This window comes from Coenobita brevimanus, chromosome 72, assembly GCF_032717465.1.
Source record: "Coenobita brevimanus isolate Jiangsu-jjx chromosome 72, ASM3271746v2, whole genome shotgun sequence".
In the NCBI taxonomy this organism is placed as follows: Eukaryota; Metazoa; Arthropoda; class Malacostraca; order Decapoda; family Coenobitidae; genus Coenobita; species Coenobita brevimanus.
In genome coordinates this window covers 22,950,898-23,022,986 of record NC_137025.1, presented here as the reverse complement: position 1 = coordinate 23,022,986, position 72,089 = coordinate 22,950,898, and the positions used below count along the sequence as shown (strand labels likewise).

Below are 72,089 nucleotides of genomic sequence, written 5' to 3'. Positions count from 1 at the left end.
GAAAAAGAAGTATGTGGTAATCATATCGGCATTTGTCTTCTTAGTGTTATAAGAAAAGTATATGGTAGGATACTTATTGACAGAGTTAGGGAAATAACAGAGGAATTAGTTGGAGGAAAAACAAGGAGGCTTTAGGATGGGAAAAGGTTGTGCAGATCAGATATTCATTTTTAGATCTTTAGTGGAAAAGTTTCTAGAGGAGGGCAAGAAGTCGTAAGCGGCCTTCGTGGATTTGGAGAAAGCAAATGACAGGGTGGATACACAAGGTTTGTGGAATGTATTAAGAATATATGGAGTAGATGGGAAGTTGTTGAATGCTGTGATGAGTATGTATGAGGGTGGTAAGGCTGCAGTGCGTGTAGATAGTGAACTGAGTGAGTTTTTCTATTTGATGGTTGGGTTGAAACAGGGATGGTTGTTCAGTCTGTATATGGATGGGGTTATAAAAGAGATGCAAGGCAGGTCAATGTATGTTGGAGTGGCCCTAATGAGAGAGGGCTGTGTTTGGAAACTCCCTGTCCTGTTGTTTGGAGATGATACTGTGTTGTTACGTGAAGACGAAGGGGAGCTGCAAGGCTTTGTGGATGAGTTCGGGAGAATGTGTAAGAAACGGAATCTAAAGGTGAATGTAGGGAAGAGTAAAGTTATGATCTTCGAGAGAGGTGAAGTCAGTGAATGTACAGTGAGGCTGGATGATGAGGAAATGAAAAATGTGAGTACATTTAAGTCCTTGAGGAGTGTGATGAGTAAGGATGGAAGTTTGGATGGTGAAGTGCTTGAAAGTGTACAACAAGGAAGAAAGGTTACTGGTTCCTTGACGGCAATGATAAGAAACAGGGAAGTGAGCATTGATGTGAAAAAGATATTACATGACAGTATTGTGATACCAACTCTAACGTATGGAAGCGAAGCTTGGACGTTGTTGGAAGGACAGAAGTCAAGAGTGAGAGCAGTGGAAATGAATTATTTGAGAGGAGCCTGTGGAGTCACATGGAGAGACAGACTGACAAATGAGGATGTGAAGGAGCGTTGTCGCGTGGATGTGGATGTGATAGGAGGCGTTAGGAGAAACACACTGAGGTGGTTTGGCCATGTGGAGAGAATGAAGAGTGAGAGACTGACGAGGAGAATGCATGTGAGTGAGGAGAGGGAGGGAGGGAGGGAGGGGAAGGGCAAGGTCGAGATGGAGGGATGGAGTGGAGAGGTGTTATATGAGAGGGGTGTGTGAATTGGGACCAGTGCAGTGAAATGGCGGGGGACAGGGTGACGCGGAGGCGATTTGTTTGTGGCCACCCCGTATAAGGGATTAAGGCGACTAGCAATAGATAGATAGACATTCGTTGAGTCTGGGTTTGGGAACTGTATTAGAAATGCAGTAGCATTTGAGAAGGAAGTGTGTGTGTGTGTGTGTGTGTGTGTGTGTGTGTGTGTGTGTGTGTGACTACCATAACGTATTATGAAACTGATGTTATAACAAATATAACGTTATACCCTTGAAAAATTTCCATAACCGCAAGCAATGGTTAACCGTGTATCTATCTATCTATGTATCTATCTATATGTCTATCAGTGTTGCTATCTACATCTCTCTCTCTCTCTCTCTCTCTCTCTCTGTCTCTCTCTCTCTCTTTCTCTTTCTGTATATATATATATATATATATATATATATATATATATATATATATATATATATATATATATATATATATATATATAGAGAGAGAGAGAGAGAGAGAGAGAGAGCCAGAAGCCTTAATCCCCTGAGGATAGGCCACAAACAAATCGCCTACATGTCGCCTGTCCTCCACCATTTCACTGCCCGCTCGCAAGTCACACCCCCCTCTCTCATATACCTCTCCACTCTATCCCTCCACCTCATCCTTGGCCTCCCCCTCCCTCCCCCCCCCTCCACTTCACTCACATACATTCTCCTCGTCAGTCTCTCGCTCTCCATCCTCTCCACATCGCCACCACCTCAGTGTGTTTCTCCTAACGCTTCCTATCACATCCACATCCTCACCACAAAGCTCCTTCACATCCTCATTTGTCAGTCTGTCTCTCCATGTGACTCCACATGCTTCTCTCAAATAACTCATTTCCACTTCTCCAACCCTTGACTTGTGTCCCCCCAACAATGTCCAAGCTTCACTTCCATACGGTAAAGTTTGTTTCACAATACTGTCATCCAGTAACTTTTTCACTTCCATGCTCACATTCCAGTTTCGTATCACTGTTTTCAAAGAACCAGCAACCTTTCTTCCTTGCTGTACCCTTCCAAGGACTTCACCCACTAAACTTCCATCCTTACTCATCACACTACCCGAGTACTTAAATGCACTCACCCTTTCCATTTCCTTCTCATCCAGCCTTACTGTACATTCAGTGACTTCATTTCTCTCCAAGACCATGACTTTACTCTTTCCTACTTTCACCTTTAGATTCCATTTCTTACACACACTCACAAACTCATTAACCAAGCCTTGCAGCTCTCCTTCGTCTTCACTTAATAACACAATATCATCTGCAAACAACAGCACAGGAAGTTTCCACACACTGTCCTGTCTCATTATGGCCGTTCCAGCATCCACTGCCCTACCTTGTATCTCTTTTATAACCCCATCCATATGCAGATTGAACAACCATGGTGACATGAAACATCCCTTTTTCAGCCCAATCTTCAGACAGAAGAATTCCTTCAGTTTACTGTCCACACGCACTGCAGTCTTAACACCCTCATGCATACTTCTCAAGGCATTAAACAACTTCCCATTTACTCTAGTTAGGCTTAATACTTTCCACAATCCTTGTGTATCCACCCTGTCATATGCTTTTTCCAGATCCATGAAGGCCTCATACAACTTCTTTCTCTTTTGTAGAAACTTTTTCACTAAAGATCTAAGAATGAATATCTGATCTACACAGCCTCTTACCTTCCTAAAACCTCTCTGTTCCTCTCCAACAGATTCCTCTGTTATTTCCCAATCTCTGTCAATAAGTATCCTACTGTACCATATACTTCTATTACACTAAAGAAGATAAATGCCCTTATGATTACCACAAACTTCCTTTTCCCTTTTTCCTTCGTACATTGGAATAATTATGCCTTACTCCCAATCCTCCGAGACTTTACCTTCCTCCCAGGCCAATCTGCACATCTTCCACATCCATTGTACTGCAATCTCTCCCCCATGCTTCAGCATTTTGCCACTCACTCCATCAATTTCTGGGGCTTTCCGCATTATGACTTCCTTTATTGCTTCCACAACTTCCATCTTACTGATTTCTTCCTCTCTTCTCACATCTCCCCTTCTTCTAGCCATTCCCCAGCCACTTATACTCGAATTACTTTCATTATCAATGTTCAACAATTCTATAAAGTGTTCTCTCCGTCTGCTCACTTTTCTCCCTTGTACACTAGTAATCTATCTTTCACTCACCGACAAACTTTTTTAACACCCTGTCTAACTCTACCTCTTTCCAGAACATTTTCTTACATTCCTCCCACTTTACACTCAAATTCCTTCTAAAGTCCTCGTCCATTCTCTTCTTACTTTCTCTTCCTAATTTTTTCGTTTCTCTGTTCCACTTTACATATAACTCTCTCTTCTGTCTCTCTACTTCCTCCACACCCGTTTCTCATCTACTCACTATATGCTTTTTTTTTTTTTTTTTTTTTTGTACCATAGCCTGTCTCACCTCTTCATTCCACAACGCTGTTCTTTCACCCCACACACCACCTTACATACTGCACAGACTTCTGTGAATATCTTGCACACACCTTCCACGTCCCCCATCTGCTCCAAATCACGTTTACTCAATCGTTCCTCCACTTCTCTCTTATATTTTGCCTTTTTTCCATCCTCTTGTAACCGTTCCACCTTCCTTCTAGGGACTACATCCTCCTGTCATTCCCTTCATAGATTCCTCCACTTCATTTCAGCCTTGACTTTCACCACCACCAAGTCGTGGTCAGAAAGTCCACTCCCCCAACCTCTTTATGCACTTGCATCCATTAGACAAATTCTTCTTCTATCATCCACACACACAATCAGTCATTGCCTTCCTTGTATTCAGTTCACCACCCACCCTTCTCATCATTCGCCACGTATACCTGTGGATCAATTTGTGTCTGAAGAGGGTATTAGCTATCACCAACTCCTCCTGACACAAATGTCCATGAGAAAACTGCCATTCTATTCCTCTTCTGCAGACACACCCCACTCACGAACTACTTCATCCACCTTCACATTCTTTACTTTTCAATTCATATCTCCAATCAAAAATACTCATTCCTTTCAAACTTTTCCATACATGATTCCACATTTGTCCAGAACTCTTCTTTCACTCTGCTTGCACGATCTTGCATTGGCGCATATACACACACAATCACTGACATTTGTAGTCCAACTTTCAATCTTACCCACACAGTGATTGAACCAAATGATACATATGCTCTTATATTCTCCTTTCATATCTTGCCACAACAATACACACTCCTTCTTTTGCCCTCTCTCTCTCACCCAATTCTGCACATACTGTATACCCCATCCATACTCTCATTTTCTCACACTCTCACCTCGCCATTTAGTTTCAGTTAATTCACATCCATCCACTTTTGCACCCTCAAGCACCTAGACAATGTCTCTCTCTTTCACCTCATCACTTGCACCACTTACATTCCATGTCACAATCCATACCGTATCCTTTCTTTGGTCCTTGGTCGTCAATTGCTGGTCAGTCCTGGTCCGAGGCTTCTTGTTCACATTTTTAGTTAGTTGCTTTTGAGGGAAGGGCACTAACCTTCTGCCAACCCACTTGTTGTCACGTAGGGAACACATGTTGGTTGGTTATAAGGTTACCATCCAATGCTGAAAAAGATTTCCTGGTTTACAGGTAATCGTTTGGCTTGGCACTCAACTTATAGCTACCCTAAAAACAGAATATTGCTGCACTATGTGGGTAGATGATGTGCGTTCCCACCTCCCATATATATATATATATATATATATATATATATATATATATATACAGTAACTCCGTACTATCCGGACACCCACTTTCCAGACACTCCACTTACTGGATATTTTGGTCCCAGGATTCAAGTATCCCAAAATGGCCCAAAAATCGCAAAAAATTCGAAAAAATCCAACTTTTTTATCCCCGTAATTTTAACTCAGTGCGCACGGAGCGGACCAGCTGTGTTTTGGTGCATAGTTCTGCCGCCGTCCACTAGAGTGCCCCTGCATTCTCCCCACTTACTGCCCGTCTGTTGTTGTGAGTGCACGCTCGTCATCATGGCCGCCCACGTGCTCGCTATTGTGGTGGTGCCCTACTTGCTGCAGGCTCTGCTGCTGCTCTCCTGCCTCTTCTTCGTGTGTGTGATGATGGCTCTGTCGCCTGAGAAGAGGAAGAAGAGGGAGATAATGGACAAGGTGGATGCAGGATGGTCAACCTTACCCATCCTCTGTGAGCTCTACTTTGTTTAATATCAAGAGATCCTGTGACAAACTCAAGCAGTACACAGCTGACTTCTTGTCGAAGAACAAACGCAATGTGGAGAGGAAGATGATGTTTACTCCCCGGTATTCTGAAGTCGACTGCTCCACGTTGATTTGGTATCAACAGCAACGTGCTGCTGGTGTGCTGGTGCGTGGCACGGAGCTGAAGGCTGCTGTGAGAAGTTCGCAAGGCTTCAGGACGCCCCAGACTTCAAGGCATCTGAAGGTTGGCTCTTCACATTCAAGTTACGACATGGCCTTACCAACCATAAGGCTCATGGCAAAGCTTTGGACGCCAACGAGGATGGAGTAGAGGAGTTTCGGCACAAGGTGAAGCACTTGATCGACAGGGAGGGCCTCATTCTCAGTCAAGTCTACAATGCTGACAAAACTGGTTTATTCTATCACTCTTTGCCAATGAACATTCTAGCCGAGGAGACGGAGAAGTGTGTACCTAGCCACAAGTTCTCCAAGCAACGGATATCTGCTTTGTGCTGTGCCAATGCTAATGGCATGCACCGGCTTAAGCCCGTTATTGATGGTTGTGCAAAGCAGCCTCGGTGTTTTCGTGGGGTGATGGATGTCCTTCCTGTCGTTTGGTACCATTCTTTGAAGACATGGTTCACTGCCCACATCTTCAAAGACTGGTTCCACCCCCATTTCGTAAAGGAGGTCATCCATTACCAGACGGAGAAACTGGGAATCCCACACGACCAGGTAAAGGCCCTCCTGCTTGATAATGCACCTTCTCACCCGCGCGACAAGGACTTGGTGGCTGAGAATGGGTGCATTAGGTGCATGTTTATGCCACCTAATACGACTGCTCTCATCCAACCAATGGACCAAGGAGTGATCGTGGCAACCAAGAGGCTGTACCGAAAGAAGTTCCTGGACGAGGTGATGGTTGTTCTCGAGGATGAGGATGAGTGCAGGGAGGGACGGGACATGCGAGGCCAGCAGACTTTGGAAAACCTTCACTGCTACAACATTAAGTCTGCAATCTACAACTGGGCCAGTGCATGGAGGGAAGTCCCTGTCAAGACTCTAGAAAATGGTTGGTCTCGTCTGCTTCTTGGAACGGATGTGTAGCACGATTTCCTAGGTTTTGACGTGGATGACTTTCATGCACGTCTATGTGCGCATGGCGACAATGTTGATGTGGACGAAGTGCGTGAGTGGTTGGATGATGACGAGGGCGATCCTGGGTATCAGACCACGTCTGATATCGAGATCGTATCTTCAGTTGCAGGTGTCAGTACCCAGCTTAAAGATTCTGGCGAGGACGCCGACGATGATGCGGACTCCTCTCAGGATGACACTACTCCAGCCATCCCCAAGCTGAGTGCACTCCGTGAACACGTAGAGTTCGTTCTCGACTACCTGGAACACCCAGACTGCGACAGGGAGACGGGGTCCTTGGGACTTGTGGAGGAAGTGCACGTTTTCAGACAGTGCATCATTAATTGCCAAAATCGTTGTTCCTTGCGTCAATCAACCATTGACAGCTTTTTCAGACCCATGACCCCTGCTTTGCCCAGCCCTGACTCCACACCATTGCCTCCCTAATACAGGCCCTCATCCTCCAAGCCACAGCCCAGCACATCAGGCACAGTGGAGTTACCACTGGACGTGAGTTTGCACCTGTCTTCAGAGTCGTCTGCAGTGGGTAGTCCATCACGATGATCCAGCGACGCACCCCTAAGCCACCTGCATCAGCTACTCTCAGACTCTGTCACGGGGTTTTTATAATAACACTGTGTTTTTAAAAATAAATGGTTAAATATTATTTAAATTGATAATAATATTCAATAATATTGAAGAGCAGAGACAATGATTGTCTTGCTACATCAAGCAACGATTACTTTACGCTGATTTGCTAAGATTCTCTAAGAACGAGAGTTTATAAACTTTCTCAACAGTACACAGCAGAGACTAATTACTCACAATTGCTGAATTACTGTACTGTTAGCCTCTGGAGAAAGTTACATCACCCCTGACAATAAATAACTAATACTAATAATAATAACATCAGGTTCTTGCTGATGCATTAACTCCTGGCACAACGGATTTTAAGTTAATACAAGACTGGTCTAAGTACCAGTTATGAAGGCAAACGTTTATGCAAGCTAGGAGCTATATGGGAAATAAGCTTAATAATGGAGAAATGAAACAAGATTTTTACTCTACATTAAGCTCAAGAAATAGAACTGTTAAATTTATTAATCACAAAAATAAATTTAACATTACATTCAAATCAAATCAATGAGACGCACTCGCTCACTCACACAGAAGCTAAATACTTACGCCTAGGAAAAACACCTTAACTAAGCTCTTAAAACTACAAAATACACAAAAGAAATACCAGTCGATGAATACTATGTATCACCACTAAGGTGGGAGGACTGGATAACTGTCTCAGTGGAGCCTGGGTGCTAGCGACCTCTCACACTTCTTGGAGCACAGCACCTTCCTCCGTCACAGCAAACACAAGACTGAATTCAAATACATTGAATGGGCAGGACGCAAGGCGTGGCTAACAGTTGAGGGAAGCAGAGGCAAACGATAAAGAAATAATTGTATCGCTCAGTAGCGCACTTAGTGACGTGCATTAAATCGGTCACTTTTGAAAACGGTGACAGATTATTTGAAAAGTATACCCCGAAATGGAGAGAAACGGTTAACTGAGCGATACACAGTGAGTTTTCCACTAATAGTTCGTGGCTTCTCACAAAAAGGAAATGTCGCAATTGATTCGTGACATTACGCCCCATGAAAATTAAATCTTTCTTCCTTCAGAAGAAAGATTTCAATATACATACATATAAATCCTAACTCAGTCACACAAGATTCACACTGTGGTGTGTGTGCTATCCTGCTACAGGAGAAAGTCGCAGTCGTCAGTGAGCGAAAAAACCTCGTATTTACGTTAATAGAAGCAAGCTTGAGGAAAAACTCCGTGACGACGGTGAAAATCCTGTACTCAGGTCAAACTGAGCGAAAATTCGCTACATTTACACTGACAACTAATTGTTGTGTAGCGTGGTGTATGTAATACACAGTGTAGGTGTGACAGTTGTAGTGTAACTGTACCTACGTGTAAAATGACACAGTAAATAATATGGCGACGCAGCGAAGGCAGAGGAGAAGAGCGGCAGCGTGCGGCAGACGATCAGCTGGTCCGCACAGCAAAACTGCTACACCCATTGCTGAACCTGCAAAACCAATTGAGGTGGAGCATCAAAAGTGTCAATGAGACAAAATTCTTATTAAGTTACAATTACTCTCTCTGCCTAGCAGTCAGTGCTACGACGTACATTCGAGGTCGCCATTAATTATAGCACACAATTATGGTCGGCAAGTTGAGAATCCTTGTGCAAACTCGGGTCTTCCATAGCCTCGAACTGCACACGGGTCCTCAACCTGTGCCTTAACCTACAGTTCTTATATTAATATCGGGAAGCTGAGAATCCTTGTGCAAACTTGGGTCTTCCATAGCCTCAAGTCGCCTCTCAACTTCCCCCTTAAACTACGGTACATAATATTAGTATCGGGAGCTGAGAATCCTTGTGCAAACTTGGGTCTTCCATAGCCTCAAGTCGCCACTGCGGAGTTCTCTCTCGAACTTCCCCCTTAACCTACAGTACTTCTATTAGTACCGGGAAGCTGAGAATCCTTATGCAAACTTGGGTCTTCCATAGCCTCAAGTCGCCACTGCGGAGTTCTCTCTCGAACTTCCCCCTTAACCTACAGTACTTCTATTAGTACCGGGAAGCTGAGAATCCTTATGCAAACTTGGGTCTTCCATAGCCTCAAGTCGCCACTGCGGAGTTCTCTCTCGAACTTCCCCCTTAACCTACAGTACTTCTATTAGTACCGGGAAGCTGAGAATCCTTATGCAAACTTGGGTCTTCCATAGCCTCAAGTCGCCACTGCGGAGTTCTCTCTCGAACTTCCCCCTTAACCTACAGTACTTCTATTAGTACCGGGAAGCTGAGAATCCTTGTGCAAACTTGGGTCTTCCATAGCCTCAAGTCGCCTTTACGGAGTTCTCTCGAACTTCCCCCTTAACCTACAATACTTATATTAGTATCGGGAGTTGAGAATCCTATGCAAACTTGGGTCTTCCATAGCCTCAAGTCGCCTCTCAACTTTCCCCTTAACCTACGGTACATAATATGTATGTACAGGCCCTGGACATAATGTGTCTTGTGGGGCCAATGGGCGAGACGTCAGGTCTGCACCCACTTCACCACTACCCTGTCTCTCAACTGACTCAGAGATTACAGGTGTAGTTACAAATGGCACAGGAAGGGCATGTCCCTGATTAGTGGTGATACTTTGGCACACACTGCAAGAACGGACAAAACTATCTATGTCCCGTCCCATCCCTGGCCAGAAAAAGTCAGCTCGGATACGGCCCTGGGTCTTCCTTTTGCCCATGTGACCTCCTGAGACTGAACAATGACCCCATTGTAACACTGCTAGGCGGTACTTGGCAGGGAACGACAAACTGCAGTCGAACCTCGCCCTCGGGTGTTCGTGACTCACGGTAGAGCCGTCCTTGTTTACAAAGGAACTTGGCTCGACCTCCCCGTGAATACTTAATCACTCGACCCTTTTGTTTATTCCGCACGGCAGCAAGTGTCGGGTCAGAATGTTGTTCTTGTACAACAAGTTGACTGCACATCAGATCTTGCGGCGATTCAATGATCACTGGGGTGACACAATCTGGAGCCTCAGTCATGGCTCGTGTTACCGCAGCAGCCGAAGTCTGAGTGGCGCCATCATCGGAGCAACTATCCTTGGCTCCTTGAATATTGCCTACTATCAAGTCAAATAGAGGCTCTGGCATGACAACTGCAAGTGTCATACCAGTATAAAATGGAGATGCCACCTGGATACATGCCTCAGGGAACAATCTCACTGATCCATCAATAAGCTTTGCATGGATCTGTCGACCTGTATACTGCTCAGGCCGAACTAATCTCTGCTTGACAGAGCAACCTGAGGAACCATTGTCTCTCAGGACCTTCACAGGAATGCCTCCCACAAACCCTGGCTGTACAAGGAAGGTACTGTCACCTGTGGTGGGGCCTGTGGAGGAAGCAGCTAGCCACGCATGAGGCTGCTGAATTGATGTGGCAAACATTGTGCCTTGAGAAGATGGAACATTGGCCATCTGTAGAGGGGGGTTCACTGTCACTGTGGGACTAGTGAACTGTGGGGAAGTACCCACATTGGTAGGGACGTGACCACCAGGCTGCTGCTGAGGAATGAAGGCTGCATTCGCTTCCTGCCTCTTTTGAGCTGGTGGTGAAAAACTTTGTCCCGACGGTCGGTTGCGTGGCTGATACTGCTGCTGGTTAGGGTACTTGTTGTACCCCTTCCACTCAGGTTTCTGAGTGTTTTGCCCCTGGTCCTTCCACTGCGGTTTTGGACCTTGGCCATTATTCTGAGAATGACCTTGGTGCTGGGATTCAGTCTGAGACGGCTTCCCAGACTTGGCAGTATCTTTTCTGCTCCAGGTGTTTTGCTTACGAGCTTGATACCCGTATGCAGTAAAGAATGCGTCAGCCTTCTCTGCCATTTGGCTGGCATCTTTCACCTGGCAGATCTTAAGCTGTGCTATGAGCTCAGCAGGCCACGACCTCTCTAGCTGTGTACGCAGCATAAGGTCAATTATCCCCTCACGCGTGGAAGGAGTTTCATCTTTCTCCATCCACTCATTTAAGTAAGCTGTGAGACGATCAAGGAACTGAACAGCTGTCTCCTTGTCTTGGAGACGAGCTCGCATGAACTGAACTTTGGCGTCGTCTACTGTGAGACCATACGCCTTAATGAGTGCAGCTTTCATCATCTCATATGTGAGATTGTCTCCACGAATTCTGTGGAGAATATCGAGGGCAGGGCCCTCAAATAGGCTAAGAAACTGAAGCCGCTTAGCTGCCTCATCCAGTTGATATAAGTTTGCCATGTCCTCAAAACGAGCTATGTACGGCTCGATTCGCTCGCTTTCCTTGTATGAAGGAAGCTTGATGCGTGGGGTCGCCAGGACATGTGCAGGGAGAACGCTCGTGGAGCTTTGACCAACTGCACCAGACGTGTCTGAAGCCAAGGAATCTCGCTTGAGCTTCAGCACTTCAAGTTCATGTTCTCGTTCTTTGTCTCGTTGTTCACGCTCGTATTCGCGCTGTTCTCGCTCGTGTTCGCGCTGTTCTCGCTCTTTTTCTAACTCGAGCTCGCGTTGTTTCTGCTCGTGTTCGCGCTCCTTTCCGCGTTCCTCACGCTGTTCTCGCTCGTATTCGCGCTGAATCCTACGCTCTTCACGAGCATCTTTCTCACGTTCTTGCTCGTAATTGAATCTTGAGAGAACGTAACTCTGTATTTTCTCTGGGTCTGTGAGACCCATATCTTTGGCTTCCTGTACAAATACAGCGGTAGCCATGGCGCTAATTTATTAAGCAAAACCGAAATTGAGTACTGACTGCTTAGCGACGAATACTAATAAACACAAGTAAAGAGTACAGACACAAGCTAGTGGTGACCAGTCTTATCCAGTTAACTGGCAAAGAATAAATAAAAAATGTAAATGACTGGGAAGACTCAATAATAAACACAATGGGTACGGCGACTTCCCAGAAGCGAATAAAATCGTCTGGCGTTACCAAAAATAAACGAGTTAAGTATTCTATTGATTAATAAAGCAAAATTCACTTGCTAAATTAAGGGTAAACACCAGTAAGCTTGTGCCTATAAACTTTAATGATAAATACCTAAATATGAATGAGTGAGCACTATCTCGTGAATAGCTTTAGAGCTAGGAGTTAATATCCTGGCGAGGTCGCCAATTGTCACGGGGTTTTTATAATAACACTGTGTTTTTAAAAATAAATGGTTAAATATTATTTAAATTGATAATAATATTCAATAATATTGAAGAGCAGAGACAATGATTGTCTTGCTACATCAAGCAACGATTACTTTACGCTGATTTGCTAAGATTCTCTAAGAACGAGAGTTTATAAACTTTCTCAACAGTACACAGCAGAGACTAATTACTCACAATTGCTGAATTACTGTACTGTTAGCCTCTGGAGAAAGTTACATCACCCCTGACAATAAATAACTAATACTAATAATAATAACATCAGGTTCTTGCTGATGCATTAACTCCTGGCACAACGGATTTTAAGTTAATACAAGACTGGTCTAAGTACCAGTTATGAAGGCAAACGTTTATGCAAGCTAGGAGCTATATGGGAAATAAGCTTAATAATGGAGAAATGAAACAAGATTTTTACTCTACATTAAGCTCAAGAAATAGAACTGTTAAATTTATTAATCACAAAAATAAATTTAACATTACATTTCAAATCAAATCAATGAGACGCACTCGCTCACTCACACAGAAGCTAAATACTTACGCCTAGGAAAAACACCTTAACTAAGCTCTTAAAACTACAAAATACACAAAAGAAATACCAGTCGATGAATACTATGTATCACCACTAAGGTGGGAGGACTGGATAACTGTCTCAGTGGAGCCTGGGTGCTAGCGACCTCTCACACTTCTTGGAGCACAGCACCTTCCTCCGTCACAGCAAACACAAGACTGAATTCAAATACATTGAATGGGCAGGACGCAAGGCGTGGCTAACGGTTGAGGGAAGCAGAGGCAAACGATAAAGAAATAATTGTATCGCTCAGTAGCGCACTTAGTGACGTGCATTAAATCGGTCACTTTTTGAAAACGGTGACGAATTATTTGAAAAGTATACCCCGAAATGGAGAGAGAAACGGTTAACTGAGCGATACACAGTGAGTTTTCCACTAATAGTTCGTGGCTTCTCACAAAAAGGAAATGTCGCGAATTGATTCGTGACAGACTCTGACAGTGATTAAACGGCAAGAACTCTCCACTAGACCACAGGGGAATTTACAGTGTTGTGCTGTGAAGAAAACAGTGTGTAGTGTTAAGAAATTAGAATTGTGAGTGCAAAGACTTAAATGCAGAGTGCAACACTGATTTTATTGACGTTCAATGAACGCAAATTAGACTAGAGTGTGTAATGTTAAGAAAATGGATTTATGATTGCAAAGACTTAAGTGCAGAGTGCAACACTTATTTCATTAAGGTGCAATGGAGCGCAAGTAAGACAAGAGTGCCCAGTGTTAAGAGAATGGAATTCTGAGTGCAAAATAACTAAGTTCAGTGTAAGACTTCATGTACAGTGTACTGCAGGAGCTTCAGGCACTCTTTTTTACTGTCAGAGTCTGAGAGAAGGCTGGTTATTCATCGAGATGGCCAGGGACTTGTAAGTACCTAGAATGTTTCATATTGTACTATATTTTCCATACTCACCTCTTAAACCTCATTTCACTCTTTTATGTCCCTTATTGGTGTGCATAGGGTCTTAGGTGCTATGCATGTGCAGTAGGGAGGTGTTTTTCTGAGTTAGGCTAGGTTTGGGTCCGTAAGTACCAGTGCAGGAGCCATGGACTTGTTGTAAGTACCCAGAATGTTTAATACTGTATAAACTCACCTCTAAAACCTCATTCTCTGGTTCTTGCATTTATTTCAGTTTTTTATGTCCCTTATTGTTGTGATTTGGGTCTTAAATAGGTGCTATGCATGTCCAGTAGGGAGTTGTATAGGTGTTTTTCTGAGTCAGGGTAGGTTAGGGTCCATTAGTACGGGTCCAGGAGGCTGGGGCCCACTTTCTGGACGGGACCACTTTCCAGACATACTTTTGGCTCTATTGCATTGGATAGTAGAGGAATTACTATATATATATACATATATATATATATATATATATATATATATATATATATATATATATATATATATATATTGCCAGACGCCTCAATCCCGTTTGGGGTGGCCACAAACAAATCGCCTCCAAGTCGCCCTGTCCCCCGCCATTTCACTGCCCTGCTCCCAACTCACACCTCCCTCTCTCATATACCTCTCCACCCCATCCCTCCATCTCATCCTCGGCCTCCCCCTCCCTCTACCCCCTCCACCTCACTCACATACACTCTCTTCGTCAGTCTTTCACCCTCCATCCTCTCCACATGGCCAAACCACCTCAGTGTGTTCCTCATAACGCTTCCTATCACATCCACATCCACACCACAACGCTCCTTTATATCCTCATTCGTCAGCCTGTCTCTCCACGTGACTCCGCAGGCTCCTCTTAAATAACTCAATTCCACTGCTCTCACTCTTGACTTGTGCCCTTCCAACAATGTCCAAGCTTCACTTCCGTACGTTAGAGTTGGTATCACAATACTGTCATGTAGTAACTTTTTCACTTCCATGCTCACTTCCCTGTTTCTTATCACTGCTTTCAAAGAACCAGCAACCTTTCTTCCCTGCTGTTCCCTTTCAAGCACTTCACCCTCCAAACCTCCATCCTTACTCATCACACTACCCAAGTACTTAAACATACTCACATTTTCCAATTCCTCACCATCAACCTCGCTGTACATTCACTAACTTCACCTCTCTCAAAGACCATCACTTTACTCTTCCCTACATTCACCTTTAGGTTCCATTTCTTACACACTCTCTCAAACTCATCCACCAAGCCTTGCAGCTCCCCTTCGTCTTCACTCAACAACACAGTATCATCTGCAAACAACAGTACAGGAAGTTTCCAAACACTAACCTCTCTCACCAGGGCCACTCCAACATCCACTACCCTACCTTGTACCTCTTTTATTACCCCATCCATGTACAGGTTGAACAACCATGGAGACATGACACATCCCTGTTTCAAACCAACTTTCAAAGAGAAAAATTCACTTAGTTCACCATCCACACGCACTGCAGCCTTCGCACCATCGTACATACTCTTCACAGCATTCAACAACTTCCCATCTACTCCATATATTCTTAACACTTTCCACAATCCTTGTCTATCCACCCTGTCATATGCTTTCTCCAAATCCATGAAAGCCGCATACAACTTCTTTCCCTTCTCTAGAAACTTTACCACTAAAGATCTAAGAATGAATATCTGATCTACACAACCTCTTCCCTTCCTAAAGCCTCCCTGTTCTTCTCCAACTAATTCCTCTGTTCTTTCTCTAACTCTGTCTATAAGTATCCTACCATACAATTTTCCTATTATACTAAGAAGACAAATGCCCCTGTGATTACCACACACTTCTTTTTCCCCTTTTCCTTTGTACAGGGTAATAATTATACCTGACTTCCAATCCTCCGGGATTCTACCTTCCTCCCAGGCCAATCTGCACATCTTCCACATCCATTCTACTACTATCTCTCCCCCATGCTTCAGCATTTCACCACACACTCCATCAATTCCTGGGGCTTTCCCCGATTTAACTTTCTTCATTGCTTCCACAACTTCTATCCTACTGATTTCTTCCTGTCTTCTCATCTCCCTCCTTCTCCCAGCCATTCCCCAGCCACTTATACTCGCACTACTTCCATCCTCTACGTTCAACAATTCCTTAAAGTGTTCTCTTGATCTGCTCACTTTTTCTCCCTTCTCCACTAGTAATCTACCATTTTTATCATTCACTCCCCTGCTAACTTCACTTCCACCCTGTCTTACTCTTTTCGCTTCTCTCCAGAACATTTTCTTACAGTCCCTCCACTTTACACTCAAATTCCTTCCAAAGTCCTCATCCACTCTCTTCTTACTCTCTCTTACTAATCTTTTCACCTCTCTCTTTCTTTCCACATATAACTCTCTCTTCCGCCTCTCAACTTCTTCCACGCCCCTATTTCTCATCCATTCATTGTATGCTTTCTTCTTTTGTGCCACAGCCTGTTTCACCTCTTCAGTCCACCACGCTGTTCCTTGCACCCCCCCTCCGTCTTCTCTTCCTTCCTCACACCACATCACATGCTGCACATATTTCTTCTGTAAATATCTTACACACACCTTCCACGTCTCCCATGTGCTCCAATTCATATTTGCCCAATCGTTCCTCCACCTCTCTCTTATACTCTGCCTTTTTCTCATCCTCTTGTAACCTTTCCACTCTCCTTGCAACTACTCCTTCCTCTCGTCTTTCCCTTCTTCTATTCCTCCATCTTACATGCATCCTAATTCTGGCCACCACCAAGTAGTGGTCAGAAAGTCCACTCCCCCAACCTCTATACACTCTTGTATCCTTTACACATCTTCGCATCCTTTCATCCACACACACATAATCAAGCATTGCCTTCCTTTCATTCATTTCACCACCCACCCTTCTCATCACTCGCCATGTATACCTGTGGATCATTTTATGCCTGAAGAGGGTATATATATATATATATATATATATATATATATATATATATATATATATATATATATATATATATATATATATATATATTGTTGAGATGCGGGATTTGCTAGATAAGAAGTACTGGAACGTTCTCAGTACTTCTCATATTTTTACATTTACAAGTCGCAGTTGCCATTTACTGTAGTCTGCTATTTGTGAGTGGTGGTATTTTGTAAAGGTGTGGCTTAAATATTATGCTCTTTTTCTCTATAATGTTTTATTTTTGTAACTGTTAATTGTGTAGTTTTATTTCTGTTTGTATTTAAATGCATTTAGAGTGATATGTAATGTAAGAAAACTCTGGCATGTTTTAGATGTCCCAATTTGGTAAGTGTAGGTGCGAGAGTAAACTAGAAGATTTTAGTGTAATGCAAGGCTAATGCTATATAAGGAGGTGGAAGAGCCTAGGGGAGTTAATTTCGTTTCAAGTTTAGTTTCAGTGCAGTTCAGTGTCACTTCAGTGTCAGTTTGGTCTAGTGAAGATTGTATAGCTCCGGTACTTGTGAAAACAGTGAAATATAGTTGGCAAGCATTAAGTGTAATTATTTAACGTATGAAGACCGCGAACTTGAGAAAGCAGTGTTTATTTACCACCCCTAAGCTGCTCTTCTTGTTGCACACCAAAAGGCTGACCACTGGAAGAACAACTCACTTGGCAACGTCCTTCCTATCCTGAACTACTGCTGTTGGAGCCTGTGGCAGTGTGGGACAGGGACATTACATGGTGTCAGGAGTGAGGATCGATAAGTGCTGCAGTGAGTCAAACCTTCGACATGGAGGCAGACTATGTACTGTCAAGAGGCTAAGCTAGGAAGGAGGAGGCATCTCTGGCTGCAATCATGAAATTTCTACAAGCACAGTATGTCTAAGTGTGCAACTACAAGCCCAAATTGCAGGATAGAATGAGCTCAAGAAAGAACTCATTGAACAAACAAGCACAAAGTGAACAATTACAAGCACAAAGTGTTGGACAGAAAGAGCTCAGAAATCAACTACATGCACAAAGCAAAGAACAAAAGGAGCAATATGAACGGCTTCAAGAGGCGTTATAGGAGCAACAGAAGGAATTACAACTGAGGATGCAGGGAAAGCTAGACTTTTTCATGGGGGAAATGAAGAGAGAACAACAACAGTTGAAGGAGAAAGTATACACTGAGCTACAGCAGCAGAAGTATGAGATAAGCAATAACATGATGGAGTGCAGACAACATGTACACGACCAGTTGAAGATAATTAGTAAGAGAATTGAGGCTGTATAGAAATCTTGTGCTGCTGAGCCTGAGATTAGTGTAAAGGGAGCATTTGAAAAAAAATGGAACTGGACAGTGTATGGTGAATCTTGACGAATCACAAGCATCTAAAAGTAGCATTACTGGGTTGAATAATCAGGATGTCAGAGTTTTGAGTCCTGGACTTAATTATGATGCCCCAGTTTTTAGACTTCGAACCAGTGAAGTGCATGGCTATAGTAGGGGTCCAATTAAAAAGAAACTTTTGGAATTTGCTGGCAAAGTATCTTGGTAAACTTACTGTGCGCAGTTTGAGTTACTTGCGATCAGACTGGTTGGGATGTTAGGCAGAGGGCAGTGCAGCTTGCCACTAACCTTAAGAGTGCTGCAGTGAAGATTCTTTGGCAGATGCCAGTGGAGGACAGGAACAGTTATCAGTCCCTAGTACGTGCGCTGGAGTGCAGATATGGGACCATGTACCAGACTGACGATTACAGAGCAAGGTTTCGGACCCGCGTACGGACTAGAGATGAATCCCTACAGCAGCTTGTGCATGACATGGAGAATATGGCACACAAGGCATACCTTGGAACAGCACCTAACCTGTTGGCTATTCATCTGAGGGACCAGTTCATCGATGCTCTTGATAGTGCAGAGTTGAAAGTGCAAGTGAAGCAGGCACAACCCAAAAGCATGCAAGAAACACTAGCCAGGACTCTAGAAATTGAGTCCTACATCAGCTCCAGTACATCCCCTTTTCAGGCAGATCATCGCACAGGATTCAAGGCAAGAAAGGGGCAGGTATGTGAAGTGGAAAAATTTGAAGGAAGTTGCTGGTACTATGAAAAGCCAGGACATAGGAATGAGGACTGCAACAAGTGGAAGAGGGAACAGGAGAAGACTGGAGGAGGATGCCGGTTCTACAGGAAGCTGGAACACAAGGGGGATTGATACAAATGAAAGAAAGAGCAAGAACAGAGCAGTGCAAGGAAATCTATGATTGTAACAAAAGGGTGTTGGACGTGTGATGAGGTAGGACTCTTCAGTTCTGAGTGTCCAAAGAAGAAAAAGGAGGATAAGAAGAAGACTACAGATAACCAGAAAGAGGCAGAAAACTAGCTGAGGCTGGTGTTTAGTGGCAACCACCAGCCAGCTTTTCCCAAGTAGCCCGACCACTGAGAAAACGCAAGAGAACCGTGACTGACAGTGTACCAGTGGACGGAAGAATAGAGAGCAAGAAGGGTTCCCTGGGGATTGATTCAGCCTCGGCTGAGTTTTGTGAGGCCTGATGTGTTTCATCATCGGTATCTGCCTGAGTCATCAGAACAATTGCGTGGCATAACTGGGCACCACACAGAACTGAGAGGACCCTTGGATGTCCAGACTGAAGTGGCAGGGAAACAGACCACGCTTCCAGTCTACATAACCGAGATGGAGGTTCCCTGTCTTCTTGGTCTGGACTATTTCATGTCCATGGGATGTGAGCATGACTTGGGCTCCATGAAGCTGAAGGTTCAAGGAAAGTCGGTTCCCTTCACGGCTGTGAGACGCACCGGTTCGGGTGGTGTGGTGAGGGTACTTCACATTACGGTGACACCCCCATGATCATAGCTATTGCTCCAGTGCAAGGTGAGCGACTCTTTTGACAGCTCTCTAGGGGTAGTGGAACCTGATATATGGTGCAAGATGAAGGGCGGAATGATGGTGGGGAGAACTTTGGTGGTATGAGGTGCAGGTGCAATGCCAGTTGTAGTGGCTAATTTCTCTCGCGAGCCACAGAAGATCAATGAGGGAGAAATTGTGGGACACTGCCAGGCAGCAGACCCTGAGTGTCATCAGTGTAAGGCCTGTAAAAGGTGTGTGGTCAAAGACGATGGGAATCTGTCAAACCACTTACAAGACCTGTTTTGAAGCAGTTGCCAGTGCCTGGATGACTCATAAGTGTGGGAGTTAAGGCAACTGGTAGTGAAGTTTGCTGATGTCTTTTCCAACAGAGACCTAGAAGTGGGATGCAGAGATCTGGTAGAACATTGTATCGACACCGGGGATCACCACCTGATTAAACAGCCAGCTCAGAGGATGGCGCCAGCTCAATGGCAAAAAATGGAGAAGGCGATGGAAAATCTTCAAAGTCAGGAAGTGATAGATATTGTCCAGTAGTCCTTGGGCATCAGCAGTTATTCTGGTAAGGAAGAAGGACGGCTCTGTAAGGTGCTGTATGGATTATCGAGCATTGAATGAAGTGACAGTGAAGGAAGCATACCCCTTGCCAAGAACTGACGACACTTTGGTTGATATGTCAGGTGTCAAGTGGTTCTCCACCCTAGACTTGAAAGCAGGATATCATCAGGTCGAGGTTGCAGAAAACGAGAAGGAGAAAACAGCCTTTTCATATGCACAGGGTTTATGGCAGTTCAAAGTGATGCCATTTGGCCTATGCAATGCCCTGGCTACTTTTGACCATCTCGTGGATCAAGTACTGGAAGGCAACTCCCATCTATCTTCATGATGTAAACATGTTTGGACGGAGTTTCAACCAGAAATTGGAGATGATGTTGGAGGTGTTCAACAGAATCCGAGCAGCACACCTCGATCTAAATCCCAAGAAGTGCTACTTGTTCCAGAAGGAATTGAAGTACCTGGGACACATTGTAGGCGAGAATGGCGTCCGTACTGATCTGGAGAATGTGGCAGCTGTTAAAAACTGACCAGTTCCAACTTGTGTGAAGGAACTACGGAGTTTTCTTGGCTCGTGTACCTACTACCGGCGTTTTATCAACGATAGCTGCACCTCTGCACGTTATTGAGGAAATGGCAGAAATTTACGTGGACTGCAGTGACATAGAAGGCCTTTGACAAGCTCAAACATTCATTGGCAAGCTCTCCAGTGTTGCCGAACCCAGATCAGAGTCAGCTGTTCATCCTGGACTGTGACACTAGTGACCAAGGTATTGCTGGAGTCCTGTTGCAGAAGGAGGACTACAAAGAGTATGTGGTGGCATACTACAGGAAGAAGCTCAGCCCACCAGAGCAGAACTTCTGTGTGACCTGTAAGGAGCTCTTGGAAATGATGAAGAACCTTGATTTCTTCCATCCTTATTTGTATGGGTCATACTTCATCATCAGGATGGACCATGCAGCACTCAAGTGGATGAAGACATTAAAGAATCCAGAAGGATAACTAGCATACTAGCGCTGGGAAGCTGGACCAGCAAAACTATGAGGTACAGCACCATCCTGGGCAGGTACATGGTAATGTTGACAGCCTGGGTCATTGGCCCTGTTACCCAGATTGCGAGCAGTGATGTATGAAAGAAGATTGCAGAAAGAAATGCAGCAATACTGCAGTGACAGGGCCAGCATCAGATGAAGAAGACCTGAAGAGGATGTAGATGGAAGATGCAGATTTACAACTAGTGTTAGAGTGGTTGCAGTGGAGTACAATGTGACCATCTTGGGAAGAGGTTTCCAGGTTCAGCCCTGCGACTATGAGGTACTGGAGTCAATGGGACTTTCTTCGTTTGAACAATGGACTACTGAAGCATCAGTGGGATACATCCAGTGGCCTCAGCAAGTTTTGGCAACTAGTGTTCTGAAGAAAATGAGGACTGAGATCTTGGATCCCATAATCAGATCACTAGTGGGCACCTGGGAGTGAAGAAAATTCTAAGTCAGATGCGGCAGAGATTCTACTGGACTGGTATGCAGCAGATGTTGAAGAGTGGTGTCAGGCCTGTGATATATGCTGTGCCAAGGAGGGACCCAGGAAACGTGGTTGCGCCCCTGTTCAGCTATACCAAGTAGGTGCACTGATGGACCTCTGCCACTCACTGAAAGAGGAAACCTGTATAAATGTGTCAACACAGACTCCTTCACAAAGTGGCCAGAAGCCTATGCATTCCCCGATCCAGAGGCTACAACTGTTGCTCAGTTGTTGGTTGACCAGTTTTTCTGTTGTTTTCGGATGCTGCAAGAGCTACGTTCAGACCAGGGTAGAAACTTCGAATCGGCTGTGTTCTGTGAGTGCTGCAAGTTATTGGGGATCAAGAAGACCAGGACAACCCCACTAAGGCCACAGTCAGATGGGATGGAGGAGAAATTCAACTCGACCCTGGGACGAGAACTGGCCAAGTACTACATACAGGGACAGACGGAATGGGACCAGAAATGACCTGTGTTGCTGATGGCATATCGGTCTGTATCCCATGAGTCTACCTACTACACCTCTGCAAACTGATGTTGCACCACCATCTACGTTTACCATTTGACCTGTTAATGGGAAGACCACCTGGTGAGGAGCTGCCTACAGACACCTCCACCTATTCGAAGCATCTTCAGGAAAGGCTGGCTGAGATACATTATGAAGTGCGAGGAGCCCTTAAATTTTGAGAAGTGATGAAGCACAAGTATGATGCCAAGGCAAGTGAGGATCTTCAAGGGTGGTGACAAAGTTTGTCTATACAGTCCTCAGTGGATGAAGGGACAGTCACCGGAGCAGCAGAGCCTGTGGGATGGGCCCTACACTATGATAAACTGCCAGACAGACTCAACATACCGGACTCGGCTAGGCAAGAAATCTCGCTCAAAGGTGGTACAGTTACCTCCACTTCTAACGAATACAGCGGGTGGTGTGTTTGGTGAAACGTGGCACTACTGTGTTTGTTTACATCGTAGTAATAGTAAGTGAATGAGCACACCCGGCAGAGCTTCCCCTCCGCTACAGTATCTAGTACCCACAGAAACAATGTTCTATCAAGTCATACTCTGCAAATCCAAGTGTTTGCCACGCATGTATAGTGGAAGGTTGGGAAAAAAACAAATAGCAATGCCATTAGTTCCCACTGTTTCTCTGACAGGAGATGACTGTGAGGCGAGGTGGAACGGAGGGGAGGGGGGACAGGTGGTGGGGATGCATGTATCGAAACTTTGTCGTGTTTCGTTTTGAAAGATGAAGGGTGTGATTATACAGATGTTCTGAGGTGATCTATAACTCCGAATGCAATAAAGTGTATTGGATGAATGTAGGAGTCTTAATGTTCATCATACAATGTGTTGAACAACTGTAGTTAAGCATAAATGTTAGAAAGTGTGATGTCCGGTGTCTCGAAACGTGGTTCACCTGAGTTTAGTGAGTGTGCGACTCAACTCCTGTAACATTTTTGTGGCTGAACCAGGGTGGCCATAAATGATTTATGATTAGGCTCAGCATGTGACACAACGGTCATGCCATGTTGTGCATCATCCAGTCTTTGTTATTGTGAGGAAAAACAATCATTATATTCTCAAACCATGGTGTAAGTAGATGTCCTGTTGCATACGATTATTGCTACTTTGAGTGTTGGACAGCTATTGGCTTATTGTGAGAAAATGTTGTGCAGTCATCATACTGATGGATCACGTGGGGGTAATGAGATATTGTATTTGAATAATGAATGTATATCTTGTCTTATAATAATTGAAATAACGGTGTTACGTGTGTCCCGTCCACAAATGATGTCGCTTTCTTCGAGGTGCTATTTCATTAGTCTGGATAGTTGTGGCACAACATCCACAAACATTGATCATCGTATATCATACTCTTTTTAAAACATTCATACATTAGTTTTCATACAAGTATTTCACATTCAGGCCCTCCTTAGCTCCAGACGCATTATACTATTTAATCGTGTGTCTACACTCACACGCTGTTCATCCAGAGGGAGCAATATTTCCGTTACCATGCATGTCTGTCCATTGTTTGCCATTATAAGACAAGGCATTAATATGTGGCCACGGCTGCACAAAATATATCGGTGGCGTGGTGCTGCTGGGAGAGTGTAAAATTCCGTAGAGTGTACGTGTTTTTGTACAGGAAGTCTGGTAAATCACTTCACAGACTTATTCACACTCATGCCAAGATAGCAGCCAAAGTCGCGGTTTTGGTGACTATACTGTCTGACCATTGAACACTCTTTCACCTCCCAGCAGTCTGAATGAGGTCCTGTTTTCAAGCAATAGAAACATTAAGTCGTGAAGTGAACAATACAATTATATATGTAAAGTAAGGAGTGTTTTATGCACCGTGTTATCAAACAGACTTATACAGTATAACACAGCCAAGGATAAGCTGGACCTACGGTAGGATAAAAGCTGAGTGCTGCTGGAGCGTCCAAGTAAACGAAAGCAACATTGGTGCACCAGCATGCATGGTAAAACCCAACCACCGCCCATTACGCAAAATACCCCTGGGTTCTGAAGCTACCCCATGTCATGCAGTACATTTACAGATCATTGATAAGGCTGCAATTTCTCGTAGTGATGCGATATGATAAGGAAGTCAATATCAGGTCTCGTTACCCATTATACGAGGAAGAAACGGAATTTTGTGTGTGTGTGTTGTGTGTGTGTGTGTGTGTGTGTGTGTGTGTGTGTGAGAGAGAGAGAGACAGAGAGAGAGAGTGACACACACACACACACACACACACACACACACACACACACACACACACACTGGTGCATTCATGGTGTCATTACAAGTTGCGACAATACAACATAATAGACCCAGTTAAGGATAGGGTGTTCCTTGTCTCCCTGGCTGCCCTTCAACAGTGACTGTATCCTCATATCACCCACCTGTGACAGTGTAAGCATAACAAGCCTCCATGTTTACAGGCTATTTGAGAGAGAGAGAGAGAGAGAGAGAGAGAGAGAGAGAGAGAGAGAGAGAGAGAGAGAGAGAGAGAGAGAGAGAGAGTCTTCCTTCTCTTTCCTTATATATATATATATATATATATATATATATTGTTAAGGAACAGAGAGAGATAATGAACACTTCAAGTGAGAATACTAAAATCACTACTGTCCCGCAAGGTTCCAGGTTCAAAACAAAAGAGTTAGGTAAAATTACAAATTAAAGTTTAATGCTCAAACTAACAACGAAACATTCAGGACTCATAAGGATAATGTAATGGCAAAACAGGTTACATATATGGTTAACTACCATAGCCTCTATTAACATGAATTTAGCAAGAGCGAATTTATCTAAGTCAGCCCTGATAAATGAGAAAACCGGATAATGCTCAGTTAAAGCAAGATATATTATTACAGATACAATATAATATTAATAATGGCTGACATTAAAAACTCTACATGAATCACAACAAACCATACCAGGCCTACGAATTAACGCGTTAGGCCATACAGCACAAGAAAAATGATAACAACACTTATACCCAAATTATACAGCAGCTGGATGGCTGGAGACTTCCTGAGCACTCACAAAAATAATAATACACTATACAGGGGAGGGCAGAGATGTGAACAAAATGAGGAGTAGATCTAAATGGCAATTAATGCAGAGACTGAGCGCATTATATAGGGGCCGGCAGAGCTTGATTCAACTTGCAAGAAGGACGCGCAAATGAGAGCACAGAGGACGAAGAGTTGACACTCCTGCTTTGAACAACAGAAAGAACGACTTACTCTACTATAAGCGGGAGAAGGGGGGAGTGAGATAGAACACGGAAGCCTGGTCACTATGGAAGCCACGAGGCGAATCGTGATCAAACATGCAGCATACTGTACGTTAGAATTATACAAAGGATGATGAAATCATAGGCTATGTAACTATATATATATATATATATATATATATATATATATATATATATATATATATATATATATATATATATATATATATATATAATGAAAGTGATCTCTCTCTCTCTCTCTCTCTCTCTCTCCAGACGCATTATATTATTTAATCGTGTGTCTACACTCACACACTGTTCATCCAGAGGAAGCAATATTTCCCATACCAACAATAAACAGCACGTATGTTGGTGATGATCCTACTCCCACTCTGCCACCTCCTCACTCGCTCCTACTCCACAACAGTCCACTTCCACACACCTTACCACCAAGCAGGGTTGTCAAGCCCTCCTACCCTCTCTATTCCTGCAACATTTCCTTCCTCTCCTAATACTCCACCCCACTGGCCAACCTCTCCTGAAGTATACCCCCTTACCCACTAAATATTCTTATCTATTTCTAACTGCCATGGGAATATCGTTTTCAATGTCCAGCGTCATGGGACACGGCATCACAGATACCTGTAATATCAAAATATATTGTCGAACTTGTTATTATGAATCTCGTATGATACCTCAAAACAACTATACCATAACGACATTTCGTTTTCCATCTACGATCACCACCACCACAGTGCCCTGCGCATTACACATCATGATATTTTAGGTCCTGCTTCCCTTTGTCCTGCGATTGATATACCATGTGAGTCCATTTTCTGTCACGAAATTGCAAGGATAGTATCGGACCAGTATTCACTGTTACAGAGGCATTTCGTTGGTGTCGTGTTGCTAGGAAAATTGCGTAATCAAGCCTTGTTTGTGCACTCAGTACTGCAACTGGCCATTTCAGATCCATGTCAACACAGTAGACGACGTCTGCAACGATTGCGTGTGATAAACGGATATATATAACGAACTGCAACACTGGACAACATTATGCATGTCTGTCCGTTGTCTTCCATTATAACACAAGGTTTTAGTTTGTGGCCACGGCTACACAAAATATATCGGTGGCGTGGTGCTGCTGAGAGAGTGTAAAATTCCTTAGAGTGTACGTGTTTTTGTACAGGAAGTCTGGTAAATCACTTCACAGACTTATTCACACTCATGCCAAGATAGCAGCCAAAGTCGCGGTTTTGGTGACTATACTGTCTGACCATTGAACACTTTCACCTCCCAGCAGTCTGAATGAGGTCCTGTTTTCAAGCAATAGAAACATTAAGTCGTGAAGTGAACAATACAATTATATATGTAAAGTAAGGAGTGTTTTATGCACCGTGTTATCATACAGACTTATACAGTATAACACAATCAAAGATAAGCTGGACCTACGGTAGGATAAAAGCTGAGTGCTGCTGGAGCGTCCAAGTAAACGTAAGCAACATTGGTGCACCAGCATGCATGGTAAAACCCAACCACCGCCCATTACGCAAAATACCCCTGGGTTCTGAAGCTACCCCATGTCATGCAGTACATTTACAGATCATTGATAAGGCTGCAGTCTCGTCGCAATGATGCGATATGATAAGGAAGTTAGCCATTATACGAGAAAGTGCCGGAATTTTGTGAACGAGAGAGAGAGAGAGAGAGAGAGAGAGAGAAACACAGACAGACAGACTGATGCATTCATGGTGTCATTACAAGTTGCTACCATACGATATATTAACAGACCCTGGGAAGGATAAGGGTCCTTGTCTCCGTAACTCTGAATACTGGCCGGATACTATCCTTGCAATTTCATTGACAGAAATGGACTCAAATTATATCAATCGCAGGACAAAGGGAAGCAGGACCTAAAATATTGCGTGTAATCTATACCGGGCACTGTGGTGGTTTTGATTGTAGATGGGAAGCGAAACGTCGTTATGGTATAGTTGTTTAGAGGCATCATACGAGATTCATAATACCCTCAAGTTCGGCAATAGATTTTATTACTACAGATATCTGTGATGCCGTGTCCGATGGCATTGAAATTTGAAAATGATATTCCCAAGGCAGTTAGAAATAGAATGGAATTTTAGTGGGTAAGGGGAGACTTCAGGAAAGGCTGGTCAGTGGGATGGAGTATTAGGAGAGGAAGGAAATGTTGCAGGAATAGAGAGGGTAGGAGGGCTTGACAACCCTGCTTGGTGGTAAGGTGTGTGGAAGTGGACTGTTGTGGAGTAGGAGCGAGTGAGGAGGTGGCAGAGTGGGAGTAGGATCATCACCAACATACGTGCTGTTTATTGTTGGTATGGGAAATATTGCTTCCTCTGGATGAACAGTGTGTGAGTGTAGACACACGATTAAATAATATAATGCGTCTGGAGAGAGAGAGAGAAAGAAAGAAAGAAAGAGAGAGAGAGAGAAGAGAGCGAGAGAGTCTCTCTCTCTCTCTCTCTCTCTCTCTCTCTCTCTCTCTCTCTCGTTCACAAAATTCCGGCACTTTCTCGTATACTGGCTAACTTCCTTATCATATCGCATCATTGCTACGAGACTGCAGCCTAATCAATGATCTGTAAATGTACTGCATAACATGGGGTAGCTTCAGAACCCAGGGGTATTTTGCGTAATGGGCGGTGGTTGGGTTTTACCATGCATGCTGGTGCACCAATGTTGCTTACGTTTACTTGGACGCTCCAGCAGCACTCAGCTTTTATCCTACCGTAGGTCCAGCTTATCTTTGATTGTGTTATACTGTATAAGTCTGTATGATAACACGGTGCATAAAACACTCCTTACTTTACATATATAATTGTATTGTTCACTTCACGACTTAATGTTTCTATTGCTTGAAAACAGGACCTCATTCAGACTGCTGGGAGGTGAAAGAGGGTTCAATGGTCAGACAGTATAGTCACCAAAACCGCGACTTTGGCTGCTATCTTGGCATGAGTGTGAATAAGTCTGTGAAGTGATTTACCAGACTTCCTGTACAAAAACACGTACACTCTACGGAATTTTACACTCTCCCAGCAGCACCACGCCACCGATATATTTTGTGCAGCCGTGGCCACATATTAATGCCTTGTCTTATAATGGCAAACAATGGACAGACATGCATGGTAACGGAAATATTGCTCCCTCTGGATGAACAGCGTGTGAGTGTAGACACACGATTAAATAGTATAATGCGTCTGGAGCTAAGGAGGGCCTGAATGTGAAATACTTGTATGAAAACTAATGTATGAATGTTTTAAAAAGAGTATGATATACGATGATCAATGTTTGTGGATGTTGTGCCACAACTATCCAGACTAATGAAATAGCACCTCGAAGAAAGCGACATCATTTGTGGACGGGACACACGTAACACCGTTATTTCAATTATTATAAGACAAGATATACATTCATTATTCAAATACAATATCTCATTACCCCCACGTGATCCATCAGTATGATGACTGCACAACATTTTCTCACAATAAGCCAATAGCTGTCCAACACTCAAAGTAGCAATAATCGTATGCAACAGGACATCTACTTACACCATGGTTTGAGAATATAATGATTGTTTTTCCTCACAATAACAAAGACTGGATGATGCACAACATGGCATGACCGTTGTGTCACATGCTGAGCCTAATCATAAATCATTTATGGCCAAAAAATGTTACAGGAGTGGAGTCGCACACTCGCTAGACTCAGGTGAACCACGTTTCGAGACACCGGACATCACACTTTCTAACATTTATGCTTAACTACAGTTGTTCAACACATTGTATGATGAACATTAAGACTCCTACATTCATCCAATACACTTTATTGCATTCGGAGTTATAGATCACCTCAGAACATCTGTATAATCACACCCTTCATCTTTCAAAACGAAACACGACAAAGTTTCGATACATGCACCCCACCACCTGTCCCCTCTCCCCTCCGTTCCACCTCGCCTCACAGTCATCTCCTGTCAGAGAAACAGTGGGAACTAATGGCATTGCTATTTGTTTTTTTCTCAACCTTCCACTATACATACGTGGCAAACACTTGGATTTGCAGAGTATGACTTGATAGAACATTGTTTCTGTGGGTACTAGATACTGTAGCGGAGGGGAAGCTCTACCGCGTGTGCTCATTCACTTACTATTACTACGATGTAAACAAACACAGTGGTGCCACGTTTCACCAAACACAACACCCTCTGTACTCGTTAGAAGTGGAGGTAACTGTACATATGAATCGTCTGTGGCAGTAACATTGGCCAGGACAGTACAGCTGGGTTGTCTCCAAGGAATCGTGCTCACCCACAGCCGAGAATGTTGAGGAGGACCGAAGGAGCTGAAGTACCAGAGGATGATGACAGTGTCGCGAGGGAAGAAGTGAATCAGGAAGACGACCATGTAATTCCAGGAGGAGTGGATGTGTGGAGGATCAAGGACTTCATCAGAAGTGTCACGGGAGAAGACCGAATAAGTTGGAGGACTATTTTGTGTATAATTAAATGTTTAGTTCGGATTAAGGATTATGTTTGTATTCACTGTGTAGTTTTGTCAGGACAACAAAAGGACTAGGGAGGGGGTAGTGTTGAGAAATGTAATTTGCTGGATAGAAAGAATTGGAAGGTTCTCAGTACTTCTCGCATTATTTCAGCTACGAGTTACAGTTGCAAGTTAACCTGCTGTTTGTGGACAGAGATATTTTGTAAAGTTGTGTCTTAAATTATATGCTCATTTTCCTTATAGTGTTATATTTATGCGACTGTTAAATTATGTTTTTTTTTTTTTTCTCAGTTTGTATGCTAAAGCATTTAAAGTGATATGTAATGTAAGAAAACTCTGCCATGTTTTCGATGTCACTAATTTGGTAACTAGGTGCTAGAGTAAAGTATAAAATTCGAATGTAATTCAAGGCTATATAAGGAGGTGGAACAGCTTAGAGTCAGTTTTGTTTCAGTTTTTGTTTCAGTGCCATTCAGTGTCTGTTCAGTGTCAGTGCGGCCTAGTAAAGACTACTGTATAGCTCGGGTGCTTGTGAAGAAAAACTGAGGCGCAGTTGACAAGCATTAAGTGTAATTATTTGGTGAATAAAGATTGCGAACTTGAGAAGCCAGTGTTTATTTTCCACGCCAGAGTCGCTCTTGTTGTTGCACACAGAATGGCTGACCATAGGAAGAACAACTCACTGGGCAACGTCCTTTCTATAGTGAATTACTGCTGTTGGAGTCTGTGGCAGTTTGTGGCAGTGTAGGACATGTATATACATATATATACATACATACATATATACACACACACACACACGCACACACACACACACACACACACACACACACACACACACACATATATATATATATATATATATATATATATATATATATATATATATATATATATATTGCCAGACGCCTTAATCCCTTATACTGAGTGGCCACAAACAATTCGCATCCACGTCCCCCTGTCCCCCTCCATTTCACTGCCCTGCTAACAGTTCACCCCCCACCCTCTCATATACCTCTCCACTCCATCCCTTCATCTCATCGTTGGCCTTCCCCTACCTCCCTCCCTCTCCACCACTCAAATGCACTCTACTCGTCAATCTCTCACTCTCCATCCTCTCCAAATGGCCAAACCACCTCAGTGTGTTTCTCCTAACGCTTCCTATCACATCCACATCCACACCACAACGCTCCTTCACATCCTCATTTGTCAGTCTTTCTCTCCATGCGACTCCACAGGTTTCTCTCAAATAACTCATTTCCACAGCTCTCACTCTTGACTTGTGTCCCTCCAACAACGACCAAGCTTCGCTTGCATACGTTAGAGTTGGTTTCACAATACTGTCATGCAATAACTTTTTCATTTCCATGCTCACTTCCCTGTTTCTTATCATTGCCGTCAAGGAACCAGTAGCCTCTCTTCCTTGTTGTAACTTTTCAAGCACTTCACCCTCCAAACATCCATCCTTAATCATCACACTACCCAAGTACTTAAACGTACTCACATTTTCCATGTCCTCACCATCCAACCTCAATGTACATTCACTGACTTCACCTCTCTCGAAGACCATAACTTTACTCTTCCCTACATTCACCTTTACAGTAGATTCCGATTCTTACACACTCTTACACAGTCATCCACCAAGCCTTCCAGCTCCCCTTTGTCTTCACTTACCAACACAGTATCATCTGCAAAGAACAGTACAGGGAGATTCAAGCACTGCCCTCTCTCTTTAGGGCCACTCCAACATCCACTGCCCTACCTTGTATCTCATGTATAACTCCATCCATATACACACTGAACAACCTTGGAGACATGACACATCCCTGTTTCAACCCAACCTTCAAATAGAAAAACTCACTCAGTTCACCATCCACACTCACTGCAGCCGTAGCACCATCATACATACTCTTTACTGCATTCAACATCTTCCCATCCACTCCATATATTCTTAGTACTTTCCACAATCCTTGTCTATCCTCCCTGTCATATGCTTTCTCCAAATCCAAGAAGGCTGCTTACAACTTCTTGCCCTTCTCTAGACTCTTTTCCACTAAAGAGCTAAGAATGAATATCTGATCTACACAACCTCTTCCCTTCCTAAAGCCTCCCTGCTCTTCTCCAACTAATTCCTCTGTCATTTCCCTAAGTCTGTCAATTAGTATCCTACCGTAAACTTTTCCTATTACACTAAGAAGACAAATGCCCCTGTGATTACCACACACTTCTTTTTTCCGTTTCCCTTTATACAAGGGGATAATCATACCTGACTTCCAATCCTCCGGGACTCTACCTTCCTCTCAGACCAATCTGCACATCTTCCACATCCATTCTACTACTATCTCTCCCCCATGCTTCAGCATTTCACCACACACTCCATCAATTCCTGGGGATTTCCTCATTTTGACTTTCGTCATTGCTTCCACAACTTCCATTCTACCGATTTCTTCCTGTCATCTCACCTCCCTCCTTCTCCCAGCCATTCCCCAGCCACTTATACTCACATTTCTTCCATTCTCTGTGTTCAACAATTCATTAAAGTGTTCTCTCTATTTGCTCACTTTTTCTCCCTTCTCAACTAATAATCTACCATTTTTATCTTTCACTCCCCTACTAAATTCATTGCCACCCTGTCTGACTCTCTTTACCTTTTTCCAGAACATTTTCTTACATTCCCTCCACTTGACACTCAAATTCTTTCCATATTTCTCATCCACTCTCATCTTACTCTCTCTTACTAATCTTTTCACCTCTCTCTTCCTTTCTACATATAACTCTTTCTTCCGTCTCTCAACTTCTTTGACGCCCCTATTTCTCATCCATTCATTGTATGCTTTCTTCTTTTGTGCCACAGCCTGCCTCACCTTTTTATTCCACCATGCTGTCCATTGCACCCTCTTTCGTCTTCTCTTCACCCCACGCACCACCTCACATGCTGCACATGTCTTCTGTGAATCCCATCTGCTCCAGTTCATATTTACCCAATCGTTCCTCCACTTCTCTCTTATTTTCTGCCTTTTTCTTATTCTCATGTAACCTTTCCACTCTCCTTACATATACTCCTTCCTCCTATCCTTCCCTTCTTCTATTTCTTCAGTTTACTTGGACCTTGATTCTGACCACCACCAAGTGGAGGTCAAAAAGTCCACTCCCCGAACCTCTATTTGTTTTTGCATCCATTACACATCTTTGCATCCTTTCATCAACACACACACAATCAGTCATTGCCTTCCTTTCATTCAGTTCACCATCCACCCTTCTCACCATTTGCCATGTATACCTGTGGATCATTTTGTGCCTGAAGAGGGTATTGGCTATCACCAAGCCCCTCCCGGCACAAATGTCCACTTAAGCTATTCTCATCTATCTTAGCAGGCACACCCCACTCACCATTTACTCCATCCACATTCACATTCCCTAATTTACCATTCATATCACCAATCAAAAAAACTCCCTCATTCCTTTCGAACTTTTCCATGCACACTTCCACATTTGTCCAGAACTCTTCTCTCACTCTGCATGCACGATCTTTTGTTGGCTCATACACGCACACAATTGGCCACATTTGTAGTCCAACTTTCAGTCATACCCACACAATCCTTGAACCAACTGATCCATACTCTCTTATATTCTCCTTCCATCTGATACACACAACAATACACACTCCTTCTTTTGTTCTCTCATTCTCACCTACTCCTCCACATATACCACATCCATACTTCCATTCTCTCACACGCTCTCCTTTTCAGTTAGTTTCAGTTAATCCACATACATCCATTTTCGCACTCTCAAGCACCTGGACAGTCTTTCTCTCTTTCACCTCGTCATTTGCACCCCTTACATTTCACGTCGCCACCCGTATCCTTTTGGTCCTTAGTCGTCATCTTTTGGTCAGCCCTTGTCCGAGGCTTCTTGTTTGTATTTTTAGGTCGCTGTTTTCCGGGGAGGGGCACTAACCCTCCATCAACCCACTTACTATCACGTGGAGAACACTTGTTGGTTGCTTATAAGGTTACCACCCAGCGATGTAAATGATTTCCTGGTTTACAGGAAATCATTTGGCTAACCACTCGATGTAGAGCTACCCTAAAAACAGTGTACCACTACACTAAGTGGGCACATTATCGGCGCCCCCACTTACCACAGTTTATATATATATATATATATATATATATATATATGAGCCTGTGTCAGTGTGGGATGTGAATATATATATATATATATATATATATATATATATATATATATATATATATACTGTATATATATATATATATATATATATATATATATATATATATGAGACTGAGTCAGTGTGGGATGTGTATATATATATATATATATATATATATATATATATATATATATATACCCTGTATATGATATGCCCATATTGGTCAGCTACTATTTTGCAAGGATGAGATCAGTGGTAGTGAGCTATCTAGGGGAAGCATGTGGAGTTACGTGGAGACAAACAGACGACTGAAGGAATGATGTAGCGTTGTGGTGGTATGTGGGCGTGCTGTAGAGCGCTGGGAGTGCCTGGAGGTAGTTTGACCATGTTCAGAGAAGAAAGAGTGATATATATATATATATATATATATATATATATATAATCATCAGCCGTTTGAGTATCCACTGCAGGACCGGCCTATCCCTACCGAAGTCGGGACGATACAACCAATGTATCTCTACCAAGTGGCTTAGGCTGTCTGGTAGAGATTGTAAGTAGGGTGAGAAGTGCTTGTAAGTGTAATTGTAGTGTTGGAGTGGCTTTGGATGTGTGTGTAGTCTGTGAACCAAGTGTAATCGGCCCGCGCAAGCCGACTGGGTGCAAGCATACTTTACAGTAAGCGACACTGGTTCAACCACAGCACCCCTCGTGTCCGCCGATGCAGTACGTGGCCGGGTGAACACTCCCAAAGTTTATTACCCTGGCGGGGCGCGAACCCTGGTCCACTCATGTACGAAACGCACACTCTACCACTGTACCACAAAGGCGCTCTCTCTCTCTCTCTCTCTCTCTCTCTCTCTCTCTCTCTATATATATATATATATATATATGTTTGTGTGTGTGTGTGTGTGTGGGTGTGTCTTTATATACAGGCTAATGAAACGGAAATTTCTCTTTCACTAAGTCATAATTAGTAGCCTTTATCTATTAAATATTTCTCTTTTTGAAAATCCGAGTGAAACACTACAAGTTCATTTTACTTCGTTTATCTGTTTGATGAAGATGGAAATTTTCAGAATTCTCATTCTACGATTGGACAGTGATATTGAAATATTGCATAAATACAAATGTGTTTCAGCGACATCCTTAGATAAGAAAGCAGCACAACCAAGTCCCTCTTCTACCGTGTACAGTTCTGCGCTTGCTGTGAACAGATAGTCGAGGAGTCTTAATGAGATTACAATGTCCACGTACAGTGTGGGAGAATCATGTTCCCTAATGAATATCCCACACCAAAGCTTGGTGCCGTCAACGGACCTTTCACAGTATATGTGCACAGACTGGAGACGACTTAGTGTCTCCAACAGTTTCATGAAGAGGGATTTGAGTTTTCAAGGCAGCCAATGATCCTTGGGATTGTTGAGTTTCTCTGTTTCAAAGGTCACTACGAGAACTCCACGTGGCCTGACCTTGTGTTTGCATTAACGTAATGCGAGGAGTAATTGCACAAAAGATGCTGAAATAATTGTACATATAACCGAGATACGTGTTCGGATGAGACGGAGCATTGTTGTGAAAGTGCAACAAGGAGTGTCTTAGTTGTTCAGATCCGTAATTAATTACCCTGACAAATGTGCACGACGGAATTACTTGTATCCTAGTTACCATACTTGGTAGTTCCAGTTCAACGCGCATTACCTCAATTTTTGTTGTCTTGGGAGAACATAGGACAATGCTCATGTCCTCCTTTGGTACAATTTCCAATTTCCGAAGGTGTTTCCGACTATGCTGCACCAAGACAGGGGCTGCATAATCTGTTAAAGATCTAACATTACTATTATAAAACCTTCTGAGAACTAGAATGCCAACTCCTCTTCCCCGGTCAGCCAAGATTCGCAATGGTGCAAGTCTTGGGACACATGGATTACAATCGTAATCGATGAATTCTAGGCCTTTCTGATAGCTAACTTGGACCCCAAGGTATTTGTAGAAACTAACTGTCTCTAGTTTGACATAATTTATTTTAGGAAGCTTGCATCTCTTATCAAATCTTTGAAATTTGGTTTTTGATTGATTAGTAACGAGTCCCATATCCACACACACATTCTCCAACTCTTGAAGGGCTTTACATAGAATGGAAGAGGATTCGCACTGCAGCAAGATTTCATCAGTATATATAATTACCTCCATACCTGGAGGGAAAGTGTGACGTGCGATATTACTCATTAATATATTGAAGGGCATCGGACTGGGAACACCACCTTGTAGAGTGTCCAGTTCACTTTCTCTTTCATCAGAAAACTGTCCCTGCAACAAAACTCTTGCTGACAGATGATAAAGACAGGATCTTAACTACCAAAGTAATTTTCTTTTAATCCATTTGGCAACTAATTCCTCCAAAATTATCTCCCTGTTTGCCTTATCAAATGCTCGTTCAGCTGTCTTTTGTATCATACAAAGATATGACAAAGATGTTATTTGAGATGATCGACAGGAAGAATTTTAGACAAGATAAAAGACTGCAGTTATGAACATCCTCTCTGATATAAGGAATATATTTTACAGGATGTGATATTTCTTGAAGTAGGTTACATCATTTTATAGGGATGATGGCTTAGAGTTTAGAAATGGAGCTAGAAGTGGTAAACTGACAGGCAGATAAGCCAGACGGAATGATAAAATCTAGAAAGTTGGTGGAAGAAACCAGAACAGACAGACAAGAGACAGAGGAGACATGAAGAGATGAAAGAGGCCTTTACAATCGTCCTGCATTGGGCAGGTGCTACGCAGCAGATTTTATTCTACTGCTCTTGTTGTTGGTCATGATGACGATGATGACTTATATTTGGGGGGGAGGCAATATCATTTGTCCTCCCAAAAATAAACAGTTCCATACCTTTAAAGGGATGGTATGTGAAAATCATAATTACGAAAAAGTTTACGATTAACCTCAAATTCTGACAACTTTCTTTAATTTTCCCCATGACCATTTTCTTTGTCGCGGTTCTCGACTCACGTGATGACTGCAGTGTCCTTCCTCTAATTTTTCCCCATAACTGGACCTTCCTCAAAATTCGAGCTTTCCTCGGTGAGAGGGTAATGTCAGACGGAGGCAGATTAGAAAGCCCTAGATAGATTCACATATACTGTACGTTCTGAAGAATTCGGATGGAGTATATGATGCAGGGAAAATCTTGGTAAAAATTAATGACATAGAAATATAGATTAACACACATTACGTGATGACGGACTGCGCCGGTTATTGTCCAGTTAATCACAGTAAATGTATGGTGCTGAGTATGATAAGTGTGGTGAGCATCTGATCCAATCATCACTGGCCCTTCGTGGTCACCGATTTTTTTTTTTTTTTTCGTCACATGTTCCCTTCATCAAATATTAGTCAGGGAGCCACTTGAGGCTATCGTACAAGAAAACGGGTTTTGTTGGACCAGACAGATAAACTTTTTGCAGTGCCTTAGCTGTTAAGGGTATCTAAGGTGTATCAAAAAGTATGATACTTTTCAAAATCGCACAGCGAAGCTATTTATATATTTTTTTTCTTTTGAAGCGTCTAATGTGAAAATCTCGATTTTCCCTACAAATTACAAAATTGATAAAAACTTTAACTTGAGTGATCAGATTAAGCCCAAATTTGGTCCTCTACCGCCGATTGGGCTGTAGATACGACTTACAGTATTGCAAATGGATACATGAATTACAACACGTCATGGCAAAAAATAAATTTTCTAAAGGGAGAAAAATGGAAGGACTCTCATTTCAGAATTTTTCGCGCCTAATTGTACCTTAACAGATACATTATTTTTTCATATGCTTCAGATTTGTGAGTACACAATAAAAAAATAAATAAATAAATTAATTAATTAAAATTATATATATATATATATATATATATATATATATATATATATATATATATATATTTATATGACATCATTTTGTAGGAGCAAACTACAAAATGTACTCTACTCATTTCAGAATAAGCAACCACATCGGAAGTGACGGCAGTCAAAATGGATCCTGTTTGGAAAGCAGAAACCAGTCCAAATGCACGTATTGGCTTCGCATTTAAGGAATGTTTGATATGTCAGAGAACATCTTCAAAACCTCTTAGAAAATTAACAGCAAGAGGATTTCCGGTTAGGTCTGCTTTGCTCTCCAGGCGTGCTGATGTTTACCATAGTTTATCCCAATATATTAATGATGAAGAGGGCTTCCTCAAGAAGGATCTTAAATGTCACAAAGAATCTATAAGTGTATATACAGTGTTACATAGCCTATGATTTCATCATCTTTTGTATAATTCTAACGTACAGTATGCTGCATGTTTGATCACGATTCGCCTCGTGGCTTCCATAGTGCATGTTCTACCTCACTCCCCCCCTCCTCCCTTATAGTAGAGTAAGTCGTTCTTTCTGTTGTTCAGAGCAGGAGTGTCAACTCTTTGTCCCCTATGGCTTCATTTGCGCGTCCTTCTTACAAGTTGTATCAAGCTCTGCTGGCCCCTATATAATGAGCTCAGTCTCTGCATTAATTGCCACTTAGATCTACTCCTCATTTTGTTCACATCTCTGTCCTCCCCTGTACAGTTGTTATTATTGTGAGTGCTCAGGAAGTCTCCAACCATCTACCAGCTGTGTAATTTGAGTATAAGTGTTATTACATTTTTTCTTGTACTGTATAGCATAAGGTGTTAATTCGTAGGCCTAGTGAGGTTTTTTGTGATTAATGTGTTTTAGGTGTCAGCCATTATTAATAATATTTTGTATCTGTAATAATATATCTTGCATTAACTGAGCATTATCCGGTTTTCTCATTTTATCAGGGCTGACTTAAATAAATGTACTCTTCCTAATTTCGTGTTAATAGCGGCTATTGCAGTTAACCATATATTTAACCTGTTTTTGCCATTACATCATCCTTATGAGTCCTGAATGTTTAGTTGTTAGTTTGAGCATTAAACTTTAACTTGTAATTTTACCTAACTCTTTTGTTTTGAACCTGAAACTTTGCGAGACAGTTTTCTCTGTTCCGTAACAGAAATTTGGTGACCTCTTATCAGGATATTCAGGATATTATCATAAGGATATTGCTTGATATTTTGTGACTGATTTATTCATGATGTCTACTATTACTACTCTTGATGAAGCCAAAGATTTTTTGTCAAATATGCAAACAGTGTTGGATGTAGAAAACAGAACAAAGAATGAACTTAAGCTTGTTCCTCAACAATTGGGAATTGCTGTTCGCTCTCGTCATTCTAAAGATCAAATTGTTGACGTAATTAATAAAAGCTTGTTTAATGTAACTACTCCAGATGAGCAAACGCAGATTGAATTAGCTAGTTACAGCTAGCCCTGCAGCAGGCTCGTATTCAGGAGGCACAGGTACAGGCTCAGGCACAAATTGAACTTCCTAGGATTCAGGCAGACCATGAGTATCACAGGAAACAAAGTGGAACTGGATCATCTAGCTCTGATGATTTTGATGTGGCTAAAAATGATAAACTTGTCCCTCCTTTTAATGAATCTGATTTAACAAAGTATTTTCAGTTGTTTCAGAGGGTAGCTACAGGTTTTAATTGGCCCAAAAAGTATTGGCCAGTACTCCTTCAAACTGTTCTCACCGGTAAAGCTCAAGTAACTTATGCGTCTTTGCTTCAGGATCAATCTGATAATTATGATGTAGTTAAGAGCTTGATTCTTAAGGCCTATGAGCTTGTTCCTGAAGCCTATAGACTAAAATTTAGGACAACCTATAAGCAAGATAAGCAATCCCATGTTGAGTATGCAAAAATCAAAGAAGATCTGTTAGAGCAGTGGTTAAATTCTAAGAATTTGGATTCTGATTTTGATAAATTTAAGCAGATGATTTTGCTGGAGGACTTCAAAAGGTGTATTAATAAAGATGTAAGCCTATATCTTGATGAGAAAAGAATAGATAATTTGTCTGATGCTGCAGTTTTAGCTGATGAATATGTTCTCACTCACAAGAGATATTCTAAAGAAAAAAGGAAAGCTGAGAGTAAGTACGTTGCCTCTACTCAGAGTACAGGTAACAGGAAAGAGAATATAGATGATGTTTCTCAGGAAGTAAATACCAGCTTCACCTGTAGATTTCAGAAAAGTAAATGTACTTATTGTAGTAAGCTTGGTCATACTACGGAGAAATGTTTCAGGAGACAGCGTGATGTGAACAAAAAGGAGTCTTTAAATATTCAGTCAATTGGTCTAGTGTCCACCCTTGAGAGTTCCCAAAATTCTTTAACTGAGTTAACTGAACCTGCTTTGAGGGGTAAATTAAATCCTCATGATGAAGCTCCTCTTTTCAGCAGTAACGTGGGTGACATTCTCAAGAGTTCATGTGCTAATTTCCTGTCTGATGGTTTTGTCAGTCCTCTGGACAGTAATGACAGGAAATCAGTTAAAATATATCGTGATACTGGTGCTTGCCAATCCCTTATGCTGACCAGTGTTCTAGGCTTTAATGTTAAATTCCTCTGATGAAACTGTAATCTTACAAGGTGTAGGGAATAATTACTTCTCTGTCTCTCTGTGCAGAGTGAATTTAGAGTCTGGTTTTGTTAATGGTTCCGTTACGGTTGGGTTGGTTGAGACACTCCCAATGTCAGGTGTAACTTTCTTACTTGGAAATGATATTGGTGGAAGTCAAGTGTGTCCAGCTCCTCAGTTGTCTGGTGAGCCAGTGGCTGGGACCCAGGATTGTGATGTCCCTGATGTGTTCTCTGCATGTGCTGTCACTAGGGCTAAGTCTAAAGTTACCGGTGACTTAGAGGATAATGATGATGATGATGTTATCCTAGCTGACACTTTTCTTGCTAATTTGGACCACTCACCAGATGAGGCAGTACCCCGTAGTGTTGATAATTTGTCTCGTCAAGAGTTGGTTGAGTTGCAGGTTGCAGACCCTGAGTTGAAAGGTCTAGCTAACTCTGCTTGCAGTGAGGCAGAGTCAGCTGGTGCTTCTACTTGTTATTATATAAAGTCAGGAGTACTTATGAGGAAGTGGAGACCCCCAACAGCATCACCCAACTGTGAATGGGAGGTTGTACATCAAGTTGTCATCCCTCGTGTTTGTAGGCAGGATATTATTATAGTGGCTCATGATTCCAGTTTGGCAGGACATCTTGGAGTGAGGAAGACTGTGGCACGAATTTTGAAACACTTCTACTGACCAGGTATCTTCAGAGATGTTTCCTGGTATTGTAAGTCTTGTCACACCTGTCAAGTTGTGGGGAAGTGCAATCAGACCGAAAAGGTTGCACCTCTAGTTCCCATTCCTCCTTTTGAGGCACCATTCACCCGTGTGTTGGTGGATATTGTAGGCCCTCTTCCTAAGACTTCTTCAGGATTTTCTTATGTGTTGACCCTGATTGATATGGCTACTCGTTATCCTGAAGCCATTCCACTTAGAAATATCTCAGCAAAGAACGTGGTTAAGTAAATGCTAGGGTTCTTCACAAAGTTTGGTCTAACCAAGGAGATACAGTAAGACCGGGGAAGTAATTTCATGTCAAATGTTTTCAAGCAGTCTCTGAAAGAGTTGGGCATCACCCAGATCACGTCTTCAGCTTACCATCCCCAGACCCAAGGAGCATTGGAGAGATATCATCAAACACTCAAATCGATGCTCAGGAAATACTGTTTGGAACATCAGAAAGACTGGGATAAAGGTCTTCCATTCGTTGTATTTGCCGCAAGAGAATCTCCAAATGAATCACTGGGCTTCTCACCCTTTGAACTACTGTTTGGCCATGAAGTAAGAGGACCCCTTAAGCTACTCAAGGAATGCTGGCTGTTGGAGGGAGATGACGTCAACCTGCTGGAGTATGTGATGAAGTTCAAAGAACGGCTGTCCACTGCTTTACAGCTGGCGAGAGAGAATTTATGAGCTGCTCAGGAGAAGATGAAGACTTGGTATGATAAGAAGTCCAGGTTACACCACTTTCAGCCAGGAGATCAGGTTTTGCTTCTGCTACCGGTGCATGGGCAACCTCTTCAAGCCAAGTTTAGTGGTCCTTATTTCGTGGAGAAGAAACTCAGTGATGTCAACTATGTCATCGCCACGCCAGATCGTAGAAAGAACAAGCAACTTTGTCACATCAACATGCTAAAGTTATATCACAGGCGGGACGAAAATAATCCAGTCTGCACTGTAGCTGTTCCACCCGAGTCTGCAAGTGAAGCTTTACCATGCAGCATGAGCCTGAGTGATAGTTTGGGGAAGAATGCTGATATCATGAATGATCTCCAGACTAAGCTTTCTCATCTAGCTCCCGAGGAAAGGCAGGAGTTTTCGGCATTACTGCAGGAGTACCCGCAAGTGTTCCGTGCCACTCCAGGAAGAACCACTGTGTTGATGCATGATGTCGATGTTGAAGATGCAAAGCCAATTAAATTGCCTCCTTACCGTGTGAACCCAGTGAAAGTTCCTCTCATCGAGAAGGAGCTTGGCTACCTGTTGGACCACAAGATGATTGAGCCCTGTCAGAGCGAGTGGAGTTCTCCTGTCACTCTAGTCCCTAAGCCAGGTGGGTAACAGCGGCTTTGCATCGACTACAGACGTGTTAATCAGATAACCAAAACAGACACTTACCCTCTCCCTCGCATGGAAGATTGCATAGACAAGATCGGAAAGGCTAGGTACATAAGTAAGTTTGATTTGTTAAAGGGATACTGGCAAGTACCTATGACTGAACGAGCTAGATAGATCTCATGTTTTGTAACACTAGGAAAGACTTTTGCATGTTCTGTAATGCCATATGGTATGAAGAATGCACCAGCCACATTTCAGAAGCTCATGAATGTTGTAACAGAGAGTTTGGCAGGGTGTGTTGTTTATATTGATGATGTATTAATCTTCAGTGACAACTGGAAAGATCACCTATGCCATGTCAGTAAATTTCTTGAGTGTTTGGTTCAGGCTAATCTTGTAGCTGATTTATCAAAGTGTGAGTTTGGTCAAGCTAAAGTTCAGTACCTTGGGTACGTAATTGGTGATGGACATGTTGCACCACCAGGAGCTAAGTTTCAGGTTATAAGTGATCTTCCCAGACCTAAAAGTAGGAAAGAGCTACAAAGATTTTTGGGAATGGTAGGTTATTACAGGAGGTTTGTTCTTAACTTTTCAGTTCTTGTATCACCACTTACAGACCTACTGAAAAAGGGAGTTCAATTTGTCTGGACCGATGACTGTGAATCCTCTTTCAGCAAACTTAAAGCTATCCTATTAAGTCAGCCAGTGCTCGCTACTCCAAATTTTGCTAAGGCTTTTAAGATGGCTGTTGATGCAAGTGATACAGGAGCTGGGGCTGTTTTGCTGGAAGAGGATGATCAGGGTATTGAACACCCTTTATCTTATTATAGTAAGAAGTTCACTCCACCTCAAAAGAACTACTCAACTATTGAGAAAGAGCTTTTGGCCTTGATTTTGGGTTTACAGCATTTTTCATTTTATTTGTGTTCTGGTTTTGACCCCATAGTCATTTATACCGATCATAACCCACTGAAATTCCTTAGTAAGTTTAAAGATGAAAATCAGAGATTGACAAGATGGAGTCTACTTCTTCAGGAGTATTCATTAGACATACAACATGTCAAGGGGAAAGAAAATGTTATTGCAGATTGCTTATCTAGACTTTAGACAGATTGTTTTAGAGTAATAAGAAATTTCCTTTGTAAATTTCTTTTTCTTTGTGGGGAAGTGTTACATACCCTATGATTTCATCATCTTTTGTATAATTCTAACGTACAGTATGCTGCATGTTTGATCACGATTCGCCTCGTAGCTTCCATAGTGCGTGTTCTACCTCACTCCCCCCCTCCTCCCTTATAGTAGAGTAAGTCGTTCTTTCTGTTGTTCAGAGCAGGAGTGTCAACTCTTTGTCCCCTCTGGCTTCATTTGCGCGTCCTTCTTACAAGTTGTATCAAGCTCTGCCGGCCCCTATATAATGAGCTCAGTCTCTGCATTAATTGCCACTTAGATCTACTCCTCATTTTGTTCACATCTCTGTCCTCCCCTGTACAGTTGTTATTATTGTGAGTGCTCAGGAAGTCTGCAACCATCCAGCAGCTGTGTAATTTGAGTATAAGTGTTATTACATTTTTTCTTGTACTGTATAGCATAAGGTGTTAATTCGTAGGCCTAGTGAGGTTTTTTTTTATTCATGTGTTTTAGGTGTCAGCCATTATTAATAATATTTTGTATCTGTAATAATATATCTTGCATTAACTGAGCATTATCCGGTTTTCTCATTTTATCAGGGCTGACTTAAATAAATTTACTCTTGCTAATTTCGTGTTAATAGCGGCTATTGCAGTTAACCATATATTTAACCTGTTTTTCCCATTACATTATCCTTATGAGTCCTGAATGTTTAGTTGTTAGATTGAGCATTAAACTTTAACTTGTAATTTTACCTAACTCTTTTGTTTTGAACCTGGAACTTTGCGGGACAGTTTTCTCTGTTTCGTAACAACAGATAAAAATAAGATCGAAGCTCTTAGAGGCAGACAGGAATAAGAAGGAGGAGAACCGAGTGGCAAGTTCCTAAAGGATACGACTGGTTGTGTAACGAGTCGAGCAACCTTACCAACAAAGATAGATGCTAAAACTTGCTGTTTTCATTGTGAAAAGAGTTGTGATCCTCAATGGAGGCATATACTTGTTTTAGTAAGTTCTTTTGATATGCAACATTCAGTTTACCAAAAAGAAAAGGAATTGGGTGATGAATCCATTTTGATGAAGACAGAAGGGCATGGTGTCTTCACAGGTGACATGATTGCTAAAGATTTTAGGTATCACAGACTCCGTATGACACGCTTTCTAAATCGGAAAAAAGGAAGAGGAATCTTCTTCAGCAGGTACTTCGTACTAGCCCATATGACTCTGCATTTTAACAAATTTGTATTGAGATTTCATATCGACCGCTAGTCCATCACTTTGCATTTCCTTTGACACAGCTTCTAGACAAATACTGTAATATTTTAGCTGACAAAGGTGATCCACATGCGCAAGTTTCGTATGCAACTGGACTTCATGAACAGTCACGTGTTGTAGTCCAAGCAACAGACACAGACACTGTTGTCCCGTCCATGTACCACTACTGTTATTTACAGTCTGTGACAGAAATGTGGGTCCAGAAGCTGGATAAGTATTTATCAGTGCATGAACTTGTCCAGTTGTTGTCACATAAATACCAAACAGTAAAACAGACACTTGCACGTGCACTGATATTCGCTTACGTGATTTCTGGAGGTGACAGCGTGAGCTACTTTTACTGTCGTGGAAAAAAGAAGGCAGCCAAGATAGCTTTACAGAAGGCTGGACAGTTCTCAGAGATATTATGGTATGGTGAAAATGGTGCTGAACTGGATCTAACAGACGGCATTGTTAAATAAGCAAGAGCTTTTATGGTCAGTATTTATGTTGCCGAGACGATTGAAGAGCTAAATGTGTTAAGGGAACATGTTTTTGCACTAAGCAGAACAGATCAGCGAAACTTACCTCCTGCTGAACATGCTTTTCATCAGCATTTACTTCGTGCGCTGTACCAACTTACTGTTTTTAAGCGAGCCCACATGAGCCATACTGTCTTTGCCACCTGCCACCCAGTATTGCTGAAGAGTTGTCAATGGCATACTGCAACCCATAACGGTATATATATATAGATATATATATATATATATATATATATATATATATATATATATATGTGTGTGTGTGTGTGTGTGTGTTTATATATAGGCTAATGGAGAGGAATTTTCTCGTACACTAATTCATAATAAGTAGCCTTAATGTATTAAACATTTCTCATTTTACTTCGTTTATCTGTTTGATGAAGATTGAAATATTCAGATTTCTCATGCTACAATTGGACAGTGATATTGAAATATTGCTAAAATACAAATGTGTTTCAGCGACATCCTTAGATAAGGATATAACACAACCAAGTCCCTCTTCTACTGTGTACAGTTCTGTGCTTGCAGTGGACAGATAGACGAGGAGTGTTTTTGAGATTACAGTGTCCACGTACATTGTGGGAGATTCATAATCCCTAATGACTATCCCACACCTAGGCTTGGTGCCATCAACAGACCTTTCACAGTATATGTGTTCACACTGGAGACGACTTACTGTAGTGTCTCAAAAATTTTCATGAAGAGGGATTTAAGTTCTCAAGGCAGCCAATGATCCTTGGGTTTGTTAAAGTGTTTCTATGTCCACAGTTACTACGAGAACTCCATGTGGCTCGACCTTGTGTTTGCAATAAAATAATGCAAGACGTATTTACATTAAAGTTGCTGAAAGTGTTGTACATATAACCGAGCGAGCATTGTTGTGAAAGTGCATCATGGAGTGTCTTAGTTGTTCACATCTGTAATTAATCACCCTGACTATTGTGCACGATGGAATTACTTGTATCCTAGTTACGATTCTTGGTAGTTCAAGTTCAGCCCACATTACCTCAATTATTGTTGTCTTGGGAGAATCTATGACAATCCTCATGTCCTCATTTGGTACAATTTCCAATTTCCGAACGAGTTTCCGACTATGCTGTACCAAGACAGGTGCTGCATAATCTGTCAAAGATCTAACATTACTAATATGCATCCTTCTGAGAACTGGGATGCCAACTCCTCTTCCCCGGTCAGCCAAGACTCGCAATAGTGCAAGACTAGGGACACATAGATTATAAACGTAATCAATGCATTCTGGGCCTTTCTGATAGCTAAGCTGTACCCCAAGGTATTTGTAGAAACTAACTCTCTCCAGTTTGACATAATTAATAATAGGAAACTTGCATCTCTTATCAAATCTCTGAAATTTGGTTTTTGATTAATTAATGACGAGTCCCATATCCACACACACATTCGCCAAATCTTGCAAGGGTTTACATGGAGTGGAAGAGGATTCGCACTGCAGCAAAATTTCATCAGCATGTATAATTACCTTCATATCTGGAGGGAAAGTGTGACGTGCGATTTTACTCATTAATATATTGAAGAGCATCGGATTGGGAACACCACCTTGTAGAGTGTCCAGTTCACTTTCTCTTTAGTCAGAAAACTGTCCCTGCAACGAAACTCTTGCTGACAGGTGATAGAGATAGGATCTCATCTACCAAAGTAATTTTCTTTTAACCCATTTGGCAACTAATTCCTCCAAAATTATTTCCCTGTTTGCCTTATCAAATGTTCGTTCAACTGTCTTTGGTATCATACAAAGGATACGACAAAGATGTTATTTGAGAAGATCGACAGGAAGAATTTTACACAAGAGAAAAGATTGCTGTCATGAATATCCTCTCTACTTTAAGGAATATAATTTACAGAATGTGACATTTCTTGAAGTAGGTTACATTATTTCATAGAGATGACAAGTGCTCGTGGGCCCTTCGGGCCCCTCGCACTTGCTTTTGCGGAGGGCTCTCGCGTTTATGTGCTGTTCTAGTTAACGTTGTCACTCGGAATTTTTGCAGCTAACCAACTGACTGTGTTATCTGCAGCTTCGGGAATGGAACCCAATATGTCCGAACGGAAGTCCGAAATACTTTAGTTGTGCCTGTGGGCAAAAAATTCTACGGAGATCGTATGCCGAGCACCAGAAGCGGAGTTTTTTTTGGTAAAAAAAGTGATCGTTGATTAAATACAGCAAAAGGGACCAAGTTTTTTTTACATCAGCGAATTTTTCGCTATTTTTGCGCCAATTTTGTTGCGATTTGAATGTGTAGTTTCGGTTGCCCAAAATACACACACACACACACACACACACACGGCTAGTGCTATAGTGTATTAGATAGCTGCTACTTGAGCCACCAGAAAAAAAGTGAGAGTTTAGAGATGGAGCTAGATGTGGTAAACTGACAGTCAGATAAGCCAGACGGAATGATAAAATCTAGAAAGTGTGGTGCAAGAAACCAAAGCAGACAGACAAGAGACAGAGGAGACATGAAGAGATGAAAGAGGCCTTTACAATCGTCCGGTACTGGCAGGTGCTACGCAGCAGATTTTATTCTACTGCTGTTGTTGATGGTCATGATGACGATGATGATTGATATTTTGGGGGGAGGCAAAGTCATTTGTCCTCCCAAGAATAACCAGTCCCATACCTCTAAATGGATGGTATGTGGAAATGAGAATTACGAAAATGTTCATGATTAATCTCAAATTCTGACATCATTCTATAATTTTCCCCATGTCCATTTTCTTTGTCGCGGTTTTCGAGATGACAGCACTGAATTTCCTGCAATTTTTCCCCTTAATTGGACCTTCCTCAAACCTCGAACTTTCTTCGGTGAGAGAGTGATGTCAGACGGAGGCAGATTCGAAAGCCCTAGATAGATTCACATATAAGTTCTGAAGAATACGGATGGAGGAAATTATGCAGAGAAAATATTGGTAAAAATTAATGACACAGAAATATAGATTAACACACATTACGTGATGACGGACTGCGCCTGTTATTGTCCAGTTAATCACAGTAAATGTATGGTGCTGAGTATGATAAGTGTGGTGAGCATCTGATCCAATCATCACTGGTCCTTCGTGGTCACCGATTTTTTTTTTTTTTTTTTTCGTCACATGTTCCCTTCATCAAATATTAGTCAGGGAGCCACTTGAGGCTATCGTACAAGAAAACGGGTTTTGTTGGACCAGACAGATAAACTTTTTGCAGTGCCTTAGCTGTTAAGGGTATCTAAGGTGTATCAAAAAGTATGATACTTTTCAAAATCGCATTGCTATATATATATATATATATATTTATATATATATTAAGCGTTTAATGCGAAAATCTCGATTTTCCCCCCAAATTACAAATTTGCTCAAAACAACTTTCAATGATCAGATTAAGCCCAAATTTGGTCCTCTACCGCCGATTGGGCTGTAGATACAACTTATAAAATTGCAAAGGGATATATGAAGGACAACACATTATGCCAGAAAATTACTTTTGTAAAGGGAAAAATATGGAAAGACTATGACATTTTAGAATTTTTCTCGCCTAATTGTACCTTAACAGATAGATTATTTTTTCATATGCTTCTGATTTGTGAGAAGATATTAAAATTATATATCTGAAAAGATTTTGCAGGAGCAAACTATAAAAAGTACTCTACTCATTTCAGAATAAACAACCACATCGGAATTGACGGCAGTCAAAATGGATCCTGTTTGGAAAGCAGAAACCAGCCCAAAAGCACGTATTGACTTCACATTTAAGGAATGTTTGATATGTCAGAGAACATCTTCAAAACCTCTCAGAAAATTAACAGCAAGAGGATTTCCGGTTTTAGGTCTACTTTGCTTTTCAGGCGTGCTGATGTTTACCACAGATTATCCCAATGTATTGATGATCAAGATAGCTTCCTCAAGAACGATCTTGAATGTCAGAATTTGAGGTTAATGGTAAACTTTTTCGTAATACTCATTTCCACATACCATCCCTTTCAAGGTATGGGACTGATTATTTCTTGGAGAACAAATGACTTTGCCTCCTCCCGAAACATAAATCATCATCGTCATCATGACCAACATCAAGAGCAGTGGAATAAAATCTGCTGCATAGCATCTGCCCAAAGCAGGACGATTGTAAAGGCCTCTTTCATCTCCTCATGTCTCCTCTGTCTCTTGTCTGTCTGTTTTGGTTTCTTCCACCACACTTTCTAGATTTTATCATTCCGTCTGGCTTATCTGCCTGTCAGATTACCACTTCTAGCTCCATTTCTAAACTCTCCCTTTTATTCTGGTGGCTAAAGCAGCAGCTATTAACTCTATAAAATAATGTAACCTACTTCAAGAAATGCCACATTCTGTAAATTATATGCTTTAAATTAGAGGGGATGTTCATGACTGTAATCTTTTCTCTTGTGAAAAATTCTTACTGTCGGTCATCTCAAATAACATCTTTGTCGTATCCTTTGTATGATACCAAAGACAGCTGAACGAGCATTTGATAAGGCATGCAGGGAAATAATTTTGGAGGAATTAGTTGCCAAACGGGTTAAAAGAAAATTACTTTGGTAGATGAGATCCTATCTCTATCACCTGTCAGCAAGAGTTTCGTTGCAGGGACAGTTTTCTGACGAAAGAGAAAGTGAACTGGACACTCTACAAGGTGGTGTTCCCAATCCGATGCTCTTCAATATATTAATGAGTAAAATCGCACGTCACACTTTCCCTCCAGCTATGGAGGTAATTATATATGTTGATGAAATCTTGCTGCAGTGCGAATCCTCTTCCATTCTATGTAAAGCCCTACAAGAGTTGGAGAATGTGTGTGTGGTTATGGGACTCGTTATCAATTAATCAAAAACCAAATTTCAGAGATTGGATAAGAGATGCAAGCTTCCTAATATAAATTATGTCAAACTAGAGAGACTAAGTTTCTACAAATATCCTAGGGTCCAGCTTAGCTATCAGAAAAGCCCAGAATGCATTGATTACGATTGTAATCTATGTGTCCCCAGACTTGCACCATTGCGAATCATGGGTGACCGGGGAAGAGGAGTTCGCATCCCAGTTCTCAGAAGGATGTGTACATTAGTAATGTTAGATCTTTGACAGATTATGCAGCCCCTGTCTTGTCACAGTATAGTCGGAAACCCCTTCGGAAATTGGAAATTGTACCAAATGAGGACATGAGGATTGTCCTAGGTTGTCCAAGACAACAAAAATCGAGGTAATGCGGATTGAACTGGAACTACCAAATATCGAGTCTAGGATACAAGTAATTCCGTCGTGCACAATTGTCAGGGTGCTTAATTACGGATGTGGACAACTAAGACACTCCTTGATGCACTTTCACAACAATGATTGCTCTCCTTCGAACACGTATCTCCGTTATATGTACAATTTTTTCACCAACTTTAGTGCAATTACTCTTGCATTACTTTAATGCAAACACAAGGTCAGGGCACATGGAGTTCTCGTAGTGAGTGTGTATATAGAGAAACTCAATAAACCCAAGGATCATTGGCTGCCTTGAGAACTCAAATCCCTCTTCATGATAATGTTGGAGACACTAAGTCGTCTCCAGTCAGTACACATATACTGTGAAGTGTCCTCTCTAGAGGACGAAGCCGCAGAGGACGAACTGGCAGCTGTAGAGGAGACCGATCCTGGGTAACAGAAGCAGGAGCAGGAAGAAGGAGGCCCCAGACTGCTGGATTTTTTAGGCCCACCACCACACCATCCCACGGTGGCGGAGGCCATTTCCCCCAAGTACCGTCCCCCAGTGTACCACAAGATGAAACTGAATGGGTAAAAGCCAGACTCCTAGTCGATACGGGAAGAGCCAGATCCTGCCTTTCAGCCACTACTTCTCTCGCCACAGATCGACCTTTGGCCCGCTCTGCCCCACGGTCACGCACCTTGTGGACGAGGGGGATGGCCCCCTGCCCATCCGGAGGGAGACACGGGCGCCCAGCACCAGTTTATAATTTCTTTACTCTTCCTGCCGGAACTACAATGGTTACTTGGGACTGGACTTGCTACAGAAGCTAGGGGCCACCATAGATTGCCACTACCGGCAGGTTCAGTGCCCCACCCAACCCTACCCTGTACGCCTTGGCCCCGGCCGGAAGACTCACCCCCTCCCTCCCTCCCTCGCCCCCCTCCTCCCTCCCCTCTCGTGCCCCCTACCACTACCCCTCCTACCTCTTTTCTCGCCTCTGTTTCTGCCGCTGTTACCATTCCCCCGCATCATGGAGCCTGGGTGCCCCTCAACTGGCCATCCAGCCCCTCTGTCTCATTCTCCCCCCTTCTGCCGCCGGGAGCCCTCTCGGCCTGCCTTTTGTCTCCAACTTTCCTCCCCCCGCATCACACGGCAGTCCGCATCGTAAACCTTGCCCCTTCCCCCCTCACCCTCCCGAAAGGGCTCATAATCAGAGAAATGGAAGAAGCCAAGCCCTGTGCTCCGTCCCCCTCTCATTCCCCCATCCCCCTACCACCCATTCCTGACCATCTCTCCGTCCATCAGTCAGACACCCTACTCCACCTTCTCCTGGATTTCCAGGATTTGTTCGTGGCAGGACCAGTAGACATAGGTCATACCACATACCTGTTGCATGAGATTCATGCGACAGGCCCACCAATTCGACAACCCTCCCGACGGAAGAACCCTAGACAGTGGGAAGAAGAGGACTGCCAAGTACAAGAAATGATTGAAGCAGGCATCATTTCCCCCTCCACCAGCCCCTGGTCCTCCCCTGTCGTCCTAGTGAAAAAGAAGGACGGCGCAAAGTGTTTCTGCATCAACTACTGCTGCCTTAATGACGTAACCATCAAAGACGCCACCCCACTCCCTCGAATCGACGATTCCTTGGATTCCCTGTACAGAGCGTCCTGGTTCTCCACCCTGGACCTCCAGTCTGGATATTGGCAAGTCCCAGTGTGACAGGAAGACCGAGGCAAAACGGCCTTCTCGACAAGTAACGGCAAGCATTACGAGTTTAATGTCTTGCCGTTCAGTCTCTGCAATGCCCCTGCCACCTTCTCCAGGCTGATGGAATCTGTCCTCAGCGGCCTCACATGGGAAATATGCCTGGCGTACTTAGATGACGTCATCGTCTTCAGCCGAACCTGGGCCGACCACCTGCAGCACCTCCGCCAAGTTTTTACCATAATTCGTCAGGCAGGCCTCAAACTCCGACCATCTAAGTGAGTCCTGGGCGCTCGGACCATCTCGTTCCTGGGACATGTTATCTCCCAGGCAGGACTCTCCCCTGACCCCGACAAGCTCCGCACCATTGCGGACATACCCCTACCACAGGACGTCCATGGCATCCGAGCCTTCCTAGGCCTGACATCCTACTACCGCCATTTCGTAAAGGGGTTTGCCCACATTGCCAAACTTCTCCATGACCTAACCCGAAAAAGGGAACCGTTCCTATGGACGGACGAGAGACGAGCTCCTTTCCAGCAATTAAAAGACAAACTCGTCTCTGCCCCCATCATGGCTTTTCCTGATTATGCCCTCCCCTTCCACCTCTACACCAGTGTCTCCCTCTCCGCAATAGGCACTATGTTGGTGCAAGTCCAGGAGGGCTGCAAGCACATCATCGCCTGCACCAGCCGTACCCTGAGTCAGGCAGAAAAAAATTATGCCGCCACTAAACGAGAATGTCTAGGCATAGTATGGGCTCTCCAACACTTCAGGGCATATCTCTCTGGGACCCAGGTCACCAACATCACGGACCACCAGTCCCTCCAACGGTTAAGATAATCAGACTCCCACAACGCCCAACTCATCAGATGGCGTGAGACCCTAGAAGAATTTAATTATGAAATCTACAGACAAGGCAAGCTCCATACCAATGCGGACGCCCTCTCCTTGCTCCCCATCCACGCCGTTCAGCCAGAAACAGACCTCCTGCAGCAATGGCACTACAAGGAGCGACCCCCATGGATTCCTCGCCAATTGTTCAAGAAATTATACCGGCAGGGCAACCACCTCCTAACCCCCCCGGTCATATCCTCCTGGCCCCTGATACCGCTCTCAATGCCTTACGCCACCTTCACGCCCATAACGGCATCCATCTGGGTACCAAAAAATTGCTTCAAGTGTTCAACGACACTTACTGGGCACCAAACCCCTGCACCCTCGCCGAGGAAATTATTCAAAGTTGCCGCGCCTGTGCTCTCGGGAAGGACACCACACGGACAGCAGGACCATTGGGCCACATCACCACCTACGAACCCTGGCAGCTCCTAGCGATCGGCGTGGTAGGGCCTCTACCCCCAAAATCGGGTTACAAGTATGTGATCACGTTCGTGGACACTTATTCAAAGTTCATCGTGGCCTGCCCAGCCAAAGAAGATCAGGCTGTCGCAGTAGCAGATGCCCTCCTTCGATACGTCTTCCCCTACTTTGGCATTCCCCAGGCCATCCACTTGGACAACGCACCTGAGTTCACTGGAAAAGTCTGGGAGGAACTCGCCAAAATTTTCGGGTATAACATCTCCCACTCCTCCCCCTACTGGCCACAGGGAATTGCAGTGTGTGAGCACAGCCATCGTACCCTCATGAATTAACTCCGCACATGCATAGAAGCCACTAAAGACGGCGAATGGCCTGCCCACATAAAGATTGTCCAATGGGGCATCAACTCCTGCCCCAGAGAAGACGGAGTTTCACCAGATGAGCGGAGTTTCGGTGAGACACCCCTCCTATTGCCCTTTCGACAACACTTGCAACCACCCACCTGCGGGATGCTACACCACCTTAAAAGCTGTTTGATACACCTTCAAAATAACTTGGACCTCAGCCCCGACACAGCATCCAACCCCTACCGACCCAGCGACACCATCATGATCGCTCAACTCCCCACCCCTCACAAGCTCACACCCCACTTCACGGGGCCCCACACTATCACCTGCGTCCCCAACCCCTATCAAGTTACTGTCGATTACCACGGTGCCCCTCGCACTCTCCGAAACCGCCACATACGTCTTCTGCACTCCTGCCCCCGCTGCCCCAATCCCACACCCCGTCCCTCCTCCTGCCCAGGCGCCGCCCCCCCCCTCCCACCTACAAGTGCTACATCTCCTCCTCCCCCTCCCCCTCCCCCTCCATCCCTCCTACCACCTCCGCCTCCCCGATCGCCACCCCACCCTGCACCTCACCTGACAGCTCACCTGCACCACCAACCTCCCACCGCTCTCCCTCACCACCTCCTCCCACCAACCCCTCCCCTACACCAAGCTCAATGTGTCCTGCCCATGCCAACACACCACCACCACCACCAACCCTGTCCACGTCCACCTCCTCCCACCCACCACACCTACACACACTCACTCCCACCTCGTCACACCCCGCCTCACCAACCCCAAGCCCAATGGCACACACCTCCCACCCCCGCCCACCCACTTCCCCACCCACATCAACCCTCAAAACTATAACCACCAGCTCTGGCTGCCTCTCACGCCCACCCGCCCAATACACCCACTCTCCCACCCCACCTGCTTCCCCTCAACTTCACACTGTCATGCTACACCAAGCCCAAATCCCAGCCACCTGTACTCCCCAGAGACCCTATGCCGCATTACCCCAGCACAAAACTGACTCCTACCCTCGGTGTCCAGCATTCAGCACCACACCACACCACTAGCAACAACCACGACAATGAGAATCCGACAGGCTGTATGGGCACCTACCCTCGGTTGAAACCGCAGGGTCCAAGGTCCACACCACCTCCTCCACCTCCTCCGCTCCTCCACCGCCACCTTCACCCTCTTCCTCACCTGTGATGCACAGCAAGATGAAAACACCACCACCACTACCTGGCAAGCCCTCCTCAAAAATCTCCAACCCGTTTACTCCACCAATGATACTCACGTCTATCACCTCCAGTCAGGGGGATGTGACTTTTTCCAAGTGGACGGTGGTGAAATACAGCATAGTGCCCCTTGGAACGCCCAACCACCTCCAGCAGGGATTCAGCATAGTGCCCCTGTAAACTTTCAGACACCCCCACAAGGACCACATGGAGGAGCAGCAGCAGTGCACCGAGACTTGGCGCGACAACGGCACAAGTCAGCCTGGGCCGTACACCCCTATGACTCAGAGCCCTCCCGCTGTCGCCATATCAGGAATCCTGCACTACCTTCTGGGAGAGTTTCCACCAACCCATCTCGGGGTGGAGCTGTCTGTCCAGCTCCTACCAGTGCCCCTAAGGAGTTGGCCTGTAGCCACTCCCGCCTTCTTCAGGAGTCAGCCAGTAGCCTCTCTGAAGGTGTCTTCCCTCTTGGGACGGCTGGTAGCCGCCCGCCCCTCACTAAGGAATCGGCCAGTAGCCGACCTGATGGTAACAAGGAGATGGCCTGTAGTCGCTCCCGCCTTTGTCAGAAGATGTCCTTCCGGAGACGGCCTGTATTTGCTCCACACCCCCTCCTACAGGAGTCGGCCTGTAGCCGTTCCCCCCTTCGTCAGACGGCCAGTAGCCATTCCGAAGGCGTTGCCCCTGAGTCGGCCTGTAGCTGCTCCTCGTTCCTGCTGAAGGAGTCGGCCTGCAGCTGCTCCCACCTTCGTCAGATGGCCGGTAGCTGCTTCGAAGGTGTTGTCCTCAAGTCGGCCTGTAGCCGCTCCACACCCGTCCTGCAGGAGTCAGCCTGTAGCCACTCCCGCCTTCGTCAGACGGCCGGTAGCCGCTCCTAAGGTGTCCCGGGGTTCGCTGGTAGGCATTCACCCTCTCAGGCCACGGCCAGTAGCCGGGCCCCACGGCCGGAAGCAGCAGAGAGCAGCCCCGCCGCCACAGCATGAGACGAGTTTCCTGACCTCTAGCACAGAGGATGTAGAGGAGTACTGGACAAGCCCCCCGGTCTCTGCTCCCTACGACTGGCCCTGGAGAAGACCCAACTGATGGACCCTGATGCAGAGTCTACCTCTGGCAGGGATCTGAACGAGAGGTTCAGGCAACTGTTCGGCCCCAGTCCTGAGGGCCACACTCCTGTCCTCAGCCCTGAAAGTACGGGCCCCTTTGCCACCTGTAGCCCTGGACGAGAGAAGACACCCCTGCGAGTAATCCCGTGTCCTCTTGACACGGCCTCCCCTGGCGGTGCCCCTGCCCTGGCAGAGCTGTAGCTGGCGTGTCTCCCCGCCGCACCCGCCGCCCAGTGACCCACGAGACAGTGACTGCGCCCCTAGTGTAATATAACGGTAGCGAGGCGATAAAGTGCATTCGTAGTACCAGACCAAGTGTTTAAGTGAAACTGGAATAATAATGGTCTAATATACGACAGGGCAGAACCGTGAATAACCCATGCAGAATCAAAGTTATAGTGAATAAGACCCATGTGCAATACCCTTCATATTACAGTAAGAGAAACGCCCAAGCAGTGAAGTTTGTATTAATAATTAACCAAAAGTCTCTTGCCCTCAGAAAATAGTAAAGTGAACACACTATCAACAAACTCCGCCTCATACTACCATAATCACAATTAGACCTCAGTGCCTTACACCCTCCCCTAGTGAGCCTCATCCCTAACTCCACGCGCACAGAGACCTTGGATTGTACTAATTCTGCATACTCCGCCTCGAGTATTATTTCAAGTGCATTCTCCCATAGTATCCTGTGAGATACTAATTATCTAGATATAAGTGTTTGTGATTGATTAAATATTGTGTTGTAATATCTGCTGTTCTCCCTTGTCTGACTGAGTAATACACGTGTAAAGGTTATTGCCTGGAGTTTTTGTGTCCTGCCTCTCTCTTATTTGTTCTAAGCAGCGGTCTCGAAAGAGGACCCCGCTACACGTTAGATGTTTTAGGAACGGGAAGTCGAGCCATAAACACCTAGCATTACAGAAAGCCCTAGATAGATTCACATATAAATTCTAATTAATACGGATGGAGGAAATAATGCAGGGAAAATCTTGGCAAAAATTAATGACATAGAAATATAGATTAACACACATTACGTGATGACGGACTGCGCCTGTTATTGTCCAGTTAATCACAGTAAATGTATGGTGCTGAGTATGATAAGTGTGGTGAGCATCTGATCCAATCATCACTGGTCCTTCGTGGTCACCGATTTTTTTTTTTTTTTTCGTCACATGTTCCGTTCATCAAATATTAGTCAGGGAGCCACTTGAGGCTATCGTACAAGAAAACGGGTTTTGTTGGACCAGACAGATAAACTTTTTGCAGTGCCTTAGCTGTTAAGAGTATCTAAGGTGTATCAAAAAGTATAATACTTTTAGACATTGCACTGCGAAACTATATGTATATATTTTTTAAGCGTTTAATGCGAAAATCTCGATTTTCCCCCCAAATTACAAATTTACTAAAAACTTAACTTTGAATGATCAGATAAAGCCTAAATTTGGTCCATTACCGCCAATTGGGTTTTAGATACGAAATATACAATTGCAAAAGGATATATGAATTACAACACGTTATGTCAAAAAATTACTTTTGAAAAGGTACAGTAGAAATATGGAAAGACTATGGCATTTCAGAACTTTTCTTGCCTAATTGTACCTTAACACATACACAATTTTTTTCATATGCTTCAAACTTGTGAGTAGATAATAAAAATATATATCTGAAGAGATTTTGTAGGAGCAAACTATAAAAAGTACTCTACTCATTTCAGAATAAACAACCACATCGGAAGTGACGGCAGTCAAAATGGATCCTGTCTGGAAAGCACAAACGAGCCCAGAAGCACGTACTGACTTCACATTTAAGGAATGTTTGATATGTCAGAGAACATCTTCAAAACCTCTCAGTAAACTAACAGCACGAGGATTTCCGGTTTTCGGACTCCTTTGCTCTCCAGGCGTGTTGATGTTTACCACAGATTATCCCAATGTATTGATGATGACGAGGGCTTCCTCAAGAAGGATCCTAAATGTCACAAAGAATGTAAAAGTGTATATACAGATAAAAATAAGATCGAAGCTCTTAGAGGCAGACAGGAATAAGAAGCAGGAGAACCGAGTGGCAAGTTCCCAACGGATACGACTGGTTGTGTATCGAGTCGAGCAACCTTACCAACAAAGATAGATGCCAAAACTTGCTGTTTTCATTGTGAAAAGAGTTGCGATCCTCAATGGAGGCATATACTTGTTTTAGTAAGTTCTTTTGATATGCAACATTCAATTCACCAAAAAGCAAGGGAATTGGGTGAAGAATCCATTTAGATGAAGATAAAAGGGCATGGTGTCTTCACAGTTGACATGATTGCTAAAGATTTTAGGTATCACAGACTCCGTATGACACGCTTTCTAAATCGGAAAAAATGAAGAGGAATCTTCTTCAGCAGGTACTAGCCCATATGACTCTGCATTTTAACAAATTTGTATTGAGATTTCAGATCCACTGCTAGTCCATCACTTTGCATTTCCTTTGACACAGCTTCTAGACAAATACCGTAATATTTTAGCTGACAAAGGTGTTCCACATGCGCAAGTTTCGTATGCAACTGGATTTCATGAACAGTCACGTGTTGTAGTCCAAGCAACAGACACAGACATTGTTGTCCTTTCCATGTACACTCGCCAGCACTTCCGCGTGTTACAGGGGCTCGCACGTTTTAGGAGATGTGGCACCACTGTGCATCTTTACCTCGAAACAGTCCACGTGTGTGAGATGGAGTAACCTCGATATAGTGGCGCATGAAGTGATCTTTGTAGCTTAATGCTTCGAATCAGAAATTATTAGTTCAGCCCGATTTTTGTTTAATCTCAATGCTCTATGATATAAAGTATACTAAATCTTTGCCATTATATAACGCATTTGAACTCCGCAGTTTTGTGATGACGTGTCGTTCATATCATATCACTTCACATGGATCCCTGTATCTGGGGTCAGAGAAAGGGGGGAGCTGTAAGCCTCGCACAACACGCTCAGATGAGACCACATCTGCTTCAGTACTCGCAGTAGGAAACGCAGGAACAGAGAACAACGTTCATAATATCGGTAATGCATTGGATAGAAATGAGAAACCTATGTCATATTTAATGTTTAATTATCGTATGTAGAGTGAATATTGTTGTGGTCAATACAATATCTACCTAGATCTATCTATCTATCTATTAATATCCTACTACACCTGATTTGTGTAAGTTATACCCGGAAAGCGATACCCATGAAATTAATAACTGAATGGACACTGATGAGACAGACCTGTGGATGGCAACCATGCTGATCGTGGTTTTAATTATGACTATATTGATTTACCCATGGTTTGCCGTATAACAACATTGTAATATTTGGGTAAGTAATAATATTAACATCACTTCCATACGGGATATATTTTAACTTTCTAATGAAAGGTAACGCCCTACACAAACCTTTTCTCGATTAAATTACCTTGAACCATTTGTATCAAAGGCAAATACAGTTATGACGCATGAAGACTAAATTCTTCATATATTGTAACTAACTACATTAGATTTCTCATTTAGGAGGCATAAGACAATCCATTGCCAGATTATTAAATAGAAGAATACAGCACCTACAGTTTCCCCGATATACTATGAGTGATGTGAATACACTCAGTAATGTGTCAACCCTCCCTCCTTTTCAATCACCTCCCTTAATCGGTCAGGCATGCTGGTAACGAGGCTGCGAATGAGCTCTGGCTTGCCACGGAAAACCTCCCACTGCTCCCTCGTGTGTTGCATCAGCTGCTCCGGAGTTCGCCTTCTGCCAGGCTCCCAACAGCTAACGATGTTGGTCCAAAGATGTTCAATGGGATTGCAATCGCATCCCTTGCTAGGCAACTCCAGAAGCTCCAAATATTCCTGCTGGTTGAACCATTCTCTCACTACCCTGGCTGTATGAATCGGGCAACGATCTTGCACAAAAACTATTGGGCCGGGTGGAAATGGAACATTCCTACTTTAGGGGGAAGGAAGGAAGTTTTGCAGAATATCGGTGTACTTCGCCGTAAACCTTCCTTCAGTTCTTATTATGTCACCAACTCAGTGGATTGACATGTAGCCCCACACATTGCAGCTGACTTGTCCGCTCCGTGCCTCTTCGGAAATATTGTGACGGTCATATCTGAATACGCATAATAATATACGACGTATTATTATTAATAATTATTAATTATTATTATTATTATTATTATTATTGTTATTATTATTATTATTATTAATATTATTATTATTATTATTATTATAATTATTATCCTCACTATTATTACTATTAATATATACAGACAAAGGGAATGTTCGAGAACTAAGACCCCAAACATAGGGACAAAAAGGATGCAAGTCCTCTGAAACATCAAGAATAACTTACAAATTATAGTAGACTATGTTTCACTAGGTGACATAATACCTTTGCGTAACAGATATACATCATAAAGTGCAATCAGTGTTTAACAACAGAGAAGCATGCAAACATACTGATAATGACCTAAAATAAGGATGGGATTCAAACGTACAAATCAGAACAGAAACGTAACAATGAATTCCTACGTAAATATACACCAGCTAGATTTGGGTGATTTGCCTATTTTGCTTACCCCAAAGGGCACTACAGCATCGATAATATTAATACTATTTCCCGATGTCGTCATGCCACCGTGTATCAGCGCCAGGTCGGACCCTCTCTCTCTCTCTCTCTCTCTCTCTCTCTCTCTCTCATCTCAAATGAGTGGCAAATCAAAAAGGTGAGAGTACTACAACATTTCAGCCATATATTTCATAAAAGTAACATCTACCATTGCCCAAATAGCACTGGAAGCTGGTCAGTCCGCAAGGATATCTAGTGCTGGTAAAACATACCTTGTGTTTCGTCTCCACACATGGCGACGTCCATGAATATGGGAACAAAAAGTTTTCTCATCGGAGAAAACAACCCTCGACCAATAATCAAGGTCTTTGTCTACATTTGCTTCAGCAAACGCTAGTCGACCAGCGCGATGTTGGCCAGTGAAGGTTACACTTCCGGGCAGGAACTCTGTGATGAAGCCCTGCCTCATGCAGACACCTCCGCACGGTATCTACAGACACCTGTAGGTGCAACTGCTCCCGAGTGGCTACTGCAGTTGTCAGTGGGGCTTCTTCGGCTGCCTGTCTAATACTCTCGTCTTGTTCAGCAGTTGTTACTCGGGAATGGGGCCTCCTCTCTGTGATCATAAAAACGATATGCTTCGTATGCAGCTTCCACCAGAAAGACATTTTTCCCACAAAAAACAAAAAGACTACTATTAGGAATACCACTTCTTAGCAACGGCATACTTATTTACTGCAAGTCTGAATCATAGACCAGTCTGCTTGAATGAAACAGACAGGACCTAAATCCTACAATGTGAATGGGATCAGTACTGAATAGAAAATGCAGTTATGTGAAGTTCCAGTACGTTAGAGGTCATCACAATGGATAGCTTATCATAATAAATTTCATACTTTCCCACAGAGGATGGATAGGTTAGTTGGACTTCATGCAGGCACCGATCCATTGATTCATGGATTTCTTAAATCAATATGAAACAAGGCGAGATAAAATGCCTTATATGAACACATTATTTTAATCGTATTATATAATGTTAATACGTAGCTGTTAATGGTATTCAGTTAATAAATTAAAATAAGCATTTATAGACATTCATAAGCGAAATTACCCGCGTTCCTCAGGTCTCCAGATTCATTCCACCTTCTGATCCATTTCGCTACTGTAGTAGGGGAAAGTCCAAGGAGGCTGGCGATATCCCGAACTCTGTGGCCGGCATCCCGTAGGCCGATGATACTCCCGCGTTGAATAACGAGGTTCTGCTGTCTGTTCATGATGCAATGCTGGCTAGAATGGATATACTAGCTTCACGGGGAATGTGAAGAAAACTCGTCCTTTCAGTCATGATTGGCAACTGCAATAGCCTGCAGGTCAAACGAGACCAATTTCGAACCTCCTCCAATGCGTTACCGATATTATCATGGTTGTTCTCTGTTCCTGCGTTTCCTACTGCGAGTACTGAAGCAGATGTGGTCTCATCTGAGCGTGTTGTGCGAGGCTGACAGCTCCCCCCTTTCTCTGACCCCAGATACAGGGATCCATGTGAAGTGATATGATATGAACGACACGTCATCACAAAACTGCGGAGTTCAAATGCGTTATATAATGGCAAAGATTTAGTATACTTTATATCATAGAGCATTGAGATTAAACAAAAATCGGGCTGAACTAATAATTTCTGATTCGAAGCATTAACCTACAAAGATCACTTCATGCGCCACTATATCGAGGTTACTCCATCTCACATACGTGGACTGTTTCGAGGTAAAGATGCACAGTGGTGCCACATCTCCTAAAACGTGCGAGCCCCTGTAACACCCGGAAGTGCTGGCGAGTGTACCACTACTGTTATTTACAATCCGTGACAGAAATTTGGGTCCAGAAGCTGGATAAATATTTATCAGTGCATGATCTTGTCTAGTTGTTGTCACATAAATCATCATCATCATCATCATCACCCGGACCTCCTTTCCCACCCTAGGGCAGGGTGAGGAGTAGCAATGTCCAGACAGCCCAAAATTGCCCAATCCAATGGGCCACGTTTCCATTCACTCATCATTCAAGCCCCTGGAATCCTGGCTCTATCTGTTACGCCGAAACATTCACCACGTTCTGTAGCTTCACAAAATCGTATCTGACAGAGTCAATCCAGAGCTGCCACGTTAAAAAGGGGTGCCAAAAATCTCTGGTCATTCACTTCTCCTCACAAAATTCATCCAGCCAGCTCGATCTCCTGTCAGTTCCCTAGCCTCACCGACTTCCAAACCTCTCTTCCTCACACATTCATCCACCATAACTTTCCACCTTCTCCTTGGCCTACCTCGCCTCCTCCCTCCTTGAAATTCGCTCAGATATACCTTTTTCACCACTCTATTGTTATCCATTCTCTCCACATGACCATACTATCTCAGTACACTCTCATCAATTCTGGTGTCCACCGACTTCCTCACTCCGCATCTTTCACGAATCACATTATTTCGTATCCTATCCACCCTCTGTACTCCACGATGGCACACCTAATGTCTGACTTGGCTCGTATCTCTGACTGGGGTAAAAATTATATGGTTGTCTTTAATGCATCTAAGACTCAGTTCTTACACCTATCAACCCGACAAAATCTTCCACAGGTATACCCACTAATGTTTAATAATATTCAGCTTAATCCTGCATCATCCTTGAACATGCTTGGGGTTTCATTTACTCGGGACTTATCTTGGAAAGATCATATTACATCTCTTGTAAAATCTGCTTCCAAGAGATTGGGTGTGCTAAGCCGACTCTGCTCTTTCTTTACCCCTGCACAATTGTTGACTCTATACAGGGGTTTTATCCGCCCCTGTGTGGAGTACAACTCTCATGTGTGGGGAGGCTCCCCACATACAGCTCTTTTCAATAGGGTGGAGTGAAAGGCTTTTCGTCTCATTAACTCTCCTCCTCTTACTGACTCCCTTCAACCTCTGTCTCTTCGCCGCACTGTTGCATCTTTATCTCTTTTTTATCGCTATTTTAATGGTCACTGCTCCTCTGAACTGTCTACTTGCATTCCTCCACCTCTACGACGGGCGCGTAGCACCCGTCTGGCAGCAAACTCTCATCCCTTTTGTGTCCAACTCTCTAATGCAAGAGTTAACCGTTACTCCCAGTCTTTCATTTATGCAACAGGTCAGCTCTGGAACTGTCTCCCTCTGTCTGTATTTCCTGCTGCCTATGATCTCCAGTCTTTCAAACACAGTGTGTCCAGGCATCTCAAAATGATCGGATCTTGAATTTGGCTCTGTATTGTATTTTGTTTTTCTCTTGGAGGGAACTGTTACTGCGGGCTCATGGCCTTTGGTTCCTTCTTCTTCGCATAAAAAAAAACCACACACACACACACACATTCCTCAGCAGTCCCATCTCCACTGCTCTTACTCTTGACTTTTCATTTTCATGCCACACCATAGTCTCACATCCATATGTTAAAGCTGGCACTAACTCTCCTTCATGTAAGCCTCGTGCAGCTGCAATACTCAAGCCTCTGTTTCTTATCAAGGCCTTCATTACACCAGCTACTTTTCTTCTTTGTGTCACTCTATTCTCAACTTCTTTTCACATTGTCCTCCCCTTTCTATAACTGTACCCAGGTACTTGAACTCTCTCACCAATTCCAGTCTCACTTCATTCACTGTCACATTGTACTGGGAGTCACCTTCTCTCTCAGTAACCATCACTTTACTCTTTTCTACATTTACTCTCAAGGAACGACGCTTACAGACATTCGCAAAACTCTGCACTAGCCTACCAAGTTCTTGTCCGGTACTTGCAAGAACTACTGCATCATCAGCATACAACAAATTTGAGATATTCCATCCATCACCATTCAGTACCAAAGCCATCCCTCTCTCCATTACTCGTGTTTTTACTTCTCTCATCATCCCATCCATATAAATATTGAACAACCATGGGGACATCACACAACTTTGTCGCACGCCCACACTGATCGTAAACCATTTACTGAGACGCCCATTAACCCTTACACATATTTCACTACCATCATAAAAACTGTTGACGGCACCTAGTAGCTAACCCTCTACACCGCACATGCGCAAAACTTTCCACGATCCTTCTCTCTCCACTTTGTCATATGCTTTTTCCAGATCCATGAATGCCATAAACACTGTATGGTCCTTGTCATATGCCTTCTCTATTATCTGTCTCACTGCAACTATTTGGTCCACACATCCTTTGCCACTCCTAAAGCCATCCTGTTCATCACTCACTAGGACTTCTAATATATCTCTTAATTTCTCTATAATAATTCTTCCATCTACCTTCCCTACCACACTCAGTAAGGTTATGCCACGATAATTCTTGCACTCACTTCGCTCACCTTTATTTTTGTACAGGGGTACAATCACAGCCTTTTTCCACTCTGCAGGCACAGTTTCACTCATCCATGCCTTCTTACATATCTCCAACATGGACTTCATTCCACTCTCTCCACTACACTTAAGCATCTCTGCATACACCTCATCAACCCCAGCTGCTTTTCCACTTTTCAGCTGCTTCACAGCACTCTTCACCTGTGCGAGTGTCACATCTCCTGGCACTGCATTCCTTCTCTGCACCCCCCCCCCCTCAAAATCAATCATGTTTATAGCTGCTCTGCTCTTTCTATTCCCATTCATCAGACATTCAAAATATTCTTTCCATCTGGTCCTTACTTCATCTCCATGGGTTAATAATCTACCACATGCATCCTTCACATCATCCCATTTCTTACCACTTTCATTTCTACATTTCCGCACCTCTTTCCAGAATAACTTTCTGTTTTCAGAGTAGTTCACTTTCATTTTTCATCCTAGATCCTCATCTCTCTCTCTCTCTCTCTCTCTCTCTCTCTCTCTCTCTCTCTCTCTCTATATATATATATATATATATATATATATTGTTACGGAACAGAGAAAGATAATGTACACTTTAAGTGAGAATACTAAAAATCACTACTGTCCCGTAAAGTTCCAGGTTCAAAACAAAAGAGTTAGGTAAAATTACAAGCTAAAGTTTAATGCTCAAACTAACAACAAAACATTCAGGACTCATAAGGATAATGTAATGGCAAAAAACAGGTTAAATATATGGTTAACTGCAATAGCCTCTATTAACACGAAATTAGCAAGAGTACATTTATCTAAGTCAGCCCTGATAAAATGAAAATACTAGATAATACTCAGTGAATGAACGATATATTATTACAGCAACAAAATATTATTAATAAGGGCAGACAATAAGAACTTTACATGAATTACAAAAACCTCACTAGGCCTACGAATTAACACCTTATGCTATACAGTACAAGAACAAAATGCAATAACACTTATACTCAAATTACACAGCTGCTAGATGGTTGGAGACTTCCTGAGCACTCACAATAATAACTGTACAGGGGAGGGCAGAGATGTGAACAAAATGAGGAGTAGATCTAAGTGGCAATTAATACAGAGACTGAGCTCATTATATAGGGGCCGGCAGAGCTTGACACAACGTGTAAGAAGGACGCGCAAATGAAGCCATAGGAGACAAAGAGTTGACACTCCTGCTTTGAACAACAGAAAGAACGACTTACTCTATTATAACGGTAGAAGGGGGGAGTGAGGTAGAACACGCTCGTGATCAAACATGCAGCATACTGTACGTTAGAATTACACAAAGGATGATGAAATCATAGGCTATGTAACACCTCCCCACAAAGAAAAAGGAATTTACAAAGGAAATTTCTTATTACTCTAAAACAATCTGTCTAAAGTCTAGATAAGCAATCTGCAATAACATTTTCTTTCCCCTTGACATGTTGTATGTCTAATGAATACTCCTGAAGAAGTAGACTCCATCTTGTCAATCTCTGATTTTTATCTTTAAACTTACTAAGGAATTTCAGTGGATTATGATCGGTATAAATGACTATGGGGTCAAAACCAGAACACAAATAAAATGAAAAATGCTGTAAACCCAAAATCAAGGCCAAAAGCTCTTTCTCAATAGTTGAGTAGTTCTTTTGAGGTGGAGTGAACTTCTTACTGTAATAAGATACAGGGTGTTCAATACCCTGATCATCCTCTTGCAGCAAAACAGCCCCAGCTCCTGTATCACTTGCGTCAACAGCCATCTTTAAAGGCTTAGCAAAATTTGGAGTAGCTAGCACTGGCTGACTTAAAAGGATAGCTTTAAGTCTGCTGAAAGAGGATTCACAGTCATCGGTCTAGACAAATTTAACGCCCTTTTCCAGTAGGTCTGTAAGTGGTGATACAAGAATTGAAATGTTAAGAACAAATCTCCTGTAATAACCTACCATTCCCAAAAATCTTTTTAGCTCTTTCCTACTTTTAGGTCTGGGAAGATCACTTATAACCTGAACCTTAGCTCCTGGTGGTGCAACATGTCCATCACCAATTACGTACCCAAGGTACTGAACTTTAGCTTGACCAAACTCACACTTTGATAAATTAGCTACAAGATTAGCCTGAACCAAACGCTCAAGAAATTTACTGACATGGCATAGGTGATCTTTCCAGTTGTCACTGAAGATTAATACATCATCAATATAAACAACACACCCTGCCAAACCCTCTGTTACAACATTCATGAGCTTCTGAAATGTGGCTGGTGCATACCATATGGCATTACAGAACATGAAAAAGTCTTTCCTAGTGTTACAAAACATGAGATCTCCCTAGCACGTTCAGTCATAGGTACTTACCAGTATCTCTTTAACAAATCAAACTTACTTATGTACCTAGCCTTTCCGATCTTGTCTATGCAATCTTCCACGTGAGGGAGAGGGTAAGTGTCTGTTTTGGTTATCTGATTAACACGTCTGTAGTCGATGCAAAGCCGCTGTGACCCACCTGGCTTAGGGACTAGAGTGACAGAAGAACTCCACTCGCTCTAACAGGTCTCAATCATCTTGTGGTCCAACAGGTAGCCAAGCTCCTTCTGAATGAGAGGAACTTTCACTGGGTTCACACGGTAAGGAGGCAGTTTAATTGGCTTTGCGTCTCCAACATCGACATCATGCATCAACACAGTAGTTCTTCCTGGAGTGGCACGGAACACTTGCGGGTACTCCTGCAGTAATGCCGAAAACTCCTGCCTTTCCTCGGGAGCTAGATGAGAAAGCTTAGTCTGGAAATCATTCATGATATCAGGATTCTTCCCCAAACTATCACTCAGGCTCATGCTGCATGGGAGAACTTCACTTGCAGACTCTGGTGGAACAGCTACAGTGCAGACTTGGTTATTTTCGTCCCGCCTGTGATATAACTTTAGCATGTTGATGTGACAAAGTTGCTTGTTCTTTCTACGATCTGGTGTGGCGATGACATAGTTGACATCACTGAGTTCCTTCTCCACGAAATAAGGACCACTAAACTTGGCTTGAAGAGGTTGCCCATGCACCGGTAGCAGAAGCAAAACCTGATCTCCTGGCTGAAAGTGGCGTAACCTGGACTTCTTATCATACCAAGTCTTCATCTTCTCCTGAGCAGCTCCTAAATTCTCTCTCCCCAGCTGTAAAGCAGTGGACAGCCATTCTTTGAACTTCATCACATACTCCAGCAGGTTGACGTCATCTTCCTCCAACAGCCAGCATTCCTTGAGTAGCTTAAGGGGTCCTCTTACTTCATGGCCAAACAGTAGTTCAAAGGGTGAGAAGCCCAGTGATTCATTTGGAGATTCTCTTGCGGCAAATACAACGAATGGAAGACCTTTATCCCAGTCTTTCTGATGTTCCAAACACTATTTCTTGAGCATCGATTTGAGTGTTTGATGATATCTCTCCAACGCTCCTTGGGTCTGGGGATGGTAAGCTGAAGACGTGATCTGGGTGATGCCCAACTCTTTCAGAGACTGCTTGAAAACATTTGACATGAAATTACTTCCCCAGTCTGACTGTACCTCCTTGGGCAGACCAAACTTTGTGAAGAACCCCAGCATTTCCTTAACCACGTTCTTTGCTGAGATATTTCTAAGTGGAATGGCTTCAGGATAACGAGTAGCCATATCAATCAGGATCAACACATAAGAAAGTCCTGAAGAAGTCTTGGGAAGAGGGCCCACAATATCCACCAACACACGGGTGAATGGCGCCTCAAAAGGAGGAATGGGAACTAGAGGTGCAACCTTTTCGGTCTGATTACACTTCCCCACAACTTGACAGGTGTGACAAGACTTACAATACCAGGAAACATCTCTGAAGATACCTGGCCAGTAGAAGTGTTTCAAAATGCGTGCCACAGTCTTCCTCACTCCAAGGTGTCCTGCCAAACTGGAATCATGAGCCACTCTAATGATATCCTGCCTACAAACACGAGGGATGACAACTTGTTGTACAACCTCCCATTCATAGTCGGCTGATGCTGTTGGGGGTCTCCACTTCCTCATAAGTACTCCTGACTTTATATAATAACAAGTAGAAGCACCAGCTGACTCTTCCTCACTGCAAGCAGAGTTAGCTAGACCTTTCAACTCAGGGTCAGCAACCTGTAACTCAACCAACTCTTGACGAGACAAATTATCAACACTACGGGGTACTGCCTCATCTGGTGAGTGGTCCAAATTAGCAAGAAAAGTGTCAGCTAGGATAACATCATCATCATCATTATCCTCTAAGTCACCAGTAACTTTAGACTTAGCCCTAGTGACAGCACATGAAGGGAACACATCAGGGACATCACAATCCTGGGCCGCAGCCACTGGCTAACTAGACAACTGAGGAGCTGGACATACTTGACTTCCACCAATATCATTTCCAAGTAAGAAAGTTACACCTGACATTGGGAGTGTCTCAGCCAACCCAACCATAACGGAACCATTAACAAAACCAGACTCTAAATTCACTCTGCACAGAGGGACAGAGAAGTAATTATTCCCTACACCTTGTAAGATTACAGTTTCATCAGAGGAATTAACATTAGAGCCTAGAACACTGGTCAGCATAAGGGATTGGCAAGCACCTGTATCACGATATATTTTAACTGATTTCCTGTCATTACTGTCCAGAGGACTGACAAAACCATCAAACAGGAAATTAGCACATGAACTCTTGAGAGTGTCATCCACGTTACTGCTCAAAAGAGGAGCTCCATCATGAGAATTTAAGTTACCCCTCAAAGCAGCTTCAGTTAACTCAGTTAAAGAATTCTGGGAACTCTCAAGGGTGGACACTAGACCAATTGACTGAATATTTAAAGACTCCTTTTTGTTCACATCACGCTGTCTCCTGAAACATTTCTCCGTAGTTTGACCAAGCTTACTACAATAAGTACATTTACTTTTCTGAAATCTAGAGGTGGAGCTGGTATTTACTTCCAGAGAAACATCATCTTTATTCTCTTTCCTGTTACCTGTACTCTGAGTAGAGGCAACATACTTACTCTCAGCTTTCCTTTTTTCTCTAGAATATCTCTTGTGAGTGAGAACATATTCATCAGCTAAAACTGCAGCATCAGACAAATTATCTATTCTTCTCTCATCAAGATATAGGCTTACATCTTTATTAATACACCTTTTGAAATCCTCCAGGAAAATCATCTGCTTAAATTAACCAAAATCAGAATCCACATTCTTAGAATTTAACCACTGCTCTAACAGATCTTCTTTGATTTTTGCGTACTCAACATGGGATTGCTTATCTTGCTTATAAGTTGTCCTAAATTTTACTCTATAGGCTTCAGGAACAAGCTCATAGGCCTTAAGAATCAAGCTCTTAACTAAATCATAATTATCAGATTGATCCTGAGGCAAAGATGCATAAGTTACTTGAGCTTTACCGGTGAGAACAGTTTGAAGGAGTACTGGCCAATACTTTTTGGGCCAATTAAAACCTGTAGCTACCCTCTCAAACAACTGAAAATACTTTGTTAAATCAGATTCATTAAAAGGAGGGACAAGTGTAACATTTTTAGCCACATCAAAATCATCAGAGCTAGATGATCCAGTTCCACATTGTTTCATGCGACACTCATGGTCTGCCTGAATCCTAGCAAGTTCAACTTGTGCCTCAGCCTCCTTAACACGAGCCTCCTGCAGGGCTAGCTGTCTATCTATCTATATACCTAGGCTGCTTCCCCCAAGGAAAGGGAGGTAGCCGAGACAGGACGACACACTCCCCATTTACTCATCCATTCAAACACATTCATTCGCATCTTAGCCCCAAAGGGGAGAACGGACAGATCTTCACCGCACCACACCGCACAAGGGTCAACTGCGCAATGCAATCAGTGACATCCGCAGCAGGGCCCGACAGCAGAACTGGTTTACCCCTGCCACATCATAACAGACCCATCCCCTTACCTGCACCTGACCTGACTAGCTGATCAGACCAAATGCAGAAGAATATCCCCTCAGGGCTGCGTCATCGCTTATTCATTCACAATTTCTCTCCATTTATTTCTGTCACGCACAGCCACTCTTCCTTGCTCAACAGACATCCCTCTCGCATCCAGCGCTCTCTTCACACTGTCCATCCATCCTATTCGTGGTCTTCCTCTCAGCCTTACACCTCTCACATCAGATCTAGTTATCTTTTTGACCAATTGCTCATTATCCATTCTCTCCATATGCCCAAACCATCGCAACACCCTCTGCTCAACTCTACCAGCCATCTCCCGAACAACTCCAGTTCTCCTTCGCACTTCATCATTTAGCACCCGATCCATACGCGTCACTCCACACATACTCCTCAGACACCTCATCTCCATTACATTCAAACTTTTCCTCTCTGCTATACCCATATTCCATGTTTCAGCCCCATATAACGCAGTCGGTACCACAACACCCTCATACAGCCTATCTCAATCTGCGTTTGCTCATCTGGAGGAGTTACATTAAAC

At 43.2% G+C, this 72,089-nt stretch overlaps 1 protein-coding gene across 1 annotated transcript; it reads left to right on the top strand.

Annotated features, from left to right (window-relative positions):
• Positions 1-19,474: 19,474 nt before the first annotated feature.
• Positions 19,475-53,472, top strand: LOC145407076 (uncharacterized). The gene is made up of 5 exons (XM_080278100.1): positions 19,475-19,618; positions 21,677-21,843; positions 50,717-50,792; positions 52,264-52,524; positions 52,960-53,472. Exons 1-5 carry the CDS (start codon positions 19,475-19,477, stop codon positions 53,470-53,472), a joined length of 1,161 nt encoding a protein of 386 aa, XP_080134226.1.
• The last annotated feature ends 18,617 nt before the right edge of the window (positions 53,473-72,089 follow it).

Excerpts from the sequence above, each read along its gene's own strand:
- LOC145407076 (XM_080278100.1), top strand. The coding sequence starts at position 19,475 with ATGGAGGTTCCCTGTCTTCTTGGTCTGGACTATTTCATGTCCATGGGA. Across the intron at positions 21,844-50,716 it reads CCCCTGTTCAGCTATACCAA|ACTTGCACCATTGCGAATCA; the intron begins GTAGGTGCACTG and ends ATGTGTCCCCAG. Across the intron at positions 52,525-52,959 it reads ACTACTGCTGCCTTAATGAC|GCAGGACTCTCCCCTGACCC; the intron begins GTAACCATCAAA and ends GTTATCTCCCAG.